Below are 70,957 nucleotides of genomic sequence, written 5' to 3' on the forward strand. Positions count from 1 at the left end.
TATTGTATTAAATAATCATAAAAAAAAAAAGAATCGTGTTGATAGTGGCCCGTCATAAAAATAAGAATATTACCTCTCAAGTTAAAACAATATTAAAATAAAATAAATATTGCGTTGATAGTGACCCGTCCGATAATAAATTTTTTAATTTTATTAAAATTAAAAAATAAATTATTTTTTAGGGATAATAACTAAATAGAAAAAAATTAAAATGAAAGGAAGAAGGTATGGGATAAAATGTGAGATAAAATTGAAATTTTAATTAAGATAGAGAAAGTGTGCAATGGTCGGTTAAAATAAATTAAATATTGTGTTGATAGTGACCCGTGAGATAAATAAATATTTAGTTTTATTAAAATTAAAAAATAGATTATTAATATTTTTTGTGATAATAAGTAAATGTAGAAAAATTAAAATGAAAGCAAAAAAGTGTGGGAAAATGAAATGTGAAAGAAATTTGAAATTTGAATTAAGAGAGAGAAGATGTGTGTTGGGGAGAAAAAGATTTGAGGTTGCCAAGTGTCCAATGATGATTGAAAGCTAAAGTGAATTTGTTAATTACTAAAATATCCAAAGTGTAGTGTAAAAAAATTTTAAGAGAAAGATATTTTTGGAAGTTTGGTCAATCTTTTATTAATGGGTAGATAGTAGATATTATTGTCCCTATCTCCATTTGCAAAGATAATGGAGTTCCTTCTTTGCCAAATACCATACAGAAGTTCAGTCACAGTAGCTTTTAGGATTAATCCATTGAATTTCTTGAGCCCAAGCAACCGGTCTTCTATAATAGCCCAGCCAATGCAATATTGTAGTCCAAATAGCATGAGTCCAGGTACACTCAAAGTACAAATGTTCCAATGTTTCATTTTCTTAACAAAAGGCACATTGTAAATCAGTAGACACCCCAAATTTCAAGAGTCTTGTCTTGGTACTAACCCTCCCATCAGTGCCAACCACAAGTAGAATTGAGCTCTAGGTCGAGATATATTTTTGAAAAACAGTTTCTTCCAATCCACCTGTATCTTTTCTCCTCGAAGACTATGATACATCTTAGCAGTGTTATAACTACCACTCTATAAAGCTTCATGCCAGTAGGAGGTATTAGTGACATCATTCCTGCAAAGCTTTTTAATTTATTTTTAAAATTACACTAACCATAAATTTTATAAATATGCATGACTATTCCGTGCATCGCACGAGTAGACGACTAGTGTGTGTGTATATATATATATATATATATATATATATATATATATATATATATATATATATATATATATATATATATATATATATATATATATATATATATATATATATATATATATATATATATATATATATATATATATATATATAGGATATATTTACTCCACGAGTAAGTTATTATAACTTACTCCAAATCTAGACCATTGATTCTTTTCAATCTAATGGTTAAAAATAATAAGTAATTAAATGTGGAGAGAGAAAACTATTACTTATTATTTTTAACCATTAGATTGAGAAGAATCAATGGTCTAGATTTGGAGTAAGTTATAATAACTTACTCCTGGAGTAAACTTCAGGAGTAAGTTTAAAACATTTACTCCAAATTTTAACTCTTGTGAGACACGAGTTAAATGTTTTATAATATTTAAAAAAATAATTAAAATTAAAATTTATTAATTTTTATTAAAAATTTATAGTTAGCAAGTATTTTTAAAATTATAATAATGATTAATTATCATAAAAATATTTATGCTATAAAAAATTAGTATTGACATGTGTTAAAAGACGTAAGAAATATAACAAGACATAATTCAGACGTGTTAAATTAAATATTTAATTATTATAAGTGAAAAACAATATGATATAATTTTAAAAATGTTTGTTTATTATTTTTTTAAAAGAAAAAAATCAAATACATATCTATTATGTTTGTTATTTTAAGAATTAAAACTAACTAACAAAATAAAATCAAATGAATAAGAAATAAAAAAAAATTAAAAAAAATTGTCCTGCAAAAGTGAAAGGAGCGCCTAGTTTTTTATAACATTTTTTAAAATTTGTTTAACCAATTTTTTTAAAACAACAAATAAAATAAAAAGAATTGAATTATAATTTTTATTCAAAATAGAAATACAAAATTAACCAACAATATTAGAAAAGGCATGAATTCATTTATTTTATTAATGGCAAAAACAATGGCATTAATATTTAGCATAAGAAGTAGGGTGTGCAAAATATCCGGATGTGATGTCTAAATCCATAACCAAACCTAAATCGTTTTTAAATTTTCGGATATAATTGAAGGGTTATTAACCGGTTTAGTTATTAATGATTTGGTTATCCATTCATATAGTCCGAATATAATTAAATGATTATTAACCGATTAAATTATTTTGGATTCGATGATAATCTGGTTATTATCCAAATCCAAATATTTTAATTTACAAAATAAATTATTTTTTTTTGAAAAAAAAATTGGAAAAAATAATTTTTAAAAATGGATTTTTTTTAAAAATCGATTATTTAATCATAACCAAATTTATAACCAGTTTTGATTAAAATGTGATTATAGTTATTGATCGTACCTGATCAGAAGAATCGTCAAGGCGTAATGTCTGGCTTGAAGAGCAAGATGGGGGGGGTACCTGCAAGGTTCTCCGATGCTTAAGTCAGTAGCTATCAGAGAATGAGGTTTAGAGTTGAGAATAGAATACCTAACCCTCTAGTGAAAGAGGGTATTTATAGCCCCCAGCGCTGGGCCAAGGTTCCCTAATTGGGCCAAATCCAACTGGAGGCCCACGTGCTAGGGAACTGCCAGAACGTCCCATGCTAGGGCTGAGTCAGCAGGAGACTCACGTTCTGGATGCACATAGCGTAGGGTTCGGAGATGGTTGACCGAATCCATGACGCGTGATCTTCGTGCGTGGATAACTCCTTGACGGTTATCTAGTACGCAGGCCCAAAAGTTTGGGCCTGCTCGGCCAGGGTCCTCGCGACTGGCAGCTCCTATCTGTTCAGTAATTGGGCCCAAGGGAAGTGGGCCTGCTCGGCTGGTAATCAAGGGTTGGGCCTGCTCGGCCCAGACCAGAACAGGAGCCCCCCAAGTCATTAGCCTAATAAGGGTGATGACTTTGACGAGGAGGTTTAGCCGAGCACGGTTCCAGATCATGGGCTCCTCGAGGGTTTAGGTCGGTCGCCCGTTGTCTTGGTTTTTAATCTTATTGGTTGTCACTCATTAGCGTGATTGACAGGTGTCAGCTGTACAGGCAGTAATCATTATTGCGCCGTTTCTAGGGATGAAAGTAGACGGCGTCTTTTGGAGTCCTCAAGATCCTTGGGACGCGTGGCAGCTTTTCGTGGAGGGGGCCGTCTTTGGGGTGTAGGCAATGATGGCGTCTCCTAGGCTGCCTAGGCCATCATGACACCCTTTGGCCTTCTTTCCCTATATAAGGAGTGAGGAGGTCACTCATTTAGTACTTAACATTTCCCAAGCCTTCAAGATCCGCTCACTGCTCTTCTCCTCGTTTCGTTCATATCTTCTTCGCTTCCTCCAAGTAAGTTCTTCGTCTCCTTCATGTTTTTATTTAAGTTTTATGCATTAGTTTTGAGTGAGGCGAGCATGGTTGATGAGCGTGACGAGGAAGGTTTATTAATTAGCCGAGTAAGCCTAGAAGATACACCGTTTTTCTCGTGCGTTTGCCGAGTGAGTTTTGAGTGAACGGGGCTAGAACGTTTGAATGAGACGTCCAGCTTTTAGGATTACTAAAGAGTGGTATGAAGGCCACGAGCAGTGGAGGTTGCACGTCTTGGTGAGGGCATGAATTTGCCGACCTCCGTTGCGTGCGGCGTACATATTCGGAGAACCCTTAAGCTCGTTGGCCATTTGATGATTGGGGGAGTTCTCCTCGTCCCTTTTCCTCGCCCTTTCACTTGACTTGCGGTGGAAGGGTGGATTTGACCAGTCGAATTCACGGTTTCCTCTGCTTTTCAGGTAAATGGCCGACAAGAACAAGGATGATGTCGTCTTCGACATTTCAGATGGGGAGGAAGCTGTTGGCGCGCAAAATGACGTTCCCGTCGTAGAGACCTCCCCTAGGGCACTTGAAGAATGGGTGGCTGTAGAGCCGAGGATGATTGCATCGCGCTTCACGAGTCACCCCAAAGAAGCCTTTAACGTCATCGAGGACCTTGACGAAGACGAGGAGCCTTCTTGGGGGGCCTTTGTGCCCAAATCTCACCAGAGGGTCTGCTCGCGATTTCCCGGCCCCCGTTTCGCAATGTATGAGTTCGTCTTTAAGGAGGTTGGTCTCCGTCTCCCGTTCACTCATTTGCAACGGAGTGTCTTCAGTTGGTTGCGGCTCTGCCCGTCTCAACTTCATCCCAACGCTTTGGCGTTCTTAAGGGCCTTTGAGATCGTGTGCGGGTATTTGGAGGTCGAAGCAACTCTGCCCCTTTTCTTTAGAATTTTTCATTTGCAGAGGTTGCGTGATCGGGACGGCAAGTGGAGTTGGGTGTCGTTTAAGCAGTCGAAGAAGCTGTTCGCTATTTACCAGGACTCTGTCAAGCACTTCAAGAACCGGTATTTTATAGTTAAACCGCTCACTCCTGATGCCGAGAGTCATTTGTTCGAGGAGCGCGAGTATATTGAGGATGGGGTGAGGAGAGTGGGCCCAGCTGCTCGGTTCCCGTTAGAGTGGCAACCTGACCATTTCGAGCGTGGGACTGACTATTACATTTTCCGGGACGAGGATCTCAACGAGCGCGATACAGGGGGGTATCAGCGGCTCGCTTCTTTTGTGGACGGGTTTAGACCGGCAATATGTACATATCCCAACGGGGATCCCCTATTCGAGGAGGACGGAGGCCCTATGCTGGAGCCTCGGCACATCAACACCAAAGCTGTCCTCGAGTGCGGAAGTTACGGGGACGCTATGATTTTGTTAGGTGAGATAACTATTATTTGCTCAAACAACACCTTTTTGGTTCTAACTCTTTATTTTGCAGGAAAAATGGCCGACTTGCACGACAAAATTACGAAGATGCGGGCCAAGAACAAGGGGGCCGCCAAAGTGTCTGGGAAGCGATCGCGGGTCGAGGAGGTCAAGGCGGCTGCCGCGAGTGTCCCCGACAGTGGCTCTCCCTTGTCAGTCGGGACGAGCTCGCGTGGTTCTCCGGCCGGAAAGAAACAAAAGAATGACGGGACCGGGGAGTTTCGCCCTCTTATCATCGACAACCCCTCCGAGGAGGACATTGTGCTGCCTTCTTGTACCCTGCATAGGGGGATCTTCTCAAAGAAAAATGTTCTCCTCGAGCGGGAGAAGGTGAGGCACATCGTCAAGCGGGACAGGGTGACTCGAGACAAGGATTTGTCCGAGGACCTCGAAGGGATGATGAGGGTGGCCGCCTTGGCCTTGGCTCTTAACGCTCAGAATGTCTGTCCTCAGAAGGACTACGATGCTCTTCAGATCAAGTACGATGGGCTGGAGCACGAGTTCGAACAGTACAAGGACAAGTATGAGGTCCAGAGCGGGATAGTGGAGGATCTCGTCAAAGAGCGCAACAAGGTTGCGGACTTGGAGGCCGAGGGAAAAAGACTCCGCGAGAGAATTGCCGAGTTGGAGAGGGCTCATCTCCCTGCTGCCGAGGAAGATGAGGACGAGAAAGCCTTGGTGACGCGTCCTCAGCTTCTGGGCAAGGTGAGGGAGCTGGAGGTCGACTGTGTAGCTTCCTTGGGGGTCGGTTTTAAAGCTGCGGTGGATCAGCTGAAGGTCCTCAACCCGCGTTTGGTGACGAAGGGCATTGGTCCATACCATAAGGTCGTGGATGGGCTAATTGAACCGAACCCGGAGTTCGAGGACTGGGAAGATGAGGAGGAACCCCAGGGTGAGGATGAGGGTGCCGAGGACGAAGATGGCGATGTTTGACCAGTCTTTCGTTGTTATGGCCTGCGTGTCGATGTTTTGTGGCCTGCGTGCCAGTATTTTGTGGCCTGCGTGCCAAGGTAGCTAGTTGGGTGATGCCCGGATAATTTTTTGTAATATTTGGATATCTCCGGCCAATTTGGTCGGTTTTTAATAGTTTTATGCTCCAATGTTTATCTGTGCTTATCCGATGTATGTTTTGTGTTAATTCTTGATTTACGTTTGTGCTCGACCGAGGTTTATGGCCCGGGCATGTGGGGAACGGTCCGGGTGCGCAGAGCAGGTGTGCGCTATAAGCGAGCGCGAGGCCGCGGTCGGGGCCAGGTGCTCGCGGCGTGAACGATCCCATCGCGAGCTGGGGTTCTGCCGTGCAGGTACTTCCGCGGAGGGTCTGTGTGTAAGGCCCGCCGTGTAGTCGGCTTTGCCTCCTAGTAGGGTTATCCGACTGAAGCTGTCGTGGAGCATACGCGCTTGTACCATGGCGCGAGTCCTCGCCCGTATCTTCCTCGTATTCGTCACGAGCGGCCGGGTAGTGTTAGGTTGTTTCTAACTGTAGTAGCGTCTGAGTTTTTCAACATTCCAAGGTCGAGCTAGTTTTTCGCCGAGAAGGTTTTCGAGGTAATACGCACCGTTTTCGGTTTTATCGTACACTCGGTACGGACCTTCCCAGTTTGGGGCTAGTTTGCCTTCGCGTGAATCTTTCATGTTCCTACGGAGCACTAAGTCTCCGACTTCGAAGGAGCGTTTGACGACTTTGGTGTCATGTCTTAGCGCTATTTGTTGTTTCAATTTCGCTTCTCGCAGGGAGGATCCTGCTCGGATCTCCTCGACCATGTCGAGCTCTTCTCTCATGGCTTCGTCGTTGAGCTCTTCCTCTAGAGGTGACTCAGTCCGACGAGACGGTTCTCGGATCTCCACGGGGATCACGGCTTCTGTGCCATAGGTTAGCCTGAACGGTGTTTCGCCCGTGGTTGAATGCGGGGTCGTCCTGTATGCCCAGAGGACGCTGTGTAGCTCTTCGACCCAAGCTTTTTTCGCCTCGCCCAGCCTTCTCTTCAATCCACGGAGGATGACCCGGTTGGCGGCTTCGGCCTGTCCGTTGGTTTGGGGGTGCTCGACTGAAGTGAAGTGCTGCTTTGTCCCGAGTTTGGCCACGAATTCCTGGAATTTTCTGTCCGTGAACTGGGTGCCGTTGTCGGTTATTATCGCCTGTGGTACCCCGAATCGAGCGAGTATGTTCCTCTTGTAGAATCGGAGTACGTTTTGGGATGTGATTTTAGCGAGTGCTTCAGCTTCTATCCATTTTGTGAAGTAGTCTACAGCGACCACCAGGTATTTGTTTTGGTAGGAGCCGACCGGGAAAGGTCCGAGGAGGTCCATTCCCCACGTAGAGAAAGGCCAAGGTGAGGAGAGAGATTTGAGCTCGTTCGGGGGTGCCAGGTGCATGTCGGCGTGACGCTGGCATTTGTCGCATTTCTTGATGTACTCTTTGGCGTCCTGCTGCATGGTTGGCCAATAATAGCCGGCTCTGAGGGCTTTCCTAGCTAGTGAGCGTCCACCGAGGTGCTGGCCGTTGATTCCATCATGGAGTTCCTGGAGTACCTCTAGTGCTTGCGAGGCGTCGATGCATTTAAGGAGGGGAATGGAGAAACCTCGTCGGTATAGCTTGTTTTCGAGGATAGTGTATGAGCACGCTCGTCTCTTAATTGTTGAGGCTTCTTTCACGTCGGCGGGGAGCTCGTCTTTTGTGAGGAAGTTGTACACTGGGGTCATCCAGCATTGGTCGTCCCCGATGGCGAATATCTGTGGAGCTCGCGCGTTTTCGCCTACACTTGGCCTGGGCAGAATTTCTTGGATAACCGATTTGTTTCCCCCTTTCTTTCTCGTGCTCGCAAGTTTGGACAGTATGTCGGCGCGCGAATTGTGTTCTCGGGGGATATGCTCAACTTCCGCTTTGCGAATTTTTTCATCTTATTTTTCACGAGCGTGAGATATTCGGCGAGTACGTCGTTTTTGGCTTGGTACTCGCCGCTGATATGGGATGCGACGAGTTGGGAATCAGTGTAGATCTTGACCTCTCGTGCTCCTATGTCCTCGGCGAGTCGCAGTCCAGCGAGGAGGGCTTCATATTCGGCCTGGTTGTTTGACGTGTTGAAGGAGAGGACTAAGGATACTTCTATGATAAGACCCTCGCCGTTTTCCAAGATAATGCCAGCCCCGCTGCCCGAGCTGCTTGAGGCGCCATCTACGTAGATGGTCCACTTGTCTTTAGTTGCGTAGGGTGAGTCGGTGATAGAAGTCATTTCGGCTACGAAGTCCGCCAGCGCCTGAGCTTTTAACGCCTTCCTGCTCTCATACTGTACGTCGAATTCCGAAAGCTCGAGGGACCATCTTAACATTCTGCCGGCCATGTCTGGTCGGCTGAGGGGTTGTTTGATGGGTTGATCCGTCCGAACGAAGATTGTGTGAGCGAGGAAGTAGTATCGTAGCCTCCTGGCCGCTATTACTAGGGCCATGGCGACTTTCTCGATCTGTTGGTATCGTACCTCGGGTCCCTGTAGGGCCTTGCTGGTAAAATACACAGGTTTTTGCCCGTCTACGGTTTCTCGGATCAAAGCCGCGCTGACCGCCTCGTTTGAGACGGCCAGGTAAAGGTACAGAGGTTCGTTGTCGTCGGGTCGAGAAAGGACGGGCGGCGAGGAAAGTACTTGTTTGAGGTGTGCTAGCGCTTGCTCGCACTCTTCGGACCACTCAAAGGCTGCTTCTTTGCGTAGCAGTTTGAAGAAAGGGAGGGCGTGCTGGGCGGATTTCGCGACGAAACGTGATAGCGCAGTGAGCATCCCGTTTAATACTTGGATGGATTTTTTATTGTTGGGAGTAGGGAGCTCGGAGAATGGTCGGCATTTATCCGGGTTGGCTTCTATTCCCCGTTCGGTCAGATAGAAACCGAGGAATTTTCCTGCTCGGACGCCGAATGTGCATTTCTCCGGGTTGAAGCGCATCTTGCAGGATCTGGCCCGTTCGAATACGCGCTCGAGATGGGAGGTCTGGTCGGTGTCCCCTCGAGACTTGACGATCATATCGTCCATGTATACCTCGAGGGTGTCGCCGATCTCCCCTTGGAACACTTTGTTCATCATCCGTTGATACGTGGAGCCCGCGTTTTTGAGACCGATGGGCATTACGTTGTAGTAGTAATTGCCCGACTCGGTCATGAACGCCGTGTACTGCTTGTCGCTCCTCGCCATCGGGATCTGGTTGTAACCTGAATAGGCATCCATAAAAGATAATAATTTATAGCCGGCCGAGTTGTCGACCAGTCTATCAATGTTTGGTAACGGATAGGCGTCTTTTGGACATGCCCGGTTAACATCAGTATAATCAACACACATTCTCCATTTTCCATTAGATTTCTTAACAAGTACAACGTTTGAGAGCCAAGTTGAATACTTGGCCTCGGAAATAAAATTTGCCTCTAAGAGGTCTTTTACAGCTTTCTCGGCAGCCTCCGCTTTCTCGGGAGACTGCCGACGCCTACGTTGAACTACGGCCTTTGCGGCTGGATTGATGGAGAGGTGGTGGCAGGCGACCTCAGGGTCGAGTCCGGGCATTTCCGCGGCGCTCCAAGCGAACAGATCAGCATTGGCTCGAAGACAGGCTATGAGCTGCTTCCTCGGAAGGTCTGGGATCCCCTTACCGATTTTCACTGCTTTGTCAGGGTTTTCGCCCAAGGGGACCAGCTCGAAATCTCCGTCCGGAACTGGTCGGAAGGGGTGAGGTGATTTAGATCTCGACTCTTCCCCAGTCTTTTGTTCTTCTTCTGCAAACCGGGCGTCCAGGTCGACCGAGCTGACGTTGGTTGTCTGATGCTGATCTTCTTGAGGATGCTTGTTTTCGGCCCTTGGCTTTTTGTTGGAGCTGGTCGGCGGAGCGATCAGTTCTAATCCTCTGACGGAAGCGTCGAAGATTCTTCTGGCTGCTTCAATATCGGCGTTGATGGTGGCCACTCGTCCGGTCCTCGTGTAGAACTTCATCTTCAGGTGGACTGTGGAGGGTACGGCGGTCAGTTCGGCCAGAGTGGGGCGCCCGATGATGCAGTTGTATAGGGTTTTGCAGTCGATCACCAAGAACCTAGTTTTGACTTGCCTGGAAGCCTCCCCTTCTCCGAAAGTGACAATCAGCTCGACGTAGCCCCATGGTTCAGTGGTAGCTCCGTTGAAGCCTTGAAGGTCTGAACCCACGTAGGGAGTGAGGTGTGAGTCGTCCAGCTGGAGTGTCTGGAAGAGATGGGAGTACATGATGTCGACCGAGCTGCCTTCATCGACTAGGACCCGTCGAACATCGAAGTTCGCCATTCTTGCTCGGACGAGCAGAGGAATCGTGGCGTTTGGAGCTCCGCCGGGTAGCTCTTCCAGGTAGAAGGTGATTGGTTCAGATTTCCCTCGGAACTTTCTCAGTGTGGGGCCGAGGTCCGCGTTGGCACTGAGCAGCTCATCGAACTTTCTCTTTACGGAACTGATGGTGAGAGAGCCCGGATCTCCGCCGTTGGAGACGACCATGGCGAATGGGAATCCTTCCCATTTGCTGAGTGCAGCAGGTGCCCCGACCGATGGTATGAAATCTTCGGGTCGGGTTATTGACAGGGCTACCTGTAGGGGCCTGTTGTCCGGTGAATTCCCCTCGTCAGAGTTTCTGTGGTCGTCCCTTCGGGAAGGTTCCCCTTTCTGTGTGTATTTTGAAAGGCGACCTTCCTTGATCAGTGTTTCAATAGCGTCCTTGAGGTGAATACAATCCTCGGTCATGTGTCCATGGCTCCTGTGGTATTTGCAGTACTTGGACTTGTCAGTTCCTGGCCTCGCGGGGTTTGACTTCGGGGGTCTGATGTTCGACTTTTTGAAGTCAGTGTTTTGGCATTCGGCTAGGATCCTTTCCCGTGAGGCGTTCAGCGGGGTATATTCGTTGAAACGACCAGAAGGTCCACGGCGTTCTTTGATGTCGAGAGACCTGTCGTCTTTCCTTCTCTCGTGCCCGCGCCTCGAAGTTGAGGGCTCATGGTTGGAACTGCGAGCGGCATCGTTGTCCCGTGACGCTCTCGTGGTCGCAGCCTCTGCTTCCTCATATCTGATGAAGGCCTGAGCTTTGCGAAGGAAGGCGTTCATGGAGTGGACCTCCTCAATCTTGATGGCCTTTTTGAAGTCGCTTCCGGGGAGGAGCCCTCGTTCGAGTAGGTACCTTTTCATGTAATCCGCGGTCTGCACTTGGACAGCTTCTTTGTTGAACCTGTCGAGGTAGTCTCTCAAAGATTCGTTGGTACCTTGGATTACTGCCTCAAGGTTTGCTTCTGACTTTGGTTGCTTACGAGACGCGGTGAAGTGGCTTAGGAAAAGATCCTTCAGTTCGGTCCAGGAGTGGATGGAGTTAGGGGGCAGATTCCTGTACCAATTCATCGCGCCTTTCCTTAGTGTGGTCGGAAAGATGCGGCATTTGATGGATCCACGTACCACGTGGTAGTCCATGACATCTTCGATGCTCCTTATATGGTCATCGGGGTCGGTGGTCCCGTCATAGTGGTCCAAGGCCGGTGGTTTTTCCATCCCCCGGGGAAGACGAACATGCCGGATTTGCTCGGACAAGGGACTGCGGAAATCCTCTTCGTCACTGGGTTCAGGGGAGTTTGAATGTCTGCCCCGCTGGGGCTTAGTGCGTGGTTTGCCCGAGATTCTGCGGTTGTCTTTTGGAGAATGCTCGCGGACTTTCTGCACGGCTTTGGAGGGGCCTTGGCGCTCCTGCTCGGGTGAGAGATCTTTGGCTTCAGTGGTTTCAGGTTTCTGATTCTTCCGCGTCTTTCGAGGAGGAGAGCGGGAATAAGACCGCTGGCGCCGGTTTCTCCTCGAGGGGGAGCGAGACCTAGATGGACTGCGCTTGCGACTTCTCCTAGGGGGAGACCGCGAAGAGGAATAGGAACGTGACCGATGGCGCCTCCGCTGGGGGGAGCGATATCGTCGCCTCCTTTCCAGGTCGTGGATGCGGTCGCCCTGTTGGCGGATGAGGCGGTTGGTCTTCTGCAGCTCTTTGAGTAGGAGAATGGCAGTCGGATCAGCGCCCTCGGGAATGTTGATCTGTTCCTCCTCGTCCGGGCTACGGCTTCTTCGTCTGTCAGAGGTGTGGGTGAACGAGGAAGCGTGTTGCCCGTCTCGGGTATCAGTTTCATTCACCACTTGGAGCTGGTCTGGTTCAGTCTGGGGCCGGGTCTGCCCGTCTTCGCCGTTCTGAACCTGTCCTTCAGGACGGGTTTGTTCGACGTTCTGGACTTGTTGAAGGCCGTGGACATGTTGAATGTGCTGAGTCTGTTGCCTCTGTCCGGTAAAAGCACGTTCCTGCCGGCGGCGGTTTGTCAGTTCGCGGCTGGAATCTTCAATCAGTTGTTCCAGGACAAAGGGATCAGGACTGGGTGTGTTGTTGTTGGCCATGACGATGGTGAAAGGTTATGCTTTGATCTTTGTTAAAGAAGGGGGAGCAAGTTTCCCACAGACGGCGCCACTGATCGTACCTGATCAGAAGAATCGTCAAGGCGTAATGTCTGGCTTGAAGAGCAAGATGGGGGGGGTACCTGCAAGGTTCTCCGATGCTTAAGTCAGTAGCTATCAGAGAATGAGGTTTAGAGTTGAGAATAGAATACCTGACCCTCTAGTGAAAGAGGGTATTTATAGCCCCCAGCGCTGGGCCAAGGTTCCCTAATTGGGCCAAATCCAACTGGAGGCCCACGTGCTAGGGAACTGCCAGAACGTCCCATGCTAGGGCTGAGTCAGCAGGAGACTCACGTTCTGGATGCACATAGCGTAGGGTTCGGAGATGGTTGACCGAATCCATGACGCGTGATCTTCGTGCGTGGATAACTCCTTGACGGTTATCTAGTACGCAGGCCCAAAAGTTTGGGCCTGCTCGGCCATGGTCCTCGCGACTGGCAGCTCCTATCTGTTCAGTAATTGGGCCCAAGGGAAGTGGGCCTGCTCGGCTGGTAATCAAGGGTTGGGCCTGCTCGGCCTAGACCAGAACAGTTATAAATCCAAACCATCTAAATGGTTTTAAAATGGTTATGCTTTGGTTTTTGAAAATAACCAACCATGCACCCCTAATAAGAAGTGACAAATAGAACCAACACCTCTCAGCATTCCAGACTTAAAATGCTCGTTAAAGTGGTAAAAAAAAACCTTCAGCATATTCTCTCAAAGGGATTACAACAACCCACATAAAGATTTCCACACTTGGTCAAGGTGACTTCAAGCAAGCGCAATCGGGATGGTTCCGGGTAAGTAAACGATCTTGATAAGAAATTTAACCCATTTGGGTTTTTGTAAGTGAAAATATTCGATGCAGATTAATCGTTCTCTTTTCTTTATTTTTTGAATCTTTGCAAGATATATGGTTATGATCATTGTCTTAGATTGATGTATTATTGTAAAACACATGCAATAATTTTTCGACCCGTTAATAAAATCCTCTCCTTTGGGTTTTAAGAAGAATGTATTTCAGAATCTGAAAAAACCCCAAATTGTATTGATTAGTGTTTATTTATTTTTTTGACCCGTTAATGAAATCCTCTCCTTCAGGTTTTAAGAAGAATGTATTTTAAAATCTGAAAAAACCCCAAATTGTATTGATTAGTGTTTATTTATAATAAAATTAGGGCTTACCCAAAAAATAGATGTACCATATATGACTTGTGTTTGTCAAATTTGTTAATTAAAATCACATTAGGTATAAGTACAGGGCTTGTCAAAAAATCAAATTCAGTTACACATAGCGACCAATTTTTGGTCTACGTGTAGTTTTCCTTAATATTGGTATCTCCTTATATTCATTATTGTTTGATGAATGAAATTAATTGTTTTTTTTTTTACTATTTCGTCAATTTTTGCATTTAAAACTATTTGAACCAAGTGTTGATAAGCAAGAAACTTTATTTTCCTGGTATGATCTCTCTCCCTCTCATAATTCTTTTAGAATGTAGTTATTTTAAATGAATGTGTTCTTTTACTGTAATAAATTCAAAGCAGAGGGGCACTCATCTTTATATGGAAACAAATTGAATGTTAAGATTGCATTAAAATATTTGGAGAAACAAATCCATTCATGATATAACTTTTGTGCATTTATAGTTACAAAACGGAGCAGTTTTCTTTTTCTTTTGAAATCTTGGTTCATTTATATTTTGTATTCTGCCGTTATAATTTGTAAGTGTATGAGTTTTCCATTTTTGGGATGGAATAAGCACTACCATTTATAAAGTGACAAATTTAAAACCATTTTTTCAAACATTAGATAAAAAGAAATTCAAGAGAGATAAACTCAGTGAGAAACATGGGTTGCATTTTAGTCTTATATGAGCACTAGTTTTTCTCGTCCAACTACATCTTCACTTTGAAATTTTTCACTAATCCTTTGACGTCCACTTTGAAACCATGCAAGTTTAGAACTCCAATCCAAAGATTCATCATCTTTCCAATATGGACTCAAAACTATTTGCTCAAGTTTGTTGGCATATTTCATAAAATTCATAGCAAACTCAATTTCATACCAATTGCCAACACAACCTCTCAATTCAATAACTTTGACCTCGTCATGAGAGAACACTTCCACATCACTAGCAACTTGTTGATTTTCCATAGTTTCAGGATATGTGAGCTGTAAAAAGTAGAATCAAAATTTAAACAAGAAATCAAAATATCTAAATTATTAACCATGTTTACTCACCATGACTGAAAGTTTCTGCAAAAGTGGACAAGCTTGTAGGATGGTTAAAATCCTTGAAAGATCAAAGTCTAATTTCTGGGGGGTGACATATGGCAGGTGAAGAATCAAGTTCAACTCCTTGAGATGTTGGAGTCGCTGAGTTAATTTTACGGAAGTTGGGACCTAAACAAGAAAATGTAAGATTCATAAAATATGATTAAAAAGATAAGCAATTCATGTTCAAACATTTCATGACTTACCATTGAATAAATGTCTAATTGCAAAATCTCAAGTTTAGGAAGAGTTGCCAAGAGTCCAAATGCATTAAGATGTTCTTCACTATAAATAACAGCAAGCCGAATGTTGTTCAACATAGGGGTATTAAAGTTCATGTTACCCAAGCGACGTCCACAGTACTCCAATGAAGTGAGTTTAAGGCAATCCAGTAAAGTCAGGTTTACCTCCTCCCAAAAATCGCTGAATGGGGGAAAGCATGTTGTAACCTTGAGATGACAAAGGGATGAACTCACTATCTTTAGTATTGGTGATTCGAAGTTACATTTGATTAAGTGAAGCTCTTCAAGTTGTTTACAGTTAGATAATAAAGTTTCAATGAAAAATTCATCCCCTTTTACAGTATCAAGTGAAAGGAAACTCAAGTTTTTGAATGAAGTAAAGTTATAATCAGTTGGATGAAAAACAAGACAATATTGAAGACGGAGACGCTTGAGAGTTGAAGGCGTAGTCTCTAAAAATAAGTGGAAGGGAAATTGACAAGGGTTGCGTAGACAGCAGCAAAGGGAATATGGAAGGGAAAGTCCACTAAAGAGTAAATCTATAGTTTGAATCCCTCTTTTAATTACAAAACTTATCCATTGATCAATAGAGGTTTGTTGTTGAGAACCTAAATAGAATTTGACCAAGAAAGAATCAATAGTTGTGGCATTAGAATGCTTGAGAAATTGATCAACTCGATTAACAAATAAATCACTAGTATCAGAAGTGAGCATTCTCTCCATGGCAGAACAATAAGTGTAAGGGACATCAATAAGATAGCCCTTTTGTAGTAGCTCCTCCTCAGTGTTTTCAAAGACATTGAAGATATCAAAGTAAAGATCTCTCCTTAAAGTCCAGAGCTTATACCAGCTTTTAGAGAGTATACTAGTTTTCAATAATTCTTTCATGGATAACTTTGTCAAGATGTAAGATATGACACAGTCAGGCAATTCAGGCAATTCATTAGGGCCATCAAACATTTTAACCTGAAATATACCACAACAAAAAAATCCAATACTATAAAACCTAACTGAGGAAGCAAAACCACCAAAAGTAATAGAATAACCAGAGATGACTTACCTTCTTCAATTTGTGGTTGCCTGACATCGTTCTTCTTCCTTTTCTTATAGGTTTCTCTCTCCCACATTAGGGTTATATCTATAACTATATAAAAGATACAATTTTTTGGGCTTGCAGTTCCTAAAATATCGTTTATTTTTTTCAATAAATATAAATAAAATAATATAAATTTAAAAGTTTTTTTTTAATAAGAAATTTTTGTTTAGCGGGTTTTCAACCTAGAACCTTTAGACACCACACGTAAAAATTAATAATATTTCTGAGAAGATTTTAAAAGTTAATATTATCAATATCGGTTACTTTGATAAACGAATATATTTTCAAATAAATTGTTTTCCACAAAAATTGAGAGTGAGTAACATTGAAGAGTTTGGTAGCGAAAACCGTACCGTCAGGTTAGACCGGTTATACCGGAAAACGGTCCGATATCCGATTTAATATTTATTGAAAACCGCCTGGCAATAAAACCGGACAAGAAACCGTCAAACCGGATCAAACCGGAGATCCAAGCAGAAGCAAGCAGTAGCATGAACTGAGTTAACACTTACCGCAGCAATAGTTGTGGTGCGTGATTGAAGCCACTAGAGATCCTCCGGTTAACCATATGGTTCAGTGCTATGCTATTCTTCTTGTTTAGTTATGAGTTGAGAAAGTAAGTGGAGAGAGAAGAGTTGACAAAAGTGATTTTTTTTTTTTTATTTGAGCCGAAAGGAAAGGAGATTGGAAAAGGATACGCTAAACTTAAAATTAAAAGTTACTCATTTATTATTTAGTTAGTGGTATTCAATATTGTAAAAAAAAAATCCAAATAACCAAGTTTAATAAATAATTTACACCAAAAACCATGTTTTCGGCAAAATTACGCATATGACCAGGTTTCAGAGGTGGCTCCCTCATGTGGCGCCATAGGCCAAATTCCCTTAACTCATGCGCCACCCAGGGTGGCTTCAATGAGTATTTTGGCCTTTTTAGCCACCTAGGGTGGCGCCTACTCTCATTTGCTTTTTTTTTTTTTGTTTTTTTGACCAGACACAACCATACTGTACAATCACATGCGAATAAAGTTGACGGAAAATGAATGCCTGAGTTGATTTGAGGTGTGCTTGCCACTGGTGAACTACAGTCGACTTGACCAGACACAACCATACTGAACAGTGTACACTGTACAATCACATGCGAAGACTGTATGCTAATTATTTTCGGTGACACAGAAAACCCTAACCAAACCCTAACCCTTAATTTTCAAAAAAAAAAACATAGAAAACCCTAACCCTAAATTTTCAAAAAAAAAAAAATAACAGTAGCATGTAGGCGCCACCTGGGGTGGCGCATTAGACAAAATTTTTCCAGCATGGCGCCACCTGGGGTGGCGCATTAGTGTATTTTCTTTTTTTTTTGTTTTTTTTTGCCCTAATTTTGTCTAGTGGTCCCCACTGCCAAAACCCTAATCTGATCCGCCAGCATGTGATCTACCTGCATCGGAATACTGTATGCATGCATGCCTAGACAATTCAGCACCGAACACGGGATGCAGGCCTAGTCTATTCTGCCAGAAACAATTAATGCATGCATGCCTAGACAAAGTCAGCACAAAACACGGGAATGCATGGTCATTTCAACACAGAATGCATGTGAACCCATCTTTATCACTTTAATATCTGTATCACATGCATGCTCACCACTTGGCCCTCATGCACTTAACATCAACAACCACCAACCCTCTATAAATACTCTCATATACTTGCTTTCTTTTCACCAACATATATTCTTCTTCTTCAAAAAACCACTTTGCATTTTCAATTCCGCAGAAAACTTAAAGAGTTCTTGAAAATGGCTCAACAACTTCTTACCATGGGTGAAACACACAGAGGAACTAGAGCGAATTTGGCGACCTTTGTAAGTTTATACTTATTTATTTCTAAACATCTATGCGTATATGATATCCAGTTTAATCGATTTATTTGTGGTTCTTAGGCTGTTGACCGATTCCGTACACGTTCTCACGCTTACGTTGAACCCGACGAGAGGATTATTCCGAATCTCCAAGCATGTGGCTTCGGACATATCATAAAAGTTAACAACAACACCATAGACAGAAAATTCATCCTTGCCTTACAAGAGCGATGGAGGCCTGAAACCCACACGTTTCATCTTCCAATAGGTGAGTGTACTATTACTCTAGAGGATGTTTATATGTTACTTGGTCTGCCCATTGATGGCAAGGCTGTTAATGGATCTGTTCAACATGCTAATTCAATGTGTGAGAGAGTGTTGGGAAGAGATCTAGTTGTGCCTACTCAAGGTTCAAGAGGCCAGGGTATCAGTCTGGTCTCCCTTAGAGATTACTATGATGAACTCGTCTTGATGGACAACTTTACTGAGGAGCATGTTTGGTTAATGACTAAGGTTTATATAATGTTGATGTTTGGTAAACTTTTATTCCCGGAGTCGACAGGTAACACTGTCAACTTTTTCTATTTAAGTAAATTTGACAGTATTAGCAAGATTAGGAAATATAGTTGGGGTCCGCCGTTTTGGCGATGTTATACCAGTCTCTTTGTAAGAACGCGGTTGCCGAGAAGTGCACCTTCTATGGATGTGCGTTCCTCCTACAAGTATGGGGTTGGTGGAGAATGCCGACGCTGTCCCCGGTAGGCAGGAACAACTACACGTTCCCTTATGCAACAAGGTACGTCTTTTTCTCTTTTTCAACGCTATTCCTTGAATGCTAACTATCTTTTTCATAAAAATCTGAAATAACATTTTTGCTCTTTATTTTTTAGGTTCTGTGGTCCTAAATTGGATTACAGTAAGAATCCGAGGGGGAGTGTTGTTTTATATCGGGACCTAATTGATCACCTCCGAGCTGAAGATGTATTATCCCTAAACTTTTATATGATCATATAGATGTATTACAATTCATCATGCTTTTTAATAATATGTTATTTTTTCTCCCACGCAGTTTAATTGGAGACCATACTTGTTGCTAGACCATGAGCCAAACGAGAGTGACCGGGAAGTTTGGACTGCAGTAGTACCGATAATAAGGTTCAACATCATTGAGATGCACCAATCTGACCGTGTGAGACTGCAGTTTGGCATGCATCAACCGATCCCGGATCCCCCCACTGATTTGGGTCGCTGGCATATTAAAAGAGTTAACAATCAATGGGACCACGCAGATTATCGTACATTCGCACCTGAATTTTGTGAGATGTGGAGGCAGCGTCGCAGCCGTCTGTTACAATTCTCGGTTGCCCAACTCCCCATGTTTCCAACCGCGACATACCTTGCTTGGTATAGAACAGTCACAACCCCCGATATGTATGTGTCAGACCCCTACTACCTACACGACCCCCGCCAACAACAACACGCACAACAACCACCCCAACAATACGCACAACAACCACCCCAACAATACGCACAACAACCACCCCAACAACCACCCCAACAACGACAACAACGCCAACAACGCCGACAACGCCAAACATCCGAACAACCTGACCATGAGGAATTTCAAACAACACCAACAACGCCCTACCAAAGTCAACCCTTCCAACAACAATCATGGGGCTTCACCCAACAACTCCGTGACGCCGACCCCTCCACTAGGCTACCCGTCCAACAACAATCGCGGGGCTTCACCCAACAACACTACGACGCCGGCCCCTCCTCCTCCACTAGGCAACCCATCCAGCAACAATCATGGGCCTTCACCCAACAACACGGCGACGCCGGCCCCTCCAGCTACAATAGGCAACCCAGCCCCGACATGGGTCTAGATGACAATTACGACCCAAACGAGCAAATGACCACTCAATCGTCACAGTACGAATTTCCACAACACCAACAATATGGGTACACCACACCCCAGCAAACAATGCCATTTTTTCAAGGTCAATCAAGCGCTGGATTTTACCGACCATGTGACGCAACTCCACCGCCAAGACAAATCTTTGAGGGCATGGGGACCCGACTATTTGACAGCAACATACAAGAATACATGTCCAATGAGCGCATGGAGGGGCTAATCCGAGGACCGCCTACCCAGACACAACAAGAACAACCAAGGAATAGGGGGGGTCGTGGAGAAGTCGGTCGTCGAGATCCTTCCAACCGGATTCGAGTAGTTCCAGATTGCGGAACTGGCGGTGAGAGGGGTCATGGTCCGGCGTCGGGTCGGAGGGGTCATGGTCGGAGGGGTCGTGAATAGCATAATATCCATGTTTTATTATTTATCTTTTGTGTACCGTATTTGTAATGTTTGAACTGTATGACCGTATTTCTAATGTTGTTTCTGCATTTCTTGTATTTGTAATGTTTGGAATGAATGACATGTGGTGTTTCATTATTTATTTAATTGTTAAAACAATTTTGTTAATAAAAAAAAAAAAATTAAAAAAAATAGTATATAAACAATTAAAAAAAAACAAAAAAAAAAACAAAAAAAAAAAATATATATATATATATATATATATATATATATATATACATAGGCGCCACCCTAGGTGGCTAAAAAGGGAAAAATATGCATTGATGCCACCCTGGGTGGCGCATAGGTTAAGAGGTTTTGGTCTTTGGCGCCACCTGAGGTGGCTCCTATGTGGAGACCACCTCTGAAACCTGGTCATATGCGTAATTTTGCCGAAAACATGGTTTTTGGTGTAAATAAATTATTAAACATGGTTATTTGGATTTTTTTTTTCCAATATTGTTTTAAAAAAATAACTCGGTTCAATAGACTAATTGTTATAACAAAATTATATAGGTATAAAACATGTCAAACTGGATGATTTTTTTTGGCTATAAACCACCGGTTTAGTCCGGTTCGGGGGCGAGTTCTGGCATCTCGGAGTTGCGGGGGATCGAACCGTGGTTCTCCCTACCAAGTCCAGCGCCAATCACCACTGGACCAACTAACGATTGGTCAAACTGGATGATTTAGTCTATATAAAATATAACTAGCACTTAAATTTTTTAAAGATATCTTATCATAAATAAATTTACAAGTTCATAATTTAAATTCAAATTTTATACAGACATTACACAATAAAATAATACAAAATTATAAAGTAGAACTGCAAACAAACTTTAATCGCAACATAATTTACTTAAATAATATATAATTAAATAATTTATAACCAAATAATTTCATTGTCTACTAAATTTAATTTAAAGGAAGGAAAATTGTTTAAATTTTGGGATCTCCTTCTTCAATATCAAAACTATATGCAACAAAGTCAACCGTCGGCAACATCTTTATTTTTATTTTTTTTATTTAATTTTTTTATTTTTATTTCTATTTTTTATTAAAATAATCAAAATGGTGTCGTTTTAATTTTTTAAATAATTTTTTTGTTAAAATGCAATTAAACCACCGGTTCATAAAAACCACCGATTTTTTCGATTTTAGCAGTTTACACCGATTTTGACCGGTTCAATAACATATCCGATCAAACAATTGAATCAGACCAGTTATCTGACTGGTTCCCGGTTCGACCGGTCCGACCGGCCGGTCTGGTCCGATTTTTAAAACACTGGTATTCAAAACTAAACCAACTTAAAAAAATCGTAAATCAAACCAAATCAAATCGAAATCGCAAACACTGCATTTGATTCGAATTTGTTTGGGTCATCTTTTAACAAAACTGTACGGTTCAGTTCAGTTTGCGATTTGTATTTTATAAACCTACAACCGAACTTTTACTTAACTCACATTCAATCCAGACTTAAACCTATTATACCTTAGCCTTATGATTACGAACAATTTTCTCATTCTTACACATATGATTTCAGTCCCGATCTTCTTAAATCTCTAATAAAATTACCGCGTCTTCTTTATCACATACATCTTCTCTCTTCTTCTTGAATCTCTACTTTCTTATATTCTTTCTTTTTTACCTTCTCATTTTTATGCAAATGTTTCCTATTTCAATTTCGTTTTTATCGCACATCTTCTTCTCTAAACTCTCAACTCTTTTGTTATTTTCTTTTTCATCTTCACTAATATCTCATCTTTTTTTTTTCATTATAATAATTTCTATATTGTTTTATGTTATATTTTATGTTTATTATTTCACTTTTGTCTAATTTAATTTTTATATATTAAATGGAAAGTTATTGTCAAAATATGACGAGTTTTATTGTTATTTGATAGTGTATGAATGTCTAAATACAAAGTTATGTTGTCATTTATAAGTTTATATATGGCTCAATAAAATATTTGTAAAAAACCAAACCAAACGAACCGCATTTGTTTGGTTTGGTTTTCTTCTAAAAGCTAACAAAACTAAACCAAACCGCACGATTTTTTCTCTTGCGGTTCGGATGATTTTTTTCGTCAAAACCGCAACCTACATCGCGAACACCCTTGTAGAGTATCGATAAAAAAACAAGATAATAGAAAGAACTCAAGTATAATGAGTGTATACTTTCAAGTAGAGCTGTCAAAATGGGTTGGCCAATATGGGCCGGTCCATCAGACCCGAAAAATCATAGGGCTCGGGCCTTAAAATTAGAGCCCATATATTTCAGGGCTTTTTAGCCCAACCCTAAAAAGCCGGCTACCCATTAGAGCTAGCCCATATAGGCTGTGGGTAGCCCATCAGGCCTGCATACTTAAAAAATATATTAATATTTATATTTTCTTACTCCAAATAGCACATTCATTTTCCTCCCTCACTAAATTTTATCTCTATTTTATTCAATCTTTCTTTTTTAAATAATATACATTAATATAATCAACATTATTTCATCGTATTATATTAGTTTTTCTCTTATGTAAACTATTCAAGTATTATTTTATACAATTTAGACATATATATTGTATTTAGAAACACATTATTGTATTTATAAGAGATAATATAGTACTTAAAAATGTATTATGTTTAAAATAATATAATTTTTAATTTAATTTATAATAAATATTATGAAATTTTTATTTTATTTTTTAAAATAAGAAAGTCCGTTTAGGCTCGGGTAACCCGAAGCCCATCTAGGGTCGGAATCGGGTAGTAATTCTTGAGCCCATATAACACAGAGTCTTTTTGACCCAACCCTGAAAAGCCCAGAATTCATTAGGGCCGACCCGTATAGGGTCGAGTAGCCCTTTTTAACAGCTCTACTTTCAAGGTTCTAGAGAGAAAAGAATAAACAATTTCCAACATATATTTCAATATCTACTACAATTCAAAAAGCTCTGGGAAACTTTTCTTTTTTTCATATATTCAAATTAATTTTATGCCCATATTTGTTGCATATAAATTTTAGGGATAATACATATTCACCCTCTGCCAATAGGGCGAGTTTTGGATTTTCCCCCTATTAGTTCTTTTTTAAGATTCCCCATTATACCCCATTATAAAATACGAATTCCATTTATGTCACCCCATATTTCTTGTTTGGCTGACTAGACATAAGGAATCTGTTTACTTGGCATCTCACGTGGTTATTTAAATATTTTTTATTTTTAAATTATTTTTTAAATTCAAGTGGCATTTTTTGTATTTTTAAAATATTTTTTAAATCCAAGTGACATTTTTTTAATTATGACATTTTTTACGTTCTATAAATTAATGTTTGGGCCTAAGCTCGTACTTGTTGCAATTAAAGCCCATTTGTATGAGTCTATTCTTAATTCATAAGTGTGTGTCTTTGCTTTATAAAGACTTATTTTGCTTTTATAGTAACCGAGGTGGGACTATAATTATGCTAGTATTTTGAAACACCACTGACCCACCATTTCTCCTACACCAATGACCCATCTACATTATAATATGTGCTTTCACTCTCCATTTGATCACTGGCTACCCAGAATAAAATATACAACATTATATACAATTGTACATGCCAAATTCATACTTTCGATGCCTTCGAAATCATTGTTGGCAGTTGTGAGAAGCTTTTCACCAGCAAAGATAGAATTGGTACCGGCAAGAAAACACAATGCTTTTGGCATTGTTATACGTGTTGTCGCAACTATGCGAATCATCTCCCATATTATGATAAGAATTGTAGTCAAGTTTTTCATAGATAATAACTCAATATTATGATTGCAACAAATTGATTAATAGGAACAAGTGCATTAATGGGAACACTTTCTGGATGTGTAGGAAGTGTTGATAATGTATGTAGCAAACCTACAAGGTATTCCTCAGCTTCTCCGAGCCCGATAATTCCTCCTGCAAACATTTCTCACCATGTCAGACTATGATGTAAAAGATTCAAAGAAATTAGAGTTTGTTATGAAAATGAATGATAAATGGTGATCTTAGACTAAAGAATAGAACAGACATGCAATGGCTGAACTTGACCGACTGAACAAACTATTGACAGGTTCCAAGGGGTATTTGAAGCCAATAAGATTACTTACCAGAGCAAACATTAATCCATGCATCACGAACATATTCAAGAGTTTGAAGGCGCTCATCATAACTCCTTGTTGTGATGATGTTTGGATAGTATTCCCTAGAAGTGTCAGGATTGTGATTATAGGCAGTAAAATCCGCCTTCTTGAGTTCACCAGCCTGATCTTTATCGAGCATGCCAAGGGTACAACACACCTCTATCCCCATACCCCTAAAACGATAGAGATAAGTGGCAATATTTGAGAGTGCATGGGATGATTGGTGTTGTTGTTGCTGTATGTAAATTAATAAGTCCCACATCGATTTTTACAAAGATAAAATAAGTCTTTATAAAGCACAGACACAAACATACTTATGAATTAAAAATAGACTCATACAAATGGGCTTTAATTGCAACAAGTACGGGCTTAGGTCTAAACATTAATTTTTAGAATTCATAAAAACTAATAAATATTCTGTAAAAATAATTTATAAAAATTATTAAAAAAACAATTTAAAAAACGTAAAAAAAAGTCATAATTAAAAAAATGGAACTTGAATTTAAAAAATATTAAAAAAAATGCAACTTGTATTTAAAAAATACTTTAAAAATTAAAAAACCACGTGGGATGCCAAGTAAACAGATTCCCTATGCCCAATCAGCCAAATAAGGGATAGGGGTAGCAGAAATGAAATATTTATTTTATAAGGGGGGAATCTTAAAAATTATAGGAGGAAAATCAAAAACTCGTTATTGACAGGGGGTGAATAAGTATTATCCCTAAATTTTACTTTTATTGTATTGATCATATTCAAATTCATTTCATAAATATTATTTTAATTATATTCAAATTCGTTTCATACTCATATTCATATTGTGTAATATAATTTCTAAATATAATTTGTTAGACTTTGCAATTTGAACGTAAATGTAATCAATTCATGTTCCTACAAGTAACAATCTTAGAATGAATTGAGATATTAGATATATGTCTCTTACAATTATTTGGAGCATCACAATTTTAGAAACGACAATACATATGCTTTCGCTCAGATATTTTTATTTTTTGAATTGTTTTTTTTTGTGTCTAATTTTCATCTTCTTTGTTCCTAATTCTAGAATAGTTTCGGATATAAATTCTAATTATTATTGTAATTATATTTTATACTCATTATTATTTTAATATATGTTGTTTATTGTTGTAATTAATTGCATGTATTTCTATTTAAAAGTTTATCATATCTACGAATAACAGCCTTAGAATGAAGATTGAAATATATGACAATTGCAATCATTTAGATCGCCAAATTTCTAGAAGCATAATACACATGCTTTCTTCCAGATATGTCATACCAATTAGATTTTTTGTTTAATTTCCTTCTCACTTATGATTTTCTTTAAAATATAACCATACATTTCCGGTGCTAACACTTTCCCCTTGCATAACCAAACCCCGTACCTAGATCTTTTTTTATTAGTTCCTGCTTTAAAAACTTCTGTGAATTTTATTCTCTCTTTTCCCATTTCTTTGGAAACAATAAAGTGCGGTGGCGACTTTCATTGTGTGAGTTAAGTTAATCAATAACTTAATCTCAATTTTTTAGTGGCATCTCAGAGTTTGCAATTTAATTTGCAATTCCCCAACAGAGTTTGCAGTCCAGTCATTATTTGTATTCAGCTTGTTATCTCCCCACAAAAGAGTAGATCATCATAATTTTTTCCTTAGCAAAGTTACATGATATCTTCTGTACATTCCCTAGTAGAGTGTCCAATCATTCATTCTTGCATATAGTAATCATCATTACATTGCATATACCAAAATGTGTAACATTTCTATTGTTATGGAGCATTACACCATAAAAAAATTTAAACATGCAAATGAAGTATAATCCAGTCCAAGCCCTTCTTGTAAACCAAATTCAGTGACATATGCCATCTAGATATCCTTTGATATCCCCAATAGGTTTTCTTCCAGTTTTCCACTTTATACCTTTTGTATACCAAGTATCTTGTATTGTGGAAGTTCTAATTCTATTCCCCAACAAAGTTAAGCGAATTCTATACCTCTTGTTTCCTTAGTGGAGTATTCATTCTTCATCAGGGTTTTTATTGAGCCTATTTCTTGAGTAGAGATTGTTGGTATTATTTATCTCCCCAGTAGTGTCTTGTTCTGAGTTTTATTTCTCCAAAGAGTCGTATCTCTTTTGTACTTACCTTTTGAGATTGTCCTTCTGGTCTTTTGTAGGTCTTCGCAATATTTTTATCAGTATTTGTCTTTTGCAGTTAGAGTGCGAGAAAGAGTTGATTTATAACCTTTATTTCTTCTCAATTATTCGAACGAACCTACTTTGTGCTTGGGAGTTCATATAATTACCACTCTTGAATAATTACACATTGATCCGTCCTGAGGGATAATTTAGTTATTTTGCTTCTTGCAAGTACTCAAATCCTTCACTTACCTTTTATAAGTCGATCCCCTTATTAGCTTTTGCATAAGGGATGTGGCTTGCCTTTTGCGAGTCTTCTTAGTCTTTCGCACAAAAAAGTTACCCGTTGTTTGCTCTTTGCAGTTAGAATGTGAGCAAGAGTTGGTGTATAACCTTTCTTTCTTCCCGATTTCTTTGAACATCCATACTTTTTGTGTGGAAGTTCATATAATTGCCACTCTTGAAGAATTACACCCCGCTTTGGCCTGAGGAATTATGTAGTTCTTTTGCCTTGTGTATATAACCCAATTTCGGTTGTTACTTATCTTTTTTAGGTCTCTGATGCCTTTTGCATCGGTTTTTGTCAGCTTTCATACTTGCCTTACGCAAGTTCTCCATGCCTTTTGCATGTGATTATCTTTTTGTTACCCGTTCTTGTCTTTTGCAAATCTTTCCTACTTTTTTATGGAAAACACTTTGTCTTTTTGTCTTATCTTTCGTAAATGTTCTATGCTCTTTGCATTGGTCTTGTCAGGTTTCATACTAGCTTTACGCAAGTTCTCCATGCCTTTGGCACGAGATCATTCATTGTTGTTTCAGTTATCTGTTCTTTCCTTTTACAAACCTTCTCTACCTTTTGTATGGGAAATCCTTGTTCCTTTAGCTTACATTTTCTAAGTGTTCTCTGCCTTTAAGCTCGGAGAAATATGTTGTATTGAATTAAAGAAGACAATATAGTTTTTTGATTCCCTTGAATGTTTGAAAGAAATAAAAAAGGAACCATTGTCATTGTAGTTGTTTGTTCAGCAATCTCTTACAAAAAAAGCATATAATATTTGGCTTGAAAACAAGTAACAAGTCCTTTTCAAAGCATGATCATAGTTCATCGTCTCTTCTTTGGTCACTCAAGCTAGTACATTGGATAATTGAAAATAAATAAGTTCAAGAATTCAAGCATTTGTTCTTGAAATACAAGTTACTTCAAATGAAAGTTACCTAACCTTATGGAATTAAACAAGTTCAAAACCAAGATTCAAGTTCATCATTTTGGATCATTTATTTTGAATCAAAATCATAAGTCATCATTTATTCACATTACAAGAGATAATCAAGGAGTTCAAGGTTTCAAATTAAAGTTATATTTCAAGCTTTATCATCATTTTTTAAGCCTTTTACCAATTCAAGCATGTCCAAAATATGGTTCAACATTTCAAAATGCACCAAAATCTGTCCAAATATAATTCATTTTTTGCCAAAATTATTCCAAATGCAACAGTCTAAATCGTGCCAAAATTAATTCCAAACTTGTGCACACATCATGCCTTGTACCATTCCATTATAAATTGGCCCCACATGATGCAAAATCCTTCACAAACTTTGCACAAAACAGCTAAACACACACGCCTGCTATCACTCCAAATCCTTCCAAAATGCCAAACAAAAATTTACAAATGGGAAACAAAGAGTACTTTTTAAATTTATTTTAATTTTAATTTGTTTTTAATTGGATTCATGGGGTGGTTGAGATTATGAAGGAGAGAAAAAAATCAATATTTATTTTTTAATTAATTAAAATTTTGTGATTGGTTGTGTGTAAAACAATTTCTTAGGTATGTGTCCACCTAAGAATTTTCCAACATACTTGCTCGTGAAGTTTACACTCACGTTAGCTCATTATCCAAGCCATGTGCAATGTATTCCAACCCTAAAAAATGATCTCAAAACTTTCCATATTTCCCTTTATCTGAACTTGTCAACAAAGAGCATTTTTATTTAATAAACTTCCAAGCCTATCACAACAACCTCCTAAGTTCAACTTCGTTTCCACACCTCACTCCCAACATAAAACACTCACTATATAACCATCTCTTCCCTCCTAAATTTAATTCACTCGCCATTTTTCCAAATCTGAAACTCTTCTCTCCTCTCAATTTTCAACTTTCGAGTCCTTCATTTCTATTAATTTCAATTTCTTGGATATTTCTTAATAACTTCTTTATGCATTAGTTTGGATCTGAAGATACCAAATCATGCTATCCAACTTAATCTTTTTCATTGACCAGTTGGACTTGGATCAAAAGTTGCAGCAAGATTCAAGTAAATCTAAGCATAGCAACACGTTCCTGAAGCATCAAGTAAGCTTCTCCTATCATTTTCTCATTTGTTTAGTGGCTTTGAAGGTGCATCAGACATACTCTAATATTTAGGTTTTTTGGAACTTCGGTCTCTCACATCTGAGCATCATTCTCATAGTTTCTTGTTACAAATTGCTTTCTGGATATTACATGAGCTGAAGCCCTAAGAAATTAGGCATTGATTGTGCTTATCTATTATTTAATTTTGATTTTAGTCATTTAGGGTTTATGTGATTTTGTTTCAATTGATTGTGTTGCAGTGTGTTTCAGGGTGGTCTGATTTTATTTTCGAACTCAGCGTGCAATTTCATTTTGAATGATGTAATCGTTTTTTAAATTCTGGAGGTTGCACCATTATTTCTATCTCCAGCACAGTGGTGAAGTCATCGTAGAAGAAGGAAAAAAGAGAAGGTCGTTACTACCATATTTTTTATTTGAAAATTTGAGGTGTCAGCCTCTTATTGGTTCCTTCTCTTATTTTGATTTTTTATTTTAAATTCTGATTCTATTTTGTTTCGATTTTAAAAAAAATGAAAATGAAATAATAATATTGTATTTGGATCAATTTTGTTGGGCTTATCACATGGACATGCTACATACACCTCACTTCAAAAGTTTAGAAATGTATAGAAAAAAAGCATTTGAATGAGGACTTTAGCTTGTAAATAAGCGTAGCCTTTTTGAAGGTTTTTGATAAAAGGACAAAAATAAATTTAAACCAGAGCAAGCAATTAGGGGATAATTACCCCTATTAAAAAGGTTCTTTTAGCCTTTCAGGGCAATCCATACCATTAGAGGGCAGGAAGTCCTTTTATTGGAGGTTGAAGGGTCATCGAGATATCGTTCGCCATAAAATTGTCCCTACCATGTAGAGGTAAGTAGTCTTTAGGGAAGGATATAATAGTCATTAAGTTTTTAGGCATCATGCGAGGACACCTTAGCAACTGGGACAATCATCATGTTTTACCGAGGCAACTTCGAGGGACAAAATTGATGATATCAATGAATAAGGCAACCTTTGATTTAGGTATCCTCGGAATCGAGGGACTTGACTATTTTAACAATTTAAATGCAACAGGCAACAATAAGGCAACATGCAGCAGTATAAGGCAATAAGAGGCGTTACCTTTAAAGGTGTGTGGGTGCACAATCACGTGGTTCAATTCAGTGGTATTTATCTTATAAATTAGTTATTCTAAATCAATTCAGGGTTGCACTCCCTAGAATTACTAACCACGCAGTTAATCATACAGAAAATAAAGCAGCAAAATTAAACCCTAATTACTATTACAACCTCGGAGCAGTTACATAATAAGGCAAAAAGGTTTGTGGGCAAACCACAAAAAAAAGAAATAATTAAAGTAGATGATAAGTTTAGGGTTACCAAAGGTTTGAGCTTTAATCGATCTGGTTAACCCTGAAAATTAGGCACGAAGAAGAGAAATGTTAGTGCATTAAAGATCGACAACAATTATAATGTAACATATCAAAAATTAAAATTGTAATAATTTAGGCAAACAAATAAACAGGCAAGACAAAAGGCAAACCCTGAATGAGCCAAAAGTTAACCATGGTTAATAGAATAAAACCTTAAATTAATTAATTATTGGTTTTCAACCTAATTAATGAAATCGGCAAAAACTAGGTTTCGATTAAATTATCTAACCTTAACTATTAATCTAACCAATTAAATTTAGAAAATATTATAATAATTAAATTAATTAATTGATTTAAATTATTAATTCAAATAAACATATTTTAGATTATTATTAACAAAATAATTTCAATTATTATTCTAAATTAACAAGTTAATTTAAATTAATACTTTAATTATTTAAATTAAATTAAAATAATTATCAAAATATTTTATCATGTTTTTAAAATAAAAGTTACATAAAAGAATTAATTTTTAAAAGAATTTGTATTAAAAGAAAAACAAGAAAACAATAAAATAAAAAAAGGAATAAATAAAAAATATAAAAAAAAATTAGAAAACTTAGCGTAATAATCTGGTGAAGTGAGGATCCAGAAGTCCACCGTGAGGTCGCGCGTTCACGTGCGTTGGATCAGCAACGAGTGCAATCTTGCGGCCAGCTCACGAAGCCACATCGTAGTCGCGCATGAGACGAAGGCACCGGATATGTGGGTTTTCGAACAAAAAACGCGCGCGCTCTGCTTTTTGAACCGAACCAGTAGGATGCTTCCACCTAGTCATCTTCTTCGTTGGCCTCCTCAGACTTTTTAGCTACAAAACTCCTGTGAATTTGCTACCAAGAAAGTTGTAGCGAATCCCATGCTCATGGCACCTGCGTGAAATCAAACCGAAACAAGAACAAAGCGACCCAGATCGACTCTATACGATCCTACGAACTCAATGGAACCATCAATTTATCCTGGAAATGTCTCTATATAAGAATCCCCAATCTGAAAACTATGAACCCTAGTTATGGCCGTTCTTGATACAAGCGACTAAACAGCAATTATACTACCCAGAAACCTTCACAGGATCATACTAAACATGAATACGCAATCAAAATTTATTTATAATGCATGAATGTATGAAATCGAGTTTAAAAAGAGAAGAGCAAACCGTGAGTGAATGAGGAACAATTCTGGACGTGTTGATTGAATGTGATGATTGGTATAGCTCTGGAATCATTCAAGGAACGTGTACCAATTCTCAGAATGCTTTAAATCCGCCCAATCTTCAAAATCGTACTTGGCTTGTTCTTGAAAATTTGGAAGCTCCAAGGTGTTCTTTGAGGCAGAGAATTCGTCCCCTAATGCTTTGGACTGCTTGTATATTTATATTAGATGGAACTAGGTCAATAAAACAGAATCAAATCCTCCTTGAATCAAGATTGGAACTTTTAGAAATTTGATATGTGAAACTTTCTAATTATGGTCAATTTCAATCCAATCTTGCCAATACTTGATTTGCACGAATTTGTATCAATTTGGAGTGTGAATGGTGATTGGATTTGATTAGAATTATGATCCAAGTTAAATCTTTGAATTTTTTCTTGATTTATTTGAATTTAATCACTTTTTAAATGAATATAAATCCATAATAAATCAAATGAATCAAATAAATTCGTGTCAATTGGTTTTTGGGCTCTACATATCATGAGGATGAAGATTGGATCTCAAGAATATGGGCCTATTTGCAAAGAAATTCATTTTGAGGCCTTTTCTTTCACATTTTTCTTCTCAAAATTGTCCAACTTTGACAAGGCATATCTCCCTCAATATTTAAGATATGGAGGAGTTCTAGGAATTTTTGGAAACCTCAAGATGTCCTCTACAAGCCAATTTGGAAGTTTTTTTCCATTTGAGGATTTTATCTTGATGATATGAGCTTTGACAAAAAACTACTTTTGGTTGACTTTCAAAAAAGACCTATAATATTTTGATCCATATATCTCAAATGAAGCATTTTTAGACTTGGCTTGTGAGAGACAAAATTGTAGAGAATTCAATTTCCTTCAAATTGAGCTTTGGATGGGAAATTTATGATGTTCCATGTGAAAGTTATGATTGGTCAAAGTTTAGTTGACTTTAGGTAAGAAAACCCTAATTTAGAAACTTTAGGTTTTGTTGATTTGTGAACTTTTCTTGATGAATCATGATAAATCCTTGATTAAATGATGAATGATACTTCAAAATAAGGTTGTTGACAAAAAATCAGGAGTTTTGACTGTACTTTGACCATAGTTGACTTTTAGGTCAAACTAGTCGACTGTTGACCATTTGAACTGTTGACTGAGCAATCTTAGGAATCATGGCTTGAAACTTGAGGTGAGGATCCTTTGAATCATATGAGAGTCCCTGGAGTCCATTTGAGGCATCAAAAGCTGGTCTTATCAAAACCCTAATTGGAGAGTTGTTGTTTAGGAGAGTGCGCATTCAGTCAAGTCTCGAGCCTTTGATATTCAAATGAGCTTGAGTACAAAAATGTGATGGGCAAATTTTGGGGTATGACAGTCTTCTAACACCATACTAGAGCTAGTGGCACAGGACTGACCTAAAAGCAGGATGGAGAGACTCAGAATATTACACTGATAGCAAACATATGATTAGTAGTCATGAAGGTATAAAAAATGAGGTCATTGCCTTTAAACATTATATACTTGTTTTGCTTCATTTCAACTGTTAACCCTTTTTCCGAAAGTTTCCCCATACTAAATAAATTATTTTTCAGCTCAGCCACATAAAATACATCATTTAGAAAATCGAAAATGGCTGAATTCATTTATCAAAAGTTTAACCATGCCTTTTCCACTAACATATAAAGCATAATTATTCCTAAATTTCGGTTCTTCTAAAAAACTTTCATCAATGGAGGACAACTAATCCTTTTTTCCTGTCATGTGGTTGTTACAACCTAAATCGACAAGACACGTGTCTTGTGTATATGATTTTCCACCTGATGGAAGTTGTGCCATGAGTAACAATGTTTCCTCATTGGTCTCAACATAGTTTGCAATGTTGTCTTGTGGTTTCTTTAGGCATTCACTTTGAAAATGTTCAAACTCATAATAAAAATAACATTCCACTACTTACTTATTTACTCATTGTCTATCTCATCTACCTTTTCCTCGAGCAAATCCACTCTCAAAACCACCTCTTCCACGACCACAACCAGTATTTGTCTCATCTCAAGTTACTTTCAAAATTTGCTCTTCATGTTAATTATGCCCATTCATTTATTGTCTATGTACCAACAAGCTACTTTGGAGTTCATCTACAATCATGGAATCCAAAACATGAGATTCTTTTATATAACACACTACATAATCATACATGGAGGTGATTGAGTGAAGAATTTTTTCGACAACGGTAAGATCTGACATTTGTTCAGCGTATATTCGCATATGCAATAGTGAGAGTTCGAGCAAAATAGTCATTAATAAATTATCCATTCTTCATATGTAAAATCTCCCGATCGCGTCGTAGGGCTTGAAGTTGTGCTCGCTTCACTCTAGCAATGCCTTGGTATTTCTGTTTTAAGGAATCCAAGATCTCTTTGGACGTCTCCTTCTTTAAAATTGTTTCAAGCACATATCAATCGATTGCTTGAAAGAGATAATTCTCTACCTTCAAATCTTTTATCTTAAGCTCGTTCACTATTTTCTACTCGTTCTCCATTAATACAACACCATCAACATGTTTAGGAATCCCTTGATCTATAAGATTCCAATACTCCTTTGACCTTAAAAAAAATTCTCCATGAGCAGTACCCAAAAATCATAATGCATAGTGGTGGAGTCAGAAATTTTATACAGTCTGGGCAAAAACTTTACATCATTAATTATTCATATGTTTTAATTTTCACATCCTATTTTTACTAATTTTGCTCCTAATTTTACTCCTGATTTTGTCTCAAAATTGACTATTAAATTGGGGAGAATACAAAGAAAATAGGAGTTGAGCCTGGGCGCCTGCCCGGGCTAACTGGGCCTTGGCTCCGCCCCTAATAATGCGTACTCAATTTTGGAATTGCAAGTTGCACGAAGTTGCCATATGTGGTTGTAGCCATGATTGAAGTCTCTTGCTTCTCTTTAATAGCTACACACCTAGCTCTAATGTCAGATGTTAACAAAAAAAAAAAAGACGGTGTTTTTTTGCGTTCTCTATTAGAAACTGAAAGACAAATTTATAGACTTAGTAATACAAGTGACTATCTAAAAAATAGGAAACAAAATAAGAATTGAAAGCAACAACAATTAATTAAAAAACAAACAATATAAATAATTCTAAATTCAAAAATTGAGTTATTCAACCACTTATTTTGTTAATGCACTTAAATAGTAATTTTGACCATTTATATTTTCTTTCACTTTCATTTATATCAAACAATAAATAAAATATTGGGTTGGTAATTATTTTCCTTCAAAAATTATTTCTCACATCTCTTTATAGTTTAGACTAAAAACATTAGTGTAGTTATTATATACCAATTTTGGAAGTAAAATAATTAAAAGTTTGAGTAGCTAACACAATACGTTTCCTTGATCTAGCGGTTAGGATATTGTCCTAAAAATTTAGTAACCCAAGATCAAGTCTCGGTTCAACTCTGGTTCAACTTTTCTTTTACTCTTAACAGTAGTAACAGAATTAAAACCTTTTCATTTCTTGAATAACTAACTTTTTTTCGCTTTCCCCCCCAAAAAAACTTGCTTTCTTTGATTCTTGCATCAACAATGGAAGCTGAAACTCAACGTAAAGTTGAAGAAACGGCGGCGATGGAAGTTGACACTCAACGTAAAGTTTCAGAAACGGCGGCGATGGAAGTTGACACTCAACGTAAAGTTTCAGAAACGGCGGCGATGGAAGTTGACACTCAACGTAAAGTTTCAGAAACGGCGGCGATGGAAGTTGACACTCAACGTAAAGTTTCAGAAACGGCGGCGATGGAAGTTGACACTCAACGTAAAGTTTCAGAAACGGTGGTGAGCGCTGACACTCATCGTAAAGTTTCAGAAACGGTAGTGAGCGCTGACACTCATCGTAAAGTTTCAGAAACGGTGATGGATATACTCACAAAATGCAACACTGAAGTAGCGACTGAGTTCACCGTCCTAGATGCCGCTTCCAAACGACTCGACCTTTCCGACTCACGCTGCAGGCAATTCGTCAAAAACACCGTCCACTCTTACCTTAACCCCATCGCCACCCACAAGAAACCGGTACCGGAAGAACTTGAGATACACAATGACGACGACTCTGAAGCTGTTATTTGTCAGGTGAATCAAATGTTATTGATTGCATGCTTTATTAGGGTTTAATTATTTAATTTTTAAGGGTTTGATTGATTTTGAGTTAAAAGTTTTGTTGGATTTTTTTAATGTTTGATGTTACTTTTCTAGTCACTGATCTTGATAGATGTTGCTTTCTTGATTTGTAGCTATCAACCAACAGCAAGGTGACTGTTGGAAATTTGAAAGGGATGCCATTGGTGTCAATTAGGGAGTACGATCTAAAAGAAGGAAAACTGCTTCCCACTGTTGAAGGTCATTGATTCATATATATGGTTATAATGCTTGTTTTATTCTCATCGATCTGTTTTCCTTTAATTGTTTTCTGCGTTTATGGATTTTGCTCTCAACAAGTATGGCTTATGAAGTTATAAGTATATATAAAAGTGATGAGTTTATGAAAAGATAGCTTCACTGTAATATGAAAGTCTCCGTTGTTTCTTGCTTGTTGCTTAGCTTTTTGTTGAAGTTGGGTTTGTCTCTCTGAAAGGTGTGATTAGGTGAAAGAAAAGAAGTTTTATTTGTTTGTTTCTTACTACTGATTTCAGGGATAAGTTTCACTCCTGAACAATGGTCAACCTTCAAGAATAATATTCCTGCCATAGAGGAAGCTATCAAAGAGTTGGAAAGAAGGCCAGGGTGAGTATTCAATTTTGACTGCTGAGCTTCGAGAATACATGAATCGTGAAATTTTCTTAGTTCAGAATAATATTAATCACACAAGTGTCAAAATATGGTTGAGGTATCCACAAATATGTAGAACAACTGCCTAATTTTATCTATGATACTCAATGTTGTATTTTAGTTGGAGAAATTTTTGCACTTTTTTGCTTAAAACAATATATGTTGCTAACCATTTAATTCTGCACATATTCATACACTGGTTATAACCTGGAGCATGTAATCAAAATAATGCAGATCAGGGCATAGTGGCTGGAAATATGCTGAAGTTTCAAGTTCAGCTGCTGATGTTCCTGTTGAGCCCGCCTCTATTAAGCATGTGCCCATTGAGCTTGTCCCTATTGAGATCGTCCGTTTTGATGGGAAGAATTACCAAGTTTGGGCTGAACAAATAGAATTACTCTTGAAACAGCTGAAGATTAATCATGTGCTTACCGATGCTTGTGCTAGAAAAATATCTAAAGCCAAAGCTACTGAAAAGAGATGGGTAAATGATGATGATTCAACGTGTCGTCGCAACATCTTGTGTCATTTGTCTGATAGTCTATTCAATAAGTATGCTAATGGAAAAATGAGTGCTAAGGAGTTATGGGAAGAGTTGAAACGCGTTTATTTGACTGAGGAATATGGAACCAAGACATCTCTGATGAAAAAGTATATTGAATTTCAAATGGTTGATGAAAAAGCAGTTGCTGATCAAATTCAAGAACTTAATGACATTGCAGACTCTATTGTTGCTGCTGGAATGCAAATGGATGAGAACTTCCGTGTCAGTGTCATCATTTCAAAGCTTCCACTATCATGGAAAAACGTTTGCATCAAGTTAATGTGCGAGGAGCAACTACCTTTTAGGATGTTAATGAAGCACATTACAATAGAGGAAGAATCTCGCAATGGAGTCAAACAAGTTGTTCAACCAGATAGTCAAGGAGGAAACATATGGGCTGACATTAAGCAGTCGCAAGGTTTTAGAAAGTACCTGCCTAATGTCTGCCATATTTGTGGTGAAAAAGGGCATACTTATAGAAAATGTGCTAAATTACCAAGGTTTGATGGGAAGAAGAAATACCATCTTTGGGCTGAACAGATGGAATTACTCTTGAAACAGATGAACATCATTTATGTTCTTACCGAACCATGTCCAACTGCTACATTAGTGAAAAACGATGCTAGTGCTGGAGAAAATTCTAAAGCCAAAGCTGCTGAAAAGAAATGGGTAAATGATGATTTAATGTGTCGTTGCTACATCTTGGGCCATTTATCTGATAGTCTATTCAATAAGTATGCAAATAGAAAAATGAGAGCTAAGGAGTTATGGGAAGAGTTGAAATATGTGTATTTCACCGAGGAATATGGAACCAAAAGATCTCTTGTGAAAAAGTATATTGAATTTCAAATGGTTGATGAAAAAGCAGTTGCTGGTCAAATTCAAGAACTTAATGACATTGCAGACTCTATTGTTGCTGCTGGAATGCAAATAGATGAGAACTTCCAAGTCAGTGTCATCGTTTCAAAGCTTCCACTATCATGGAAAGACTTGTGCATCAAGTTAAAGAGCCAGGAGTATATACCTTTGAAGATGTTAATGGATTGCATAAAAATGGAGGAAAAATCTCGCAATGGAGTCAAGCAAGATGGTGAACTCCATCTGAAAATGTAAGATTGCACCATGCCAATAAAGGAGGAATCAAGGGAAGCTGACATGAAGTCGCCGCCAGGTTTTCCAAGGAAGTTTGATCCAAAAACTATAATTACCAAGGAAGTCTCCAAAGTCTGAATGCTCCACTTTTCTCCAGCATCTTATTTCTTTCTCTAGTCTAAATCCCCTATAACAGTTACAGAATAGTTAATGCACATATAACAGGGTAGTTAAACAATCTGTAGTGGCAAAATAATATTTGATATGCTAATACACAAGTTTAAACATGCAATTAAGCATTTCTCAGCATCCACTTAGTGAGTTTTTCGTAAATCTCTAAAATAAAATAAAAGCAATTTACTTATATTATTATTTCTGTCCTAAATTATAAAGTATATGTCTAACATTTAAGTATTCATGTCTAACATTTCTCTCTCCCTTCCCTTTTTCATTTCAACACAATTACATAACTCTTTTTCTTCTTTTAACATAAACCTTACAAACTACCAAGCCTGACTCAGACAAGGGGCACGACATGGACACTTCCAACAAATCCCACCCTCTAATAATGGAGATTGGAACTCAAGATTTGAAGACAAACAACTTCACTGTTAGACCAAAGTTATAAGTTGTTTCTTTTATTTTTAATTTTCTCTTTACTGCCACGTGTCCTTATATTATTTGTTGGGGTTTAATTTTGAAATAGTCAAAGAGGCTTAACTGTTGTTATAACAGTTAAAAGAAAACATGACGTGATCTCTTTTTTAAAAGTTTTTGATTCATTCTTATTCTTATTATTAATTAATTAATTTAGGTTTAAATTGAATATTAATTTTAAAATAAATTTCAGGCCCATGTATTTATCTAAATACTTAGCATCCAATTCTCTACCCTTTTACTAATATACACCACACACCTCATTCTAGACCTCTACAAATTTATAATTAGTTTTATTTAGTCCACCTAATAAATTTATTTTCTTTCAATTATTATTCCCTAAAAAATACAAAAATATAAAAATATAAAAAATCTAATTAATTCAATATTTTTACAAATAATATGAGATACAACCTCGAGTAATTAAATTGTTGGTTCAACGCCTTACCAATTAATTATTCAATTTCAAAACATTTAAAATTCATTCAACACATCAAATCAATTTATTCGCCCTGCGCGACTTAATTCCAATAAAAATCAACTTTTTGTCAACAAATCGATTTCTTCGCCCGCATGATTTAATCTAATAAATATCAACTCTTTATCAATCAAATCAATATTAAAACAACTAACCAATCTAAAAAACATTTTTCACTAACATAATCAAAACTCAAAACTTTTTTAACAAAGGATTGTCAAGTTGCTTTCAAATCGAATACAAAACTTCGCCTACCATCACTCAACTTTTAAACTCAGGCTGGTTCGGATCATTCGAAAGAAACTTAGCACGATCTTATAAAAGACACAAACCAAACATACTTTGAACTACGAAGGACTCTGATTTCTTCTTAAGAATATACGTAGGCACACGGTTAAAAAACCAAGGCGAGTCCACAAACTTAAAAAATGTGTTTTTCCCTTGTTTGTTTCTTTTCTTACATTTGATAATAAATAAATAAATAGTCCCTATAAGTCCTAGGTCTAAAAAGGATCACTTGAGTACAAGAGAGGTAAATGGTGCCTAACACCTTCCTTTATCTAATCAACTCGCGAACCTTGTAATCTCTAAACCATTAGGGTTTTTCTGTTCCTTTCCCGTCCTTAAGACAAATAAGTAATGGTGGCAACTCTTTTCTCTTTGTTTTATTAGTTTTAGTTTGAAACTTTTGAGGGTTTTATTCGCTCTTTTCATATTCTTTTGGAAACAATAAATATCGATGGCGACTCTTGCTTTATTTATGAGGTAAGTAAATCAATAGTTTAATCTCTGATTTTTCCGCCACAATAATGTGTAACCTAAATATTTTTTATTTAAAGCTATATGAAAGTTTTCGGTAACCTTCTCACATTTTTACACTTAAAATATATCATGTTTCCATTTTAATAAGGCTCAAGATATATCTCTTACGGTTAAATTTTAACAAATATTTTTACATTATGACTTTCAAGTTTCAAAAGTGACGTATCAATTAAAAACAAACACATTAAAAATTTTAAATGAACGGATGTGAGAAGGGCAGCAAAACGATTTGAACTTGAAATATAAGGACAAATCTTATGAATAAAATAAAATAGGAGGCAAATATTTTAAGTAACCTCAATATGTACATTAGATATTTATTTATATCTTTCAATGAATTTATTGATAAATAAAGTAATAGAAGAAAGTTATTTTAAGAGCTAAAATATGAATTTAACATTACAAATAAAATAATGAAATTTAAGAAAAATAATAAGTTAAGTCTTCTAAATAATATATTTTCTTATTAAATTGTTAAATTCTAAAAAAGTTTTTAAAAATAATTTAACATATCAAAGATAGCAATGGTTATATTTTTGAAAGAAAAGAAAAAAAATAGTGTTAGGGGTGTTCGTGGTTTAAGAACTGCATTGAACGAATCAAATTAATAGTTCAGTTTAGTTTTTGAAAACCACTTTAATAAAAAATTAATTAATTGTTAAAACAATTTCAATTCAATTTTAAACTGGTTTTGAAATTTTTTATTTCAAAAATATATATTCTTTTGTAATCGAACTTTTTTTATTTCAAAAATATTTATGATGTTTTTAAAAACAATTAGTTAAATAGTTTAAACTGGTTTTTAACTTAAATTTGGTTAATTAGATGTTTATATTACGTGGTTCAGTTTATTAACCATTTAAATGGTTCAAATTTTCCGTGGTTCAATGCAATTCAATTGGTTCAGTTAACTAAATTTTTACACACCCATAGTGAAAATGATAAAATTTATCATTTCAAATATAATACTACTTCCTTTGGTTTTTATAATAGGCAAAACAATATTATTATTCAATGAATAACCACTAGTCTAATCTATATATTAAAGATACTTTGAACTAAATAATTTTGTTTGTAAAATAAACTATTATATTTAAAAACATAAAGTGCATAAAAACTAGTTACCTTAAAAATATATACTCGTGTGTAATATTTCTCGCATTATCTTGAAGATATTTACTTAAATTATGTTAAATGTTTTTTATGATTAAACGTGTTTTTAAAAATTCGTAGATTAGAATGGTAGATTTATCTTGCTTATTAATTTTGGATATTGGAATAGTAGACTATAAGAATAATTGTAAGGATAAAAAAATCCTTATAATATGGTTAATTGAGCATAAATCTATATACAATATCTTTGCTTCTCATAATTTGATTATGTAAACCATATTTTTGTCCGCAGGTCATAGTTATATCATTTCCTATACTCTTAGTTGGTGTCTAAGAATGTCTAGTATTTACTTGTGTAATATATATTTGGTGAAAGAGCGTGAATTTGTTAAAGAAATTGAATAATTACTTTTTATTTTATTTAATAGTAAGGAAATCGTTAATTTCAATTGTTGATGAACATGGTTCTATGTGATTAAGCGTTAGTTATAGTGTTTAGGATTTTAGAATAAAAGGGTGATAACTGATAAATCTAAAGGAAAAAAACTTCAAAAAACAAATTAAAACGGGCTATAAATTTAAGACAAAGAACTAATAATATAAATTTTATTAAGTTTGTTATTTCTTTTCAGTTGAGAAAAACTTGGTGAAACCATTGTTTTGAATATAGATTGTCACGTAAAATTGGATAAGTTAGTCATATCGTTATTGTTATATTCACACAAAATGCATATATAGTTAAAGGAATACAATTACAGATAATAATAAATATAATTTATCAACCAATCTTATTAACGGAATTATTACATAAGTGATTAAAATTACTTAAACATAAAATGATTGGTTTAAATAAACAAGGAGTTGTAACAATTTACGGCTTTATATCACTGGGCGGAGTCTCCTTGCAACATGGGGGCTTTCTGCAGGCAACTGACATGCAGGTTGAAGGAGTTACACAACAAGGAACTAAACCTTGGACATGACCAACTAAAGCCATCACAACGGCAAGAAGTAATACCACACATTTAAAGAACATTTTCAGTGGAGTTTCCATAGTAACAAAGTTTTGCTTGCACCAAAATTAAAATAAATATTTTTATTGTGAGTGATATGTTAATCACATAGTATGTACTTATTTATAGGCAAATATACTTTATTTAAATATCATATTAATTGATATATTTAATATAAATTTCTAATGAGATTTAATGGTGAAAAGATTTTTTGTTAATCATCAATTTGTTGATTAGGCAATAAACTATTATTTTTAATAAATTTCAGTCAAACGTTATATTGAATATATTATTACATGATCCAAAATTATGAATATAATATTTCATTAATATTATATGATATAATCTTATTTTATTAAGACTTTTAGTAAGATCTTAAAAAATAAATTTTCTAAATCTAGTATAAAATTTTATTTCAAATACTTTTAAAACCTCAACTCATTGAACATAAATAGTATGATAAAAAGTAGGCTTAATTTGAATTTTTCTCCCCCATTTTACTACATTTATGAAATTACTCAAATCTTTATAACTTAAAAAAAAAATTATCTACTCACTTTTTAACGTTGAAAAAGTTGACGAAGTGTATAATTTTCTAAGTGATGTGTAGCTTAAATATTTTTTGTTTAAAGTTACACGAAGATTTCTAGTACCTTTCTCACATTTTTGCACTGAAAATATATTATGTTTCCATTTTAATGACGCTCAAATTATATCTTTTACGTTTAAATTTCAATAAATGTTCTTACATTATGACTTTCAAGTTTCAAAAGTGTCTTTCAAGTTTCAAAAGCGACATAACAAATTAAAAACAAAGACATTATAATTTTTAAATGAATGAATGTGAGAAGGGCAATAAAACAAGTTGAACTTGAAATATAGGAAGAAAATCTTATGAATGAAATAAAATAGGAGGGCAAAAACTTTAAGTATCTTGTACCTTAGATATTTATTTATATCTTTCAATAAATTTTATTGATAAATAAAAAAACTGTTATTTCAAGAAAAAAATATGAATTTAATATTACAAATAAAATAATGAAATTTAAGAAAAATAATAAATTAAGTCTTCTAAATAATATATTTTCTTATTAAATTGTTAAGGTCTAAGAAAGTTTTTGAAAATAATTATATTGCTCATTTATCTATACCAATGGTTATATTTCTGAAAGAAAAGAGAAAAAAAAAGTAAATTATACGTGAATAAAAAATGAATAAAATAGTGTTACAAAAATTAAAAAAAAAATTTAAAAAAAAACCTCAATTATTTCATAAAATAATCTTGTAAAATAACTTTACTACTTGAACATCGTAGTTACAATAATAAAATTTATCATTTTAAAAATAATTAGAGAGTGATATGTTTTAAATGGAAGAGAGATAACATTTGTTAAGAATAAAATGTTAGGTTTATAGGGCATGATGAAACTGGGTCAAGGACGAGGAGGCCTGATGTAGCTTATAGATGCACAAAGTGTGACAAATTTGGCCACAACTCAAGGAAGTGTTACAAAAAGTTTATGTGCATTCTGATTATTTACAAACTGTTTGTATTCTCATTGTGTGCAGAGGAAAACACCAAGGACCAAGACTGCTGAAGGGGTGTCTAACACAACTGCTACTGAAGAGTTGTCTAACACAATTGCTGTCGAAATTGTGCATGATATAAATGATCCAGATTTAGAAGCATTGCTTGAAGAGATGGTGTCAGCTTTTGAAGACCAACAATCCCAAGAACTAGAATCTTAAGTGTGCAATCCCACACCTGATGCTGCACAAACTGAGCAGACACCTGATGTTGCACAAACTGAGCAAACATAATAAGGAGCTGACAAAGTAGTTTCCAAAGCAGCTGAGAAGAAGAAACAAGTTGCCAAAGTAGCTAAGAAAAAGAAACAAGTTCAGAAGAAGAAAAAAGTTGATAAGAAGAATTCACATGCACCTAAGAGGAATAGTGATATGTTGAAGGCTGTTGGGAGATATAAAAACTATGATGTGCCTGATTCAACTTCAACTGCACCATTGGTTGTTCACGATGAACCTTGTGTGAAGAAAAATAGGTTGTTTGAATTGTAGTATACAAATGTGATATTTTGGAACATATATGTTATGCAAAATATGTGCTATTATGGAACATGTTTGTAATGCATAATATGTGTTGTTTTGGAACATATTTGCAATGCATAATATGTGATGTTTTAGAACATCTTTATAATGACAGTTGAATACAACATATGCTATTTAAGAAGTTAGAGTGTTGGTTGAATTGGTTCTTTCTATGTATATACTGTTATGAGTTAAGCTATTATGAGTTATACTCAATTGTATGCCAATTTTATGTTATGAATTATACTCAATTATACATCTAAACAATTATGTGTTATATATCAATACTACATTAGAACTATTTTAAGTTATATACCAATACTACAAATTGTGCTACACAATTATAATGCACCAGAATTATATTTCAATTCTAATGCACCATAAATGTTATGCTACACGGTTCTTCTAGTTATGGAACACCAAAAATTTATGCCAACATAAAATAACTTTTCATTCATTGAAATTAGATTACATAACATAATCCACAGTGAAACCTCTTACATCAATTTATGTTACATGAGCCTAAATCTAGAAGAAAATAAACCCAGGAACAAATAACTATAACTATTAAAATATGTATCTTCTTCCTTAAGCAGTCAACATTTTTCTTCAAATCTCTCATCTCTTTTGAATACACCGCAGGTCCAATCTTTTTCTCAGACTCTTTGCCAATTTTCCTCACCAATTCTATGATTTCTCCTTCAGTTAGAGTTGTTTATCTTTCACCAAAAAATTCATTATTCTAATGGAACAAGTGACAGTCATCCTCTTTATCCAAATACTTACACTTTTAATATTTTCTCCATTTACACTCGACTTTGACACAAACATTTTTATAGAAAGATTATAACCATATTTGGAAGTGATTATCCAGCTTGAAGACATGCTAGAGTTGGAACATTATGAGATTTTCATTTCGTTGATGAAGAGACACGAAGAGAAACGACTATGATGATGAAGAGAAACGAAGAGAATCGTAAATGAAAAAATGGAGCTTGAGACAAATGCAATGTAGAAAGGAAGGAACTGAGAATACGATTTAGAGTTTCACTGTCTCGCTCGTTTAGGTTTTGTTTTATAACAGGGATTATTGTGTCATTTTACAAACTGAAATACACAAGTGGAAAATACAGTAAAAGAAAAAAATCAATACTACATCAGTTTTTTTGACGAGTTGACATGCTGAAGATTAAAAGTGATAGAATCTTCAAATGTTAGAGGATTTCTTCAAACATTTGTTTACAAAAGATTTTTTAAAAATGACCCAAATAACAATAGAGAAAATAGTTATTAACTCTTTAAAGAATTGGGTTTAAAAGGAACTCCTTACATAAATATCTTCAAAATTTGAGATTTGAGCCAAATCAACCGATTTATTGGTGACCCAACTCTTGTTCTCTCTATTCCGGTTTACATTTGAACCGGTTGGACCGGTCGGTTTTAATAACAGCGGCTAAATTACCTCACCTGATTGCATTTCGTAAAGCCCTTGGTGCTTTCGCCGAGGTGCAATTTGATTCGAACGAACGATAGCGAAAATATTTTTTGGGTGTTTAGTTTTTCAGTACAAAAATTTGTTCCCTCTTTCGATTTTTCGTTCAATCGTTTCCAATTTCTTCCAAAGAACAGAAACATGGATGCGCAAGCCAAGAAAAGAGCATTGTTCCGCGCCAAATTGAATGCCCAGAAGAAGGACAAACGCATAGAATCCCCTCTTGTTAGGTTTATACTTCAATTTTACGCTATTGATTCAGCTATAGTGCTTTCATTTCTCTATTTCTTTCAATTCAGTTATAGAATTGTTGATTTTGTTTACCCATTATGCTCCTTTAGTTACAAACTCGTTCCGCCCTTTTATTATTATAGTTGATTTTCTGTTAATGTTTATGATTTTGCATCTGATTATAGCTACTCATGTACTTGTTTGTGTTTGTTATTGGTAGCATCGACACTTCGTATCCGTGTTCGAAATATTATCGTGTTATTGTTATTCTTATTATTTCTGGTATTTTGATTGTTGCTATTTCTCTGTGCATATGCATACAGGTATAATGAATCTGATCAGCCTGTTTGTCGCGTTTGTGATGTTGTTCTGAAGTCTGAGTCGATATGGGATGCACATCAAGTTTCTCGTAAGCATCGTGAGGTGATGATATATGGAATCTCGTTTATGTTCTCTATGTAAATTTTTGTGTTTATATTGTCTTACTTTGCGTCCTTTTTGGACGGCATGCTTTGTTTCCCTTTGCATTTGTTTCACACTCTCTCCAAAACAAGCTTGCGTTAACGGTGTTATTGTTTTGGTCAGGCAATAAGTAATCTTAAAGCTAATGCGGCTGGGTTAACTAAGCAGAACAATGTTGAGCCGGAGATTCCTACTAAACGGCCTAAACCTGACCAGCCTTCAGACTCACAGTTCAAAGTTCCTCAAAGTTCACAAGTGACTAAACCTCAGTCATCATCGGCTCTTCCACCGGATTTTTTTGACAACAATGATGCGAAGAAGATGAGATCGGGTAAGAATTTGGTCTAGAAAAATGAAGTTGTAGCCCGTATGTGCTTATTTTCTTGTACATTTAAAAATACGGAGTTGCACTTGCACATCATTAAAATAACTCAGACAAATACAATGGTGTTTGTTCCTACACATATTTTCTGTGTAGGTATTTAAGATCCGGTTTGTTCATTTACACACTTTCGAGAGGTTCAACTGGGGGATAGAGGACAAGTTTTAGGTCAAAAGTAGAAAAGGTCATGGATTGCTTCTAGCTGGTTGTACTCCAGTGCAGGCCACAGGGTTACAACATGGTGATCCTACACCAATCATACCTAATTGTGATCCTAGGTGTGGGCGGTGTTATAGTGATTGGTTTGATAATTGCATTATCTGCATTATGTTGTGTACTGGGTTGTTTCTGTAGCTTACTTTGCAGTAGTTTGTATGGTTGTGTTAAGCTTTTGGTAGTTAGAATCTAGAGCATTCCTAGTCAGTTAGTAGCCTTTTGAACTTGTTCGAAGCTTCCTAGAAAAATAGAGCTGCTAACTGTTGGACTTTCCGCCTTAATTGCGGTCCGCCCCTAGTCGCCTTAATTGCGGCACTTTGGCTTGCTTTCATTGCAGCCCCTAACACCTTCACTGTGTTGGCTTTGAAGGGGTGGATTTAGTCCAACATTGCTCAGAGATATGGCCTGTGTTGTGTTTATAAGTGGGGGCAATCCTTCTCACCTTACAAGCCGGTTTTATAGGGATGAGTTAGGCCCAACCCAAATTCTAAGACTAACTGTGTTAAGCAAGCTTGGGCAGAACTATGAAAATTTGCATACTCTCTCTAAGTCATAACAGAAATTCAGATTCAATACAAAAGTGTGCTCACGGCATTTTGCTTTCATCTCAAATTTGATAATTTTTTTTTTAAAATTCTTTGTTCTTATTTAATCAGGATCAGGAGTCATTACTATAAATTAATATTAATGCTTAATCTTATGTATAAAACCAAAACATAATCACGACTCAATATCTTTCTTCTTTCCTTATCTTTCTTCTTTCCTTATCTATAACTATACAAGTTCAATGTGGTATCAAATTCTTCTCATCTTTTATAATCCTTCTCAGCTCATCACTGTTTTGTTGTTGAGTTCCCAAAGGTTTGGAACTCTATTGCACAAATTCCTACTGTGTTTTCTCTCTTCATCTTCTCTTTGTGTGTAGGTTTTCTATCTACCATTCTTCAGCATGTCTCTTAAGATCTACATCATTTTGTCTTATTGTTGTGTCCTTACTGCAACCTTAGGTTATCTCAGATACAGTTTTTTATTTTAATAAAAAATGTTAGTGGGTCAGTAGTTTATCCTTGTTAGTCAAGAGTAGGGGCCGGAGGCAAGAAGATTAAACCCCTATCCTCCAATACTCCAATTCCTATGCATCCTAAGCTCACCTCCGAGCTTCTCACCTTTTATTTTCATTTATAGTTTGACCCCAGCTATCTCAAGTACAATCTGGTATTGGCCTATTGGCTATTCGAGATAATGTTTGGCATTATGATCCAAATTAAGTTGGACAACATCTATCCTAAATTCAGTCTGGCCTTCGCTAACCCTAGGTGCACTTTGGCTCTAACTGTTCTAGATTAGGGATAGATTTACCGCCTCCCGTTATTAGCTATACTAATGTTGATTTCTCCTACCCCACCAATGAGTTATGTGGTAGTGATTGTTCATGGTTGTGATACAAACCAACTCCTGTTTCAATTTGTTTTTAATATCCTAAGTTTCTAGTGGTTTAAGGCTTCCAAATGTGCTAATGATCATTGAGTTCCAACTAGCTCTTTACGTTGCTGCTCATTTTAGTCATCTGGCCAAGTTGTCTTTTGTAGTGATGCTTATGTCTCCGATGTTTCCCACGTCTGAGTTGTCCCCTTCCCTAACTCTAGCCCTCTCTTAAACTTCATTGCAGTTTTGGAATAGCACCCATTCTCATCTGACACGTGTCCTGTATGTATAGTTGTTATTTTATAGCTTTTGAATAGGTGTTTCAATGTGATGGGAGCTTGCTTTTTGTAAATAATGATATCGCAATGAAAAATGTGTTATTTTTTATTATCTTTACTTGATATATCAGATGGTGATTGATCATGCGTTGAACTTCTTGTTGATGCATGTTTGATGATAACATTTATTGTATCGATAATAACTTGCCTTTTGTTTCATTGGCATTTTTGCTTCCAGAAAAGGACTCTGTCCATTCAGTGGACTCAGATTTCGGTAGAAACACAGGGGCTTCTGCTCAAAGTCTGGTGTCAGACTCGGAGAAAGATCACTTCCATGGAAATAATACTACACTGTCAAAGGTTAATCAAGCAACAATGGAGGATAGGAAGTCATCAGTCAAGTCTATGGATGCAGAGATCAAGCAAGACAAAGGGGCTTTGCCTGAAGGTTTTTTTGATAACAAAGAGGCTGATTTGCGGGCACGGGGCATTAAGCTTGTTAAGCCAGATGTCAAGTAGGTCCCCAACTTATGTTGTTTGTGCATCCATACATTATTACCACATAATAATCAAGAATCTAGTTTACATAGAATGGAAGTAAAGATAACAGAAAAACTTACAGATTTACTTACTGTTATGACTTATGGCAGAAATTATTTCCCATGAATAATGAAAAAGAGAATAGTGAAATTTTCGGTAGTTTTTCTCTACAAAGAGTCTGAGTTTTTGAAGTACGGAAATGAGAATTAGAACAGGAGTAATTGATAGCATTATTTAATTGTATATCGACCTCTTTTTTAGTCTTTTTAGTCAAATAGATAAAAGTATACTTGGTGTGATTGTATTCTCATTTTTAGTGCAATATGGAGAACTCCCTTGCATATTTTTGGTTCTGGAAAAATTAGTTTATGCAAGATTTCTATAATGTAAATTGATTGAAATCATAGAATGATATTGATTCCTTTTGAATGCCCTCGTAGAGACGAGTACAAGGAGTTTGAGAAGTTGATTCAAGAGGATTTGCGGGAGGTGGATGACCGGTTAGAAGAAGAAGAGGTGATGATCATTATTTTTCTTTTGCTATTTTTTCAACCATAAATTTTTAACCTTGAGGATGTAGTGTATGCACTATAAACATGAAATTTGATCAAATGTTTGTCACTGAGCAGATTGATGCTGCAGAAACGATAGAAGAAGCTGAATCTGCTGAGCAAAGGTATGTGTATCTTTCTCATGCTCCATTCTTTTCCAATTTAATTTGTACATTTCTCCTAAACAACTCTCATCCATCTCGATATTTTGTCTTTCTACAGAAAGTTAAAGGAGAAAGTGGAAATGTTGAAGAAGAAGAGATTGGAGGTAAAGGCTGCTAAATCTGCAAAGCTTCATAAATCTTCAGAGGTTGTAACCAAGAAGTCTATACATGAAGAGTCATCCAGTGATGATGATGAGGGTGATGAAAACTTTGCTGTTGACTGGAGAGCACAACACTTGTGAATCACATACTAAATACTGTTTGTTGAATTCCCAACATGGAGTATAACTTGTACATTCATATCACGTTCTGGATGCACAATGATTTCGATTAACACCCTCTTGTCTAAAGTGAAGTTTGTATTATAAACTATCCTATTTCGGAATTATCTTTGAGCTATTGGACACAATGTGTTCGTCTTCAAGTTTCATCTTGTCATTTATGAGATTTCTCTTGTTTCACTTTCTTTTACTTTCTCTTAACAAGTTATTTTTCATAAAGGAACTACATGTTTCCCAAAATAAAAAAGATGGAGAATTATTTTCGTTTTCTCCCAAACAGCTGGGTGTTTATGTTTTTGAAACTTTTTTTTTGTTTATTATTACAAATTTCATTAAATCAATACAATATAAATATAACTTCTATTTAAGTATGAAATACAGCTGCTAAACTTAAGAATGTAAATATATAACAGAAATAGTATATAATTAACTCATTTAATATTGTATAAGCAACAATCATGTTTAAGAGAAATAGTAAGCAACCGACTATGACGACAATGTATAAGAGAAAAATGATATTCCAAAGCATACATTTTTCTATTTTTTATTAGTATCACTTTTTATTATTAAATAATTAAATAAAAATAAATAAACTAATGACACTTAATGGATTAGTATAACTTTTTATGTATTATATGGGTTTGATTGTTTCATGATTTTAAATTATATTTTTTGAAATAATTTTTTTCAGAAATATTATTTCTACTTATGTGTTTGGTAGAAATTAAGATTTTTAGAAATAATTATAAGTTTATTTAATTTGAAATTAAAAAAAATAAAAATAAATGTGATTAGTGAAAAGTTATAGTTGGTTGAAATTATTTCTATGAAAATATTATAATTTTACTCTCTAAACCTTAGAATAAAAATAAAAGAATCATATATAAATAAGATTTTTTGGAATAAAAATAAAAGAATCATATGCAAATAAAATTTTTTGGAATAAAAAGTTATTTGAAATAATTTTTTAAAACTTAAATCAAATGTAGGTACATTGAATTTCCATTATCATATTCCTAAACAAACATACCTATATGCCTATGTTGATATCAATTAAATTTATATTTAATTTAATTAGAGAGTTTTTTAAATTTATTTATATATAACATAATTTAGAATTTAATTACATCATCATCATATTGTAATTTTTATTTACAAACCGGTTCACCGAACCCTTTAACAAAAATTGATGTACCAGATTTGAAAATCAAAATCCAAATTATTTGGAAGAAGCCAAAAACGGATAAAATTGACCTGTTCACGGTTCATCCGGTCAAATCGACCGGTTCGGGGCGATTTTTATTTTGGTTTCTTACCAGTTTTAAAAAATAGGCAAAATACTCTTTTTGGTCCCTTAAGTATACCCCAAGGTACATTCTGGTCCCTTATCTTTAAAAAATGTCAAAGTGGTCCTTTAATTATTCAAAAAGGTACACGTTAGTCCTTTCCGTCCGATTTTTTGTAAAAACGTCAACTTTTGCTTGTGTGGCATCTGACGTGGAACATGTTTGTATGCGTGGCACGTGAATTGGAAACATTCATCTTTAAGGTCATAATATATTCAAAAAAAACATTCCAAAATAGGCAGCAATAGCAATTTACCACTACACTACTTTACAATTGATGTTCATTATTTCATTCAAGTTTATTATCAATTAATTAAGTAAATTTCATATTTAATTAACTCTCAAGTCTTAAAGCACAGACACTGGAAATACGTAACTTCAAATAATAAAAAACCATAGCAGAAAAATGAAATAACCATGGCAAAGAAACTGAATCAATTTACATATAGAGATTCTGCAAAAGAATAGAAACTAACGAATCTGCGGAGGTTCTGCAAAATATCAAAGAGAAGACTAATATCCTGACTGTGTTTACAATTCGCAATCATCGACCATAACCAAGCATTTGGAGACACAGATTGTTTAACATTCAGACTGAAGCATTTTATCATACAGATTCTTCACAGCTTCTACATTAAACAAATTCAACAATACATATCAATGAACATCACAAAATTGAAATTCAAAAAAGGAATTTACAGTTAACAAATGAATGAACCCTAATCCCAATTCACAGAGATGGAAGCGGAAATCGTTAGGGGCATAAGCGTTGTCTATTGGGATTGCTTCAAATACTTCAGATCTGCAAATTCAGTTTCAACATCATGAACCCTAAAGCCCCAAATTCAATTTCAATTCCACACAGTCCATCACCACTAACCTGCACGTTAGCGGCATGCTTATCACGTATACAAAATCGAAACCAAGCTCGACAACTCAATTGCTGAACTGACTCACAAAGACCGAACTCGATGCCTTGTATCAAACCTGTCAAACAGAACAAACAGCTTGCAACATATGAAATCAAAAAGCCACGTTGTTGGATGCATCTCGCATCGCAGTCTGATGCACAAACAAGGAAGCTGCTAGAAAAGAGTTGAAATTAAAGAGATTATGAAGGAAAATTTAGGTCGTAAGAAAATTGTTGTAGAGTGTTGGTGTTGCTGGGTTCGTAAGAAAATTTAGGGCAATCTATGTTGATGATGATTCTCTTTGGTTTGAGTGGAGAAAGACACATTTTTATTCCACTCATTGTTAACATATTCAAATAAGTGTGAAGTGGTGTAGTGGCTTGATAGCTTATTAAGCAACCAAGGGATTAAGTGTTCGAATCTTAGCTACTACGTTACAAAAAATTAGACGGAAAGGACTAACGTGTACCTTTTTGAATAATTACAGGACCACTTTGACACTTTTTAAAGATAAGGAACCAGAATGTACCTTGGGTATACTTAAGGTACAAAAAGGGTATTTTGCCTAAAAAATAGGTACTGGTTGTATTACTTTAATGACATTGGGCACCGGTTCACGGTTCATCCGGTTTGACCGGTCTAGACCGATTTGCAACATATTCGGTGGCGCAGCTTCAACTCTCACAACTGTCGATCTTCTTTCCGCCCCGCCAGTGCCGGAAACCGTCTTTCCACGCCGCCACCGCATTTGCATTCAGGTACATCAATTTAAAATCCTGGATTGTCCACACTTCACTCTAATTTTCTAGTTAGGGATTTGAGAATCATTATTTTAGATACAAATTTATTGTTTTTTTTCCACTCCTTTATTAACAACTTTGATTAAACGATTAGGTTTGTAACTGATAAATTGATAATCATTCATAGATGCCTCGTTACAAAGACGAGTCCCCTGCGGTTCGTGTCTACACCGTCTCTGATGAATCACGGTCTGTTTCTTTCTTTCTTTCAACATACACTCTCTCGTTTACAATTGTTACAAGCTTTGCTTATTTTTAATTTCATTTTTTGAGTATTCAGATATTTGATTGCGAGGAATGTTCCGGCATTAGGTTGTGGTGATGATTTGCTGCAACTGTTTTCATCCTATGGAGAAGTAGAGGAGTAAGTTCCTTAGTAATTTTGTTGATTTTTTTCGTCCTCGTCGTGTGATTAGTGGTTTTTGTTTGAATCTTTCTTTGTTTTCTCATTAGGTGTAAGCCAATGGATGCTGAAGAATGTGAGCAATTCACTGATGTTTATTGGGTCAAATTCCGTCTTTTCAGTAATGCCAGGTTTTCCCCTTTGTGAAATTGAAGTTGTTTTCCGATGTATTTGAGAAGGTTGGGGTTGAGAGAGTGCGTGCCACTTTTACAATTTTCAGGTTTGCGAAAAGAAAATTGGATGAGTTTGTTTTCCTTGGGAACCGACTACAGGTTTCGTATGCTCCCCATTTTGAGACTTTGTCTGATACAAAGGATAAATTGGAAGGAAGAAGAAGGGAGGTTTTAGCTCGATCGAACCGTAAGATTAAAGCTTACTTACCATGTTTATTACCTTTTAAATTTTGGCATGCTATATAGAACTTACATGAACTGTTGTAATGACTATTTTAATTAACTTCAGCTAGAAGATCTAAAGAGACTATAGCGTCAAGTTCTACGCCCCTAATTACTTCAAACAACAGTTTCCTATCAGAACCTTTATATACTGATTCAAGGTTATCTATTTTTCTGAATGAATTTTTCAGTTCTTGCTTCCATTTGAAGCTAAGGCAATGTGTACAACCACAAGGTGAATAATTGATCTTTTTTCCTAAATGTAGGAAAGCAGAGTTTGAAGGAAGGCCGAACAACAGTATTCTTCCAAAAAGAACGGTTTCATCTAACGAGGTCTGTTGCTTCTTTTTTAAGATATACTTGTGAAGAATTTTACTCTTTTCTACTTACTATGTACGTTGTGACGTGGAAGAATTGTCTCGAAGGATGAACAAAATTCTCTCTTGAAATTAATTTTGGTAGAATATTTTTGATGCTGCGTTGCTTCTGGAGTTTTTTTTATCAGCCTTGTATCTGTTAGACTTAGAAGCCAATATTCACTAGTATTTTAAAAGTGTTCTGCTATCTTCATCTCTGATGGAAATTCATTTTCAGTTGTTATCTTTGTTGCTATCTGTTAGGTGCTGGATTGCTAGATCTGATATTATAATTTATTATTATATTGGAGTTACCAATTTTGTTTTAACTAGGAAATTGTGAAATAAAAAGGTTTCTTGGTTTTCATCTATTACCCTAACATGTATAAACAGGATTATTTTTCATCCCATTCCATGAATCAAACAGTGAGGATTGTCAGGGATAAGCTTGGTAAGGTAATGGACCCTACTTCACAATATGAATTGGAATCTTTTATAGTGCTGAGCTTTGAAAAAAATTCTTCTTCTCATCCAGATTGAATCCAGTGGCGAGCATCTGAAAGGTGGATCAACATCCAAAAAAGCACGAGTCGATAATCGGAGAAGGATTTAATGTTTAAAAGTCGAAAGTTTAACGTAATTGTGATGTTCTCCCAGGGTGTGTTTGGGAGGTTTTAGGAGGGAAGGATTTCCCCCTCTCTTTCTCTCTCAACTTCTCTTCACTCTTTTCTTCCGGATCAAGATCAATTTCCTATTCGGGTTTGATCCAATAAATATCATAAGGTAAAGCAGTTCTCTCTCGCACTCTTTTCACACTCTTTTGTCTCTTTACTAGCAAAGCTTTATTTCTGCATGTGATTTGCATGTTGGGATTTGAGTTAATGTAACTTGTCTTTTTAACAGAGATAAAAATCGTATTATCTATTCCAGTGAAGGGGTCTTGTTCCTGCATTTACCAACCTAAAGGTAGATATTTAACTCGATCTTGTTAGTTTTTGGGTTGTTTGAAATTTGTAATTGAAAGGAAACTGTCAAGGTTAAAGTACACTTCTATTCTTATCCTCATCGATATAATTGATACCTTCTTGACATCTTGGTAGCTTGCTTCTGTTTGAGGTATGTTTTCTATTTTGAGGAAATAGTTTTGTCTGTGTGAAATGGGACAAAAACTGTGTCTGGGTTACATAAATGTATATATCAACATGTTTAGTATAGTTGCCTTAGCTCATTTTACTCAAGTACTGAGTTGATCTTAGCTTGTAATTACTATTCATAACTCAAATATTAGAATTATCTTTTAGTATGATTTTTGGATTGATGGAAGAATTGTTCTTAGATCTATCTTATGGGAATTATGGATTAAAAATCATAATATTTGAAATTGGGGACCTCTGTCAAGTTGTAAAAGGAAGAAGTTCATTAGGTTTAATTAAAATAACTTGATTTTGGTTGAAATATGCTGATTTGGTTTCCATGTAATTATGTTATCTGATAGATACTTTGTAAATTTTGATTTTTTTTTTCTAATGGTCAAAATACGTAAACCTTGTCGAGTATGCTGAGATGAGTTTTGGTTATACCATTTCTAATACGATTTTTTTTGTTTAAATAGATAAATTGTTTCTGTTAGTAAGTTTCTGATTTTTGTTCATGTATGTTTTTTCTTCTTAAAATAATTTCTGTATGTTAAATTTTTTGTAGTATTCGTTCTCAAAGTTAAAATTCGCATGTTAAACTATTTTATCTATTTAAAAAAAAAAATCGCTAACTTACCTGGATGATTTATCTATTTAAACTAAAAAAAAATTATGTGATGAAACTTTTATGAAGCAGCTTTAGTAAATTTTCGGGATTGAGGCATTTTAATGTGAATAATAATATTATTGTAATTTTATTCAAATTTTATTATGAATAAAGAAAATAAAAGTAGTTTTTCACTCGATACATTAATACTACATCTGTATAACCTGTATTCATTTTACAATCAACTAAAAGATTCATAGTAAATTATTTTTTAAACTTGTTATGGCTAAATTTTTTACCACTTAATTAGCATTTCTTAAGTGAATTATTCAAGACTTTATTATTAGAAATTTGACAAGTAATTTCAAATCTACTTCTCCCACCACAATTAAACTTTATCTAAATCATTAATCTAAAGATTTTTATGAATTATTTCTTTTATGGTCTTTCTTTTCTTCTAATTGTTTGACTTCTCTCCATCTGATCTATTATCCTTACAATAGAATCAACAAGTCTTCTCTTTACATGTGTAAGCCATCTAAGTTTATTTTTCACCATCTTCTATACTATAGGTGTTACTCCAACACTCTCTCTAATAGTCTTATTTTTAATCATATCTTATCACACATCTAACACAACATTCTCATCTCTGTTACATTTACTTTATTCTCGTGTTGATTCTAAATTGCTTAACATTCTGTCTTGTACAACATTGCAGGTCTTTCTTAAAAATATCATCGTTAAAAAAAATTCTTCTACTTCCTCTGTTGAGGAGTTTCGAGAGCGCTAAAAATATCATGTCTGTTTAGGCCCGTCACGCAAAAAACGGGACAAGACGGGACATGCATATTTGAGGGTGCAGGCCTAAAATCTTGGCCCGTCTCGCAAAAAAATGAGTGCGGGACGAGGAGGATCCGCAGACATTGAATTTTTTAGGCCTAAAAATTGTTAAATTTTAAGAAAAAGCGCGTGCCCGTAAAAAATGGGACGGGACGAGGCGAGCACATTAAAGGGTGCGAGTCTAAAACTTTGGCCCACCCCGCAAAAAAATGCAGGCAAAACGGGCATGTCCGACGAGACGAGCCCGTTTTTCCACCCCCAGTATCAAGGAGATAAATGTTTAGGTTCTAAGAGATCTCAACGTCACAATTTCCACAAAAAATTTTAAGGCAATCAGAGTATGGGTCAGTTCCATTATATACCTAACATTTTTTTTAAAGCTATGTGAGACTTAAACACTTTCATTTGAATTCCAACATCCTCTCCTAAATTAACATAAATTCATCTAACCCACTATTGACAATGAAAAAAAATCTAATATAATAGTTGGCACGAACGATTCAAAACCCATGCCCGAGCATACAAAGTTATTGACCACATCATTCCACTGTTACCAACAGATACCACAACATCTTCACCATCTCTTAAAGAAACCATTACATCCTATGAAAACACTTAGATGCTATTATTTTTAATGGATTTATGACACTATGGCCTTTGCATACCATCATCAAATGTGACTCTACCGCACAACTTTCTTGAAATCGTCTCTTTGATATGTTTTTTGATTACTAAAATTATATAACTCTTAACCTATAGAAAGACTTTTCAAGGGTTAACATTGAGAAAATTACAGATGCATCATCATACTCCCAACACATCAAGTATCTTTATGATCAACTTTTCAATGTTAGTGCTCTAATTTTAAACAAACATATGATGCTTCAACTTGTCTCTAGTTTTTTCGATGCCCATGCCATTTTCGACTCTGAAATCTGTTATTCTGATACTCTTCCTCCTTTTCACAAGGTTCATTATACACTTATTTTGGAAGAAACGACACATGTGAAACGAACGATAGTTAACACTGACAACTTTGCCTTTCTTGCTTTTCAAGAAGATAGATTAAGTTTCTCATTTTCTCACCGCACCTTTTCTCTATTGTCAATTTCAACCTACATTACCCCACTTTAATAACAAACCTACCCCCTATCCAAATTGACACTACCATAACTACACCACAACCAACATCATTCAACAAAATCTCTTATCCTAACACTACGACCATACAACAATCATCATAACATACACCTCAACAAACACAAATTTTTCTTACAAACTACAATCCTAGAGACCCCAACCTACACCTAACATGTCATCTCCTCCTTAAATACTCATACCTACTAATTCTTTAGTTAATCTTCCACTTTCTCATCAAATGGCCACCCGAGCAAAATACAACATCTCTAAGCCTCACCAACTCTTTAATCTCCACACCTCTAGTCCAACCCCAATTATTCGAAGTTTGTGGATTCTAAACATACAATGAAATCTGATGGTTCTTTTGAGAGATAAAAGGCCGATTAGTAGACAATTGCTATAATGGTGTGGATTATAGTGAATTTTTCAATCTATTATACTGTACAGATGGTTCAGAGCATAACTCTTTAAAAATCATGGTGTCTTCATCAATTAGAAGTCAACAATGTTTTTTATATGGAAATATCAAAGAAAGCGTGTACATGTACCAATCTCCCAATTATCACGATATGGAATATCTTGCTTATGCATGCTTGTTAAAGAAGTTTATGTACAGTCTCAAACAAGCACTTTGTCCTTGATACCAACTCCCTACTGAAATTTGTTGCTACATTGAGTTTTTATCATAATGTAAGTGATTATTCCTTATTCATGTACCATAGTGGAAATAACACACGCTGCATTCTTCTATTTTATGTGGATGGTATCATTCTTGCTTCAACATCAAACACCCTCCACAAGTCCATCATGTCTAAAATAAGTTTCAAATTTGCTATGAAAGATTTGGGTCCTCTAAGTTACTTTCTAGGTATCTTGGTTACAAGGCACTCATGTAACATTTTTATCTTACAACATAAATATGCCAAAGAAATCATTGGGTGGGATGTCATGTCTTCTTGCAAACCAACTTCTATTCCAATGAATACAAAAGCAAAACTTATGTAAACCCTAAGCAACTCATATTAAGATCCCTACAAATATCAAAGTCTTGCTAGAGCATTACAATATTTAACTTTCAAAAGACCTAGTATCTCGTATGTTGTTCAACAAGTATGTCTGTTCAGGTATGATCCAAAAACGCAACCCATGACTAGGATGTTGCCTAGACACTAGGAGATCCGTGCGAGGTTATTGTGTTTATCCTAGGGACAATTTAATTTCATGGTCCGTAAAACAACAATCAACCTTTATTTCATTTTATTGCTGAAGGAGAGTATCATGGTACTGCTAATATTGTTTTTAAATCTTGTTGGCTTAAAAATTTACTATTAGAACTTCAGTGTCCTGTCATGAAAGACATTTTGCACTACCGTGACAATGTTAGTGTTGTATACTTATTAAGTAATCCCATTCAAAATCACTATACGAAACACATTGAGATGAATATTCACTTTGTGCGTGAAAATGCTATCCATAATTAAGTACATGTCATACATGTTCCTTCACGTGACCAAATAGCTACTATTTCTACAAAGGACCTCCTTTTTCGGTTGTTTGATGACTTTCAAAATAGACTCAACATTCGTCAACCTCTAATTTTTGTACTATAGAATGAATCATTACAAATATCTAAAACTTGAAAGTATTATACATGTCTCTAAATTTGTATGATGTATAGTTTTGCATCTTATACCACATAATCGATGAATTATTATTGTATAACTTTGCATGCGGAATTATACAGTGTATGTTTATATTCGTTTTTTTTATAACTTAAAATTAATTTTTAACATGCTTGAATGTCCACAAGATCAATTGATTCTATTTTTAAAATTGATTTAAATTTAAACTTATGTTTTAAGCAACTTTTTTATTACTATATTTAAGATAATGCTCAACTATCTATAATAAGTTATTTTACATTCAACCTATTTTTAAATAAAATTGATTTAATCAAAACCAATTTTAATTAGTACATAATCAAACATACTCACAAATACAATGCTACAAAATTAGACATATCATACTCTCAAACCAAAGAAATCCCACTTGCATAGCTTTGTATATAGCCGCAAGACTCAATTTGTGAATTATAGAATTCTCATTTTGTTATTCTATCAAGGTACTCCAAAGGCTTTTGAGTAGTATATTAATTAATTTACATTACATGGTACTAATGTATATCTTTGGTGCAGTGATGTGTCGATTCCTCGTCATCCACTGTTTTTATGGTTTATTTAATTCATATTTGTTGAGTGGCTAATTAACATTTACATTGCTGACTAAGACCAATAGAGAACAAGTTTATGTTGTTTTATTTTATAGTACTTAATTTCTCAAAAGATAATTGACCAGATTATACAACTTGATCAAATCAAGGATATGTGCTGCGTACGTTGTTGTAATCCAAAAAAGTTATGTGCTGTGTTTAGTAATCTGGCAACACTAAGTTGCTTTTGAGTACAGTCACATAAACTCTCTTACTCAAACATTACCAAGTTTTTGACTAATATATTCAAAGCAATTGGGAACTATCACGCCCAACCGAGTATTAAAATATTGAAACTTTCTGGTTTTTTAGGTATGATGAGGAAAGCAACGTCGATTTCTACAATAGTTTCAAAATTCCTTGAAAGGTTCTTTACCTTTTGAGAATAAAATATATTGAAAATACTGTAACAAATAGACAATAAAGATGACATAATGCTTAAAATTAACCCAGAAAATGTTTTTAATATGCACGCAGATAATTTGATAATTATGGAAAGATAATATATATATATATATATATATATATATATATATATATATATATATATATATATATATATATATATATATATATATATATATATATATATATATATATATATATATATGCTTAAAATTAACCCAGAAAATGTTTTTAATATGCACGCAGATAATTTGATAATTATGGAAAGATAATAATATATATATATATATATATATATATATATATATATATATATATATATATATATATATATATATATATATATATATATATATATATAGACGCACTCTATTCATTCATCTTTAAAGAGTAAATTTTATCTATTAAATTATTACTTCGGGCATGATTTATAAGCAAAAATTTTATTTTCAAATTTATTGAATAATGAATATATCTAGTCTATATAAAAGACAAGATACATTCATTATTCAATGAATCTAAAAAAAAAATATTTGTTTATAAATAAGGCCGGAGAGAATCCTTGATAAAAAAAATTATAGGAACACACTTTACAAACAGTCTTTGATTTCTTTTAATCTATTAGATATTCTTTTATCTTCATCTAATAGATTAAAAATATTAAAATTACTAAGGTTCATGTGCCGTCAATTTCATATAGAACTTATAAACACTTTAATTAGTTAGAGACCCGTGTTGTCGTTCAGGTGTATTATTTGTGGTGTAGAATTTTATGAAGGAGATGAAAAATGTGAAGTAAAGAAATTTGACCAAATTGCATTTATAAAAAAAAATTAACCATTTAATTTTTTTTACTAATAAAATATTAGTAGTATGAAAATTATGTTCTAAGTTAAAATAATGATCCACAAAAAAAATTGAGAATTTCTTTGTAAACCCCCTGCAGAAAACCCAAAAATACCCCTACTTCGAAAATGCATTTTCGAAGTAATTTTTTTTTCCAGAATTCGGAAATGCATCTCCGAAAACATCAAATGGAGGGTGTTTTTGGAGATGCATTTCCGAAAGCTCTGAAAATTAAAAAAAAAACGTTGTATTTAAGTATCAGGTATTGTTTCGGAGATGTATCTCCGAAATAATATGTTCATATACAATTTTCCGTCCTTCACTATTTCATCATTTTCATCACAAAACCTCCATCATTCTCAATCAATGTTTCGTCTCAAAATCAAGTTTCAACCGGTTGATCGTACTAAAGGGAGCATAGAAAGCTACAATTTGAGGTAAACATCATTCATTTTAACTCCTATTACACTACATTGTTGATGATTTAGTAGACTGAAAATTGCGTTAGTTTCAGAGACATTTTTTCCGCTTCATAGTCGCCCGCCTTTGGACGCGTCTAGCCGCATCATCTGTATCTGGGGCCGACGTTATCAAAATGTTGACTCATCCTCATCTACCCGTGTTTAACAATATGTAACTTTAATTTTATGTTATGTGATGTTTGTAATTTCCATGTTTTATAATAAATCGAAGCGTTGTTGTTTATTTCATTGTTTCTGTATTAGAGAAGATTTCGGAAGTACATATCTGAATTCTTCCAAGGGGGGTAAATTCAGAGATGCATCTCTGAATTCACCTTTTTTCTGGAAAATAACTTTATTCGGAAATGCATCTCCGAAGTCAAATTTTTTTCAAAAAAAAAAGGTGGTTTCGGAAGTGCATCTTCGAAACCACCTTTTTTTCATAAAAAGTTGACTTCGGAGATTCATTTCCGAAATATAGGGGCATTTTGGGAAATTCGCCGCAGGTGACCAAGAAGAGTAGGAGATCTACAAAGAAATTTTCAAAAAATCAGGTTCTAAGTTAAAATAATGATCAACAATTTTTTTTTTACTAATAAGATATTAGTAGTATGAAAATTAGGTTCTATGTTAAAATAATTTCACATGTGCACATTTCAGAAAGACATGAAAATCTACTTTGTTCATTCAAAAAAGAAATCATCTACGAGTGGTGAAATTTTTTTATTCAATTATGCACTCATTTCTCAGACTGTTTTCAACAGAGAAGATACTCGTGCATCGGCACGGGTGAATTTATTTTAATTTTGATGTAATAATTATTTTAGATATACATATGAAAAACTCATTTTTACTGCGAAAGTACAATGAAAAATTATGAAATCAAAATATTACAACAAATAATATAATTATACAAAATATAATAATAAACTTGACAAATGATGTATTTAGATACACATGTTAACTTAAATAGAACTACATAATTGTAAAATAAACAATTACTATATAAACTTAATTGTATTAAATATAATAAAAAACATGTGACATGGAGAAAGAAAAAAAATTGACATTTGAAAATAAGAATTTTATTTTCAAATAAAGGTAATAATTTGATAGTGACCCGTAAGATAAAAAGTTAGTTGTTTGAATGACTATGTAGTATTATTCAATTTGATAAAATACATTTTTAATGATAATAAATAAAAAATATGATAAAAAATATTGAATTATTACATTTTAAAATAAAGTAAGAGAGATAATATGGAAATGGTGGGGATATAATGAAGTAAGAGAGAGAATAGAGAAAAGTGATAATGGATGGTAGAAGCTTTGGTTGTGTCAAATGTCCAATACTGATTAGAAAATAGAAAAGTGATAGGGTGATTTTGTTAGTTACCATTTTATCCAATTTGTAGTGCAATTTTTTTTAAGGAAAGGACAATAATGAAAGTTTGGTCAATTTTCTAGTAAAGGATAGATAGTAGATAGTAGATGCGATATAAAGTTTGGAACAAAATCTACAAACACTTTAATATAATTATGAAGGCTTGTGTGCGACAATTGCGTCAAAAACTCAAATCTACCAAGAAATAGAATTGCAAAGCTTATGAATTTATCCTTTGAATCAAAGCTCTAACCAATTCCTTACTCTCAGATGGTGACCTAATTACAGAACAAGATTAAATTTATAAAGTTTTTGATGGGATTCTGGAGGAATACTTTCCTTTTTTTATGGAGGTATGTGGTTTCCTTGAGCCTCCCACAATGTATGATTATGTAGCCCTTTTGCATGTTCAAGAAGCTCACCACAATTAACTTGTGCAAGAGCTCTCAATATTTAATGTCTCAGTTATCTTAGCTCATTAAGAATCAAACTCTGCTCACGATGGTTATGGCTATTGTGGTCGTGGACTAAATCGTGGCCATGGTCGTGGTCACTCTAAAGGAAGCCTTTATGGATCAATACAAACTTGCCAACTCTGGGAATATATGACCATGTCGTGCTTGAATGTTGGAACATATATAATGAGTACTCCATTCCTCCATCAAGTTCATCAGACATGCAAGGTGTTCGAGATGATGATGAAGGCATTGATAAATCTCAAGAAAAGGCGACTATTCCAATAGTTATGCAAAGTCCAACCCTCTAATCCCTTAATGATGGTAATAATATGCATTTAGGCTTGAATTTATCAGTGTGTAATAGCTAGAAACCCAAACAACCAAGAAACGAAACAACAACAAAACATAACCGCGTGAACCGCTAGGGCCATTATAGCCGCAATGCTCATTACACGATGGTCGTAATGGCCACTGCATCGTGGTGAATCTTGCCAAATTAGAATGTCTTGTCTCGAGGTCATTACAGTCGTAAGTTTCACGCCAATATTGGTTCATTCTTTGTCAGAATTCTCGATGTCTTCAAACTTTTCCTAGATTTGATTTTCTTTCAATTAAACATGGCTTTGCATATTCAATTATCTTTAAAAAAAAAAAACAAAGTGAAAACAATAAAATGGAAACAAAAGTAAGCAACATGCGATAAGTTTAAATGGCTAAAAATGATAAAACACAACTTATCAAACTCCCTCATGCTTGAATCATTGCTTGTCCTCAAGCAATGAGCTCATATAGAAACTATAAGGACAAAACAACTTTATAAATTTTCTTTTGAATACACTCCAAGTTTTTCTAAAAAAAATTATTTATACGATGCTACACATAAATTTTGATTATTGACTTGCTTTCTTGAGATGATTTTTCTCTCTTTATTTTAGGACCAATCAACTTTTGGGAAAGGATAATCATGTGACAGCTTTCCTACTTAGTCTGCTTGATCTCCCTTTATTCATTATAATTATAATTTTTATAGGCATTGGGGATCGAATGACAGTTAAATAAATAAACGGGTAAGGTTTATCTCACTTAGTAAGCACAATTTCCTTTTACTGTCTTTATTCTTTTCTATTTTTCAACTCAAGAACACAACACAGGGAGCTAGAAAATAATGGAAATTTTGTTATTTTAGGGATAAATGTTGGACACATTGTCTAGGACAATTGTGCACAACTTCATGATGACAGATTGGAGGCAACTATGAAATAAAATAAATGCAATAAAGAACACAAAGGATTGTTAACCTAGTTCAGTGCAACGTCTCCTACGTCTAGGGTGCTTCTAACCCAAGAAAGGAAATACACTATTAATAGAATTAGTACAAAGTATCTTAGATGAACAACCCTTGTCCAATGCTCCTCTTCTTAATTTTACCCGTGCCTTTCTATTTAGGAATCCCCCTAAATATGAGACCCTTTTTACTTTCTCTCAATCACTAACCTAAGTAATCAATACAATAATCAGTTTCAAGACTTTTGAATTAAAACTCAACTAACAAACCAAACTCTACTCCTTTAGATATGAATGCAGGTGCTAAAGTGGTGCACAAACAATGACTCAAAATAGAAACCCTAACACAAAGATCTTAAACTCTCGCGCACACCTTCAAATAGGTGTTTCGTTTAAACTTGTATCATCAGTAGTGCATCCAAGTGCTATGGAGTATTCTTTGAAGATATCCAACCATTTTTTGAATTTTTTTCTTTTTATTTTGTTTTTTCAATGATTGGTGAGGTATTTTTTATAAGAGAGTTTATACTCGAGATCCAGTGGTAAAGGTTTCAGCTTCACGTTCGAAATTGCTTCATGTTTTAGTGCTAAACCTTCTGTTTTTAGAATCTTAAAGTTTTGACCTTGAGCAATATGACTTATATCCAATACTCAGTTGTATGCCTCAACTTCCCTAATTTTTACTCTCTTGGCTGTTATTTTCTATTAGACATGCCTCCAATTTGTTGGAAGGATGTGGTTTAAATGAGAACTCCTAAACACTTTGATAAATTATGTTGAATCTTCAACAATAATCTTTAAAGGTATGATTTTTCATAAAATTTGACAGTAAAAACTTGATATTTTCATACCCTACTTAAAAAGTAATTTTTCCATACTTTACATCTATGACGACTCCGACAATAGAAAGGAAAGGTTTTCTTAATGATGGGAATTTAACAATCTTCCTTCATTTCCATTACAAAGAAGCTCGTGTGAATGATAATCTGCTTTATCCTTATCGACACATCTTTTAAGATTTCTACGAGATATTTGATGGACTGGTCTGCTAATTGTAATGAAATATATGTAGGTCTCATTATACCGAAATCAAGCTTCCTATAGATTGACAGGGGACATAAGGCTCACACCTTTTCCCAAATTTCACAAGGCTTTCTCAAAGCTCATTGTTCCTATAACACATGTAATTGAAAAAATATCATGATCTTTCAACTTTGGTGGTATTTTGTTTTTAACTATGGCACTACATTCTTAAATCAACGCCCCAATTTTGTTATCTTCTAAACTTAGCTTGTTCGATAATTTTATTTGAAAAATTTGACTTATGATGGGATTTGAGACAGAGTCGCATTTGTGAAAGGGATATTTATGTGTAAATTTTTAAACAACTCCAAAAATTTCTTAAAAATTTTCCAATTTTTTCCTTCGGAAATTTTTGCAAAAATGAGATTGGTGGTTTATACGGCAAAAGAGGGACAAAAGGTTTTTCTTTCTCTTCTTCCACAACCTCACTTTTAGGTTGGGTTCGTTCACTCTTCTCACTTTCATCCTTATCCTTCTTACTAGCGTCCTATATATTTTTCCACTCATAAAGTGACAAATTTCACATGTCTTTTCGAATTATGTTTGGGTTGTCCCAGAAATGTCCTGGGAGGAGCAAACATTGATGCTTGACGTTGTTCCACTTGGGATAGCCAAGTCTCTAGAATGGTGTTATGTGTGGCTATTTATTTAACTTTAGACGCTAGTTGTCTAAGGATTTCATTCGTATGTAGATTTTGATTTTTCAATTCATTATTTCGTTTAGTTTGGACTATGGTTAAAGTTTTCCATCTTAATTTCGAGGTTGGACTTTACGGATGTTTTAACACCCACTAGTCCTTGAAAGTCAAATGGACCAACTTTTTGTTGGTTAGGATTTATTTTTGTAGGAAAATTTGGGACAATATTTTTATCCAAGATTGTAAGTGTTGGAGTAAGGATTTCTTCTTTGAACTTTATTTATATAATTCACCATTTTGGGGTTGGGTTCTCCCACTGAAATTAATAGGTATGCAATAATAGTGTGACCAACAACTCAACAAATCTCAAATGTTAGGGTAGATACATCTCTTACACTCATCTTATCAAAATTTTGAAGTAGTGTTTAGAGTTTAGCATTTAGATTGTCTAAGATGTCTACTTTATATTTGACTCCTTTTTTAGGTACTCGCTCAGTTTAACTCCAATCACTTCTCAATTGATAATGATTTTGAGCCATATCCTCTATAAGTCTGTAGGCTTCGTTGATATTATTATTCATAAGTGCCATGCATGCAATAGTGTCAACTTTCATCCTCGTGGTGTATATCAGACCATTGTAATGTGTGGACTATTACCGATCTCTGTAGTCCATTATGGGGACACAAATTAAATATTTCCTTAAATTTAACCCATTAGTAATGTGATTTCCTATCTTTTTTTAGTAAAACAATTTATTTGATTCCCCGTTTGGCAAAGAAGGATATTTTTAACTAATCCCATGTCATAATGGAATTAAAAGGTAAGGAATGTAGCCATGCTCTAACTCTGTCCCTTAGAGATAAAGGAAAAAGTCTCAAACAAATTGCATCATTGGTCAATCCATTCATTTTAAGTGTGTCACAAAATTTAATGAAAATGAGCATATGTAGGTTTAGGTCAATTGTTGGTGAACTAGAAAACTGGTTCTGTTGCACCATGGACAACTTAAGTTTGATATTATTTGTATCCATTAAAGGACACACAATACTGGGATCATGATTGTATGTCTATGACTGACTCATGTAAAACTCTCATTTTTGTTATGTTATAAGGATGTTGATTTTGGAGAAATCAGATAGATATAACTAATCATATCTCCTTTCATATCATATGATCGTTTCCTAAACCAAATAATTACCTATTTTCGTAGAGTAATTCGCCAGTTCATAAACCTTTAAGCAGAGCTATTTTTTTAATTCTAGGTTAAACCAAAGACACTTTCGTAGCCTCGATGAAAATATTTGACCCTTTAGCTCAGATATTAGTCCTCGTCTTTCAGTGAATCGACTAATACTTGATGATGTCCTACTTTCGTTGAGATATATGTGGACTACTCTAAAGGGTCAACACAATCAATTCATTCTCATAACAGAATTAGAACTGAAGTCTGCATGAGGTATGTTGTTTGGATGACTTTCACGATCCTTAGTCTATGATGATAGTGTTGGACAAGTGACTTCAAGCACAAGAGGAGAAGGGGGGGTGAATTGTGGTATTTAAAATTCGTGATTACGTTTATATTTTTCTCGATTAAACTTGAAATTATGTTAGTAGTTTCTTAAGAGTAAATAGCAGCGGAAGTAAAACAGTAAAGATAAACAGCTGAAATTAAAAAGGATAGGGTTATTGAGATTGTACCAAAGATTTATACAGATTTGGATGAATGTTGGCTTATTCATGTCCTCAAGAGATTTTCTTGAGAGTTTGACTATAAACTTTGAGCTTTTGAATGCTTTGCCCACAAACATATTATATAATCTAATATGATATCTTATTAGGTCACCATTACCATAGATTTGAAATTTGTCGTCACCGAATTTAATCATCATTGTCGTCATCAACTTCACATGGATCTTTTGTGGGATTTTCATCTTTATACCTGCAAGGATATAGATCTATTGAGACTACTCTCACATGATAACTATAAACTCAAACATAATCATGGATAGAGAAATAATAAAATAGAACCTGAATTATGGAATAAAAAGTACAACATCAAATTTTTCTCCAATGGAGTCTTTTAATAGAAAGTAAAAGTCCTTAAGTCTGAATTGTGCAAAAAATGAAGAAGAGCTACGACTGATATTTTACAATGGTTAAATATCCTATAATCCTTTAATGATGGTAATAATTTGCATTTAGATTCTAATTTATTAGCGTGTAACAACTATACAGCCAAATAGCCAAGAAACGAAATCGTAGGAGCCATTTGAGATTGTGGGGAATAGTTTTGAAAGCTAGCTACTACGGATATAGTTCATATAGTATTAATTATAAAAAAAAAGTAACAACACAACAATCATGATTCATGTCTCACTATAAACATCAAGATCTATTTAGACTATAAACAGCAAAAACAAATAATTAGTTAATCTATAAGTCAAAATTTTGTGCACATATATATCTCAGTGGCAAAGGCACTGATATAGTGTTCAATATATATCCCAAGATTATTAATTAAACTGAAATGTGCCACTGGTGGATAATATGTACCTAAATTTCATCTCTAAACAACTATACTTTAGATTTGCTTTTTCATTTGCTGTTAACAAGTAGTTCTAAAACCTTCCAAAGTGTACACCTTTTCCATTTTCATATACATATATACTACATTCCTTTTACCATTAAGGGACTAATTTGATTTAATGCTAAAAAATATTAGCTAATTGTAAGCAAAAGTGGATTAAATTAGTTTATCTTTGCATACAAGACAGCTGTGGTCCTTGAAATTCGATACGTGGTCTTAAATTGTTGAAGCATGTTAGAATCAAGTGATCTAATGAGTCATGCTCATACATCTTATATTTTAGTTTTTCTTAAAGAAAAATATTAATTGACATCATATTTCAAAATGAAAATTGTTTCGTCTCAAGACAAAAAAAAAAAAAAAAAGCTATATTTGTGAATATCAAATATTGATAGATAAAATGGGTGTTGTAAATTATTCATAATAGTTAATAATATGAGAGTGTTCTAAAATGGCAAGGAAAATATGTTAGTTTTGAATTCGAAAGTTGACAAACACTTTATGAAGTGTTGCAGAATGAAAACATGTAACTCTTGGTCAAGCTTTGTAATTTTTGGTAAGAGAGATTGTTTCACCAAGGGTCGCTACCTTGTGAAACAATACCAATGTGGTATATAAATAATTCATTGTGAATTCAGAAAATCACAACAAAAAAATACAAATTCTCTAAAATAATTTCAGAGCACTCTTCGCTACATTCGAATTTTCACTGGTCTTGCACAAACTCGAGAAGACTGAATTATCCTGAGTATTCCTGCGTAGAAACTCTAAGACAAATTGGGAGTGCTTGAAATACTATAAAAAAAGTGTTCCGTGCACAATTCTAGCCTCGATTTCATTCGGTTTAAATTAATTTTCTAACAATCTTATAATATATTTAAATAATGGCAACCGAGGCTCATATAAGAATAAGAACAAAATCATCATTATGAATCGAGTACATTTTCATTATTTCTCATAAATTTTTTTTAGAGTAATGGAAAATTATAATATTATGATTCTAATTACGAACTTTTCTATGAATTGATATCAAAGTATAGTTATGGAATTTATAATTTTCCTGTAATAATTAATTGCAAGGATAAGTATAAAATTGAAACAGTAAAAATGCTTTGTTACGTTATTGGATTATAATGGATAAATTTCCTGTAATATACATATATAGAATTCAATCTTTATTATTGAATGACGTATAGTACCGTCAGAGTGTTAAAAAAATTAGTGTTAATTGTATTGATAAACTAGTAAACTACCCGTGCTGCCGCACAGGTACATTTATTTGATATTATATATATAGTTTGTTTAGATATTTAGAATATTGAATGATAAGTATAATTATATAAAAAATTAGATATTCATGAGTTTGTATAGGTTAAAATAATTTTGTATAGTTAATTTGTATTCAAATGCATA

The 70,957-nt window shown here is 35.2% G+C and overlaps 7 protein-coding genes across 10 annotated transcripts; 3 read left to right on the plus strand and 4 right to left on the minus strand.

Moving 5' to 3' along the window:
- Positions 1-7,735: 7,735 nt before the first annotated feature.
- Positions 7,736-8,308, minus strand: LOC131619385 (uncharacterized). Its single transcript, XM_058890488.1, has one exon. The coding sequence runs from the start codon at positions 8,306-8,308 to the stop codon at positions 7,736-7,738; it is 573 nt and encodes a 190-aa protein (XP_058746471.1).
- Positions 8,309-10,416: 2,108 nt separating this feature from the next.
- On the minus strand, positions 10,417-12,379 carry LOC131619386 (uncharacterized). Its single transcript, XM_058890489.1, has 3 exons — positions 11,411-12,379; positions 10,699-11,299; positions 10,417-10,493 (listed from the first exon to the last, which is right to left on the minus strand). Exons 1-3 carry the CDS (start codon positions 12,377-12,379, stop codon positions 10,417-10,419), a joined length of 1,647 nt encoding a protein of 548 aa, XP_058746472.1.
- A 1,853-nt stretch (positions 12,380-14,232) lies between these two features.
- On the minus strand, positions 14,233-16,713 carry LOC131620880 (putative F-box/LRR-repeat protein At4g00320). Of its 2 annotated transcripts, XM_058892059.1 has the most exons (6): positions 16,547-16,713; positions 16,388-16,453; positions 15,999-16,118; positions 14,903-15,904; positions 14,664-14,825; positions 14,233-14,594 (listed from the first exon to the last, which is right to left on the minus strand). In XM_058892059.1, the coding sequence occupies exons 3-6, from the start codon at positions 16,023-16,025 to the stop codon at positions 14,289-14,291; spliced, it is 1,497 nt and encodes a 498-aa protein (XP_058748042.1). In that variant the 5' UTR covers positions 16,026-16,118; positions 16,388-16,453; positions 16,547-16,713; the 3' UTR covers positions 14,233-14,288. The 2 variants fall into 2 exon arrangements, with proteins under 2 accessions (XP_058748042.1, XP_058748043.1); XM_058892060.1 differs by having other exon boundaries at positions 14,362-14,560; positions 15,999-16,713.
- Positions 16,714-24,023: 7,310 nt separating this feature from the next.
- Positions 24,024-24,571, minus strand: LOC131619387 (biotin synthase, mitochondrial-like). Its single transcript, XM_058890490.1, has 2 exons — positions 24,370-24,571; positions 24,024-24,178 (listed from the first exon to the last, which is right to left on the minus strand). Exons 1-2 carry the CDS (start codon positions 24,569-24,571, stop codon positions 24,024-24,026), a joined length of 357 nt encoding a protein of 118 aa, XP_058746473.1.
- A 10,373-nt stretch (positions 24,572-34,944) lies between these two features.
- On the plus strand, positions 34,945-38,438 carry LOC131617507 (uncharacterized). The gene is made up of 4 exons (XM_058888787.1): positions 34,945-35,651; positions 35,813-35,918; positions 36,212-36,302; positions 36,582-38,438. Exons 1-4 carry the CDS (start codon positions 35,109-35,111, stop codon positions 38,002-38,004), a joined length of 2,163 nt encoding a protein of 720 aa, XP_058744770.1. The 5' UTR covers positions 34,945-35,108; the 3' UTR covers positions 38,005-38,438.
- Positions 38,439-45,637: 7,199 nt separating this feature from the next.
- On the plus strand, positions 45,638-50,384 carry LOC131620881 (protein ABA AND ROS SENSITIVE 1). The gene is made up of 7 exons (XM_058892061.1): positions 45,638-45,894; positions 46,219-46,318; positions 46,481-46,688; positions 48,897-49,173; positions 49,639-49,714; positions 49,828-49,874; positions 49,972-50,384. Exons 1-7 carry the CDS (start codon positions 45,806-45,808, stop codon positions 50,153-50,155), a joined length of 981 nt encoding a protein of 326 aa, XP_058748044.1. The 5' UTR covers positions 45,638-45,805; the 3' UTR covers positions 50,156-50,384.
- Positions 50,385-53,033: 2,649 nt separating this feature from the next.
- Positions 53,034-56,527, plus strand: LOC131617509 (uncharacterized). 3 transcript variants are annotated; one of them, XM_058888789.1, is made up of 10 exons: positions 53,034-53,209; positions 53,379-53,440; positions 53,532-53,615; positions 53,705-53,785; positions 53,875-54,014; positions 54,117-54,210; positions 54,316-54,382; positions 54,799-54,856; positions 54,941-55,188; positions 55,309-56,527. In XM_058888789.1, the coding sequence occupies exons 1-9, from the start codon at positions 53,048-53,050 to the stop codon at positions 54,943-54,945; spliced, it is 753 nt and encodes a 250-aa protein (XP_058744772.1). In that variant the 5' UTR covers positions 53,034-53,047; the 3' UTR covers positions 54,946-55,188; positions 55,309-56,527. The 3 variants fall into 3 exon arrangements, with proteins under 3 accessions (XP_058744772.1, XP_058744771.1, XP_058744773.1); XM_058888788.1 differs by having other exon boundaries at positions 54,799-54,861; positions 55,309-56,514; XM_058888790.1 differs by having other exon boundaries at positions 53,086-53,209; positions 53,346-53,440; positions 54,799-54,861; positions 55,309-56,514.
- Positions 56,528-70,957: the final 14,430 nt, after the last annotated feature.

The sequence above is a fragment of the Vicia villosa genome, linkage group LG7 (assembly GCF_029867415.1).
Source record: "Vicia villosa cultivar HV-30 ecotype Madison, WI linkage group LG7, Vvil1.0, whole genome shotgun sequence".
NCBI lineage: Eukaryota > Viridiplantae > Streptophyta > Magnoliopsida > Fabales > Fabaceae > Vicia > Vicia villosa.

Coding starts and splice junctions, on each gene's coding strand:
- LOC131619385 (XM_058890488.1), bottom strand. CDS start 8,308: ATGTTAAGATGGTCCCTCGAGCTTTCGGAATTCGACGTACAGTATGAG.
- LOC131619386 (XM_058890489.1), bottom strand. CDS start 12,379: ATGGCCAACAACAACACACCCAGTCCTGATCCCTTTGTCCTGGAACAA. Junction 11,300..11,410: donor ATGTCATGGACTACCACGTG/GTACGTGGATCC, acceptor ACCGAACTGAAG/GATCTTTTCCTAAGCCACTT. Junction 10,494..10,698: donor TGGACACATGACCGAGGATT/GTATTCACCTCA, acceptor TGCTGCACTCAG/CAAATGGGAAGGATTCCCAT.
- LOC131620880 (XM_058892059.1), bottom strand. CDS start 16,025: ATGTCAGGCAACCACAAATTGAAGAAG. Junction 14,826..14,902: donor AATTAGACATTTATTCAATG/GTAAGTCATGAA, acceptor TTTCTTGTTTAG/GTCCCAACTTCCGTAAAATT. Junction 14,595..14,663: donor TGCAGAAACTTTCAGTCATG/GTGAGTAAACAT, acceptor TACTTTTTACAG/CTCACATATCCTGAAACTAT.
- LOC131619387 (XM_058890490.1), bottom strand. CDS start 24,571: ATGGGGATAGAGGTGTGTTGTACCCTTGGCATGCTCGATAAAGATCAG. Junction 24,179..24,369: donor ATGGATTAATGTTTGCTCTG/GTAAGTAATCTT, acceptor AAATGTTTGCAG/GAGGAATTATCGGGCTCGGA.
- LOC131617507 (XM_058888787.1), top strand. CDS start 35,109: ATGGAAGCTGAAACTCAACGTAAAGTTGAAGAAACGGCGGCGATGGAA. Junction 35,652..35,812: donor CTGAAGCTGTTATTTGTCAG/GTGAATCAAATG, acceptor CTTGATTTGTAG/CTATCAACCAACAGCAAGGT. Junction 36,303..36,581: donor GAGTTGGAAAGAAGGCCAGG/GTGAGTATTCAA, acceptor AAAATAATGCAG/ATCAGGGCATAGTGGCTGGA.
- LOC131620881 (XM_058892061.1), top strand. CDS start 45,806: ATGGATGCGCAAGCCAAGAAAAGAGCATTGTTCCGCGCCAAATTGAAT. Junction 46,319..46,480: donor TTTCTCGTAAGCATCGTGAG/GTGATGATATAT, acceptor TGTTTTGGTCAG/GCAATAAGTAATCTTAAAGC. Junction 49,715..49,827: donor ACCGGTTAGAAGAAGAAGAG/GTGATGATCATT, acceptor GTCACTGAGCAG/ATTGATGCTGCAGAAACGAT.
- LOC131617509 (XM_058888788.1), top strand. CDS start 53,048: ATGACATTGGGCACCGGTTCACGGTTCATCCGGTTTGACCGGTCTAGA. Junction 53,786..53,874: donor CGTCTTTTCAGTAATGCCAG/GTTTTCCCCTTT, acceptor TACAATTTTCAG/GTTTGCGAAAAGAAAATTGG. Junction 54,015..54,116: donor GGTTTTAGCTCGATCGAACC/GTAAGATTAAAG, acceptor AATTAACTTCAG/CTAGAAGATCTAAAGAGACT.